The 72089-nt window shown below is 35.2% G+C and overlaps 2 protein-coding genes across 4 annotated transcripts; one reads left to right on the forward strand and one right to left on the reverse strand.

The window, feature by feature from the left end:
• Window positions 1-13607: 13607 nt before the first annotated feature.
• Window positions 13608-20054, forward strand: LOC145583054 (serine/threonine-protein kinase 54-like). Of its 2 annotated transcripts, none has more exons than XM_081640171.1 (7): window positions 13608-13764; window positions 14276-14616; window positions 17995-18116; window positions 18333-18541; window positions 18624-18798; window positions 19034-19168; window positions 19512-20054. In XM_081640171.1, the coding sequence occupies exons 1-7, from the start codon at window positions 13760-13762 to the stop codon at window positions 19716-19718; spliced, it is 1194 nt and encodes a 397-aa protein (XP_081496297.1). In that variant the 5' UTR covers window positions 13608-13759; the 3' UTR covers window positions 19719-20054. The 2 variants fall into 2 exon arrangements, with proteins under 2 accessions (XP_081496297.1, XP_081496296.1); XM_081640170.1 differs by lacking the exon at window positions 13608-13764 and adding an exon at window positions 13779-13984.
• Window positions 20055-23583: 3529 nt separating this feature from the next.
• Window positions 23584-48140, reverse strand: LOC145582086 (DExH-box ATP-dependent RNA helicase DExH16, mitochondrial-like). Of its 2 annotated transcripts, XM_081639115.1 has the most exons (16): window positions 48012-48140; window positions 47105-47222; window positions 43922-44043; window positions 43632-43822; window positions 41911-42051; window positions 38733-38855; window positions 34006-34083; window positions 32442-32610; window positions 31587-31699; window positions 31350-31430; window positions 30419-30484; window positions 29085-29149; window positions 25876-25921; window positions 25671-25787; window positions 24181-24272; window positions 23584-24079 (listed from the first exon to the last, which is right to left on the reverse strand). In XM_081639115.1, exons 1-16 carry the CDS (start codon window positions 48070-48072, stop codon window positions 23968-23970), a joined length of 1695 nt encoding a protein of 564 aa, XP_081495241.1. In that variant the 5' UTR covers window positions 48073-48140; the 3' UTR covers window positions 23584-23967. The 2 variants fall into 2 exon arrangements, with proteins under 2 accessions (XP_081495241.1, XP_081495242.1); XM_081639116.1 differs by lacking the exon at window positions 38733-38855.
• Window positions 48141-72089: the final 23949 nt, after the last annotated feature.

Below are 72089 nucleotides of genomic sequence, written 5' to 3' on the forward strand. Positions count from 1 at the left end.
CAGAAATATTACCATCCCAATGCTGGCCAGAAAAACCAACCGCAAACTCCTCCACCACCTTCTGACCCAGCTTTATCAGAAATTAGAGCGATGTTAACTAGTATGCAAAAGCATATGGAGAGTAGAGACTCACAAATTGACTCGATTGTAGCCCACAATAAAGTCATAGATACTCAAATTGCACAGTTAGCCGCTGCTCTTCAGGTTCGCCCACAAGGAGCCCTACCATCGCAACCAGTACAACCCACAGATCAGGCGTTTGCAATTACCCTCAGGAGTGGTTCACACTATGATGGGCCTCCTATGCCCAAAGAAGATGAACCTGTTTCAATAAAAATTGCTAATCCTGATTCCTTTATACCAAGGGATATTAATCCTAGCCCTGCAGGGCTAAAGGGTAGTACTAATATTTCTGATGTTATATTGCAGGGTAAAACTTCAGGGAAGGTTGTAACTCAAGACAGGAATAATGATGTGCAACAACCAATTATCAAACTACCATTCCCAAATCGACATTTGAAAAGCACCATGGATAAGCAGTTTGGTATGTTCCTTGACATGGTGAAGGATTTGCAGGTAACAGTTCCCTTTACAGAATTAATCACGCAAATACCTGCATATGCAAAATTCATGAAAGAAATATTGACTAGGAAAAGGTCTATTAGTGAGGTAGAGACTGTTGCTTTTACTGCTGAATGCAGTGCCGTACTACAAAATAAATCTCCACCCAAACTAAAAGATCCCGGTAGTTTTTCTATCCCTTGTCATATTGGCAATTTAATGATTGATAATGCATTGTGTGATTTGGGCGCTAGTGTTAGTGTCATGCCATTATCTGTGTGTTTAAAGCTAAAAATGGGTAAATTAAAGTCTACTAATATTACTCTGCAAATGGCTGATCGTTCTTCTAAATACCCCATAGGCATTCTAGAAGACGTCCCTGTTAGAGTAGGTAAATTTTATATACCTGTGGATTTTGTTGTTCTTGATATGGCTGAGGATTTGCATACCCCAATTATCTTGGGTAGACCCTTCCTTAATACTGCTGGAGCAATTATAGATGTGAACTGTGGTAAATTGACACTATCAGTAGGGGATGATAAAATTGTTTTTAATTTGAATAATACCCCTAAAAGCCCCATGCTAGAGGAGAAGTGTTATAAAATTGATGTGGTTGGTAATTGTTCTAATAAGCCCCAAGCTTTTGTTAAAGATCCCTTGGAGGCGGTATCGTGTGTTGTATCTTCTACAGGTACAACTAACCAATGGAAAGAGGAAGTGGACGCAATAGAGAAAACCTTATACTGTGAAGGTCTTGGTTTTGAAGATGAGAAAGTGGAAATGAGTACACAAGTTGCGGAAATTGAGCCTATAGTGAGAGTTCCACCAGATCGTGTTGTAATAGCTCAACAAAGTGATAAATCGAGGCAACCAACGGTCAAAAAGGGTTCTCAATCGAACAAAAGTAAAGACCCACCAGTTCAAGCCAACGAGGATCCACCCAATAGGGTGAATTGGCGCCTTACAGGGCGTGTTAGGAAGCCGAGTCGTGGTTTAAAAATCGCTCAACCGGGTGAAGAACCACCCGACCAGGCGATAGGCCAAGGGGATTAACTTCCCGACATGTAGTAAGAGGGTCGTGCGGGACCTAAATAAACCAGCGCTTTGCGGGAGGCAACCCGTATTTTTCTTGTTTTTTTTTTTATTTTTATTTTTAGTCTTCTTTCTATTTCTTGTGAGAGGAGAGAGGAGAGAGTTTAATGAGTTTATTGAGTCGTACAGGTTAGAAGGAAAAGAGTTAGTCAAATTTGGAAAAAAAAGAGAAGGAGTCTCTCGTACCAAACATTGCCTCGGGCCCGACCGGGCGAAGGACCGCCCGACCGGGCGCGAGAGCAAGGGTGAAAAATTGACAATTTTTGCCCGACCGGGCGAAGGACCGCCCGACCGGGCGCGAGAGTTGACGAGTACGGACATTTCGACCGCCCGACCGGGCGCGAGAATGAAGAGAATTTAGAGGGTTTATACCGCCCTACCGGGCGGTGTGGCGCCCTACCGGGCGGAGTGGCGCCCGACCGGGCGCGAGAGCGGATCAGCAAAACTGCTCCACTTTGACAGGCCATAACTTTTGCGTTTCTTATCCGTTTTTGGCGTGTGACCTATCGTTGGAAATCTCTTCAAGTCTACTTTCCAATGCAATTAGAATCATTGAATTATCAATTATACATCAAAAGTTATGATCAGAATAGTGCACCTGAATCAATTTTTATCTTTTTTCCACTAACACTTTGTTTCTTTCTTGCCCAATTTTGTTCCAAAGAGATGCATTGCAATCTTGAGGCTTTGGTGACATTGATGTGGTGATGATGAAGCGTAGTCACCTTGAATACTTGCTTCCCCTTAAGACAATGAGGACATTGTCTGATTTAGCTTGGGGGGAGGTTCTCGTGTTCATATGGTATATCTTTCACTCTCTCTCTTGGTATGCTTAGTGTAGTTTTACTGCTTTCTTAGTGTAGTTTTATTGCTTTCCTATAAGAAAAATACAAAAAAATTGAAAAAGTAAAAAATCCAAAAATACGTTCCAATGAATTGTAAATCATGCTTCTCTATGCCCCCATACTTGAGAAAATTTGTTTTGATTCTTGGTTATTGATGATAAGCATTGTGGACTTGTTGGTCATGATTTGAAGTTTAATTGCTTGGATGCCTAAACATGCGTCAATTTTGTCCAACTACTTGTGAATGTAGTGCTTGACTAGTTGATTTGGTTAGGAATGTGTGTTTAGTTCCTGGTATGTCAATGAATTTGAGTATTGGTTTGCAACTATGAGTAGTATTTCATGACTCACCTATTATGCACATGAGGAGGACGAAGGCGTTCATTCTTTTAGGTAGCCTTCAGACGATATTAGATACATTTGTTCCCTTCTTGCTACCCATGTTGTTGCTTGTGCCCTTTTATTGTTTATTTAGCCACATTACAAGCCTTTTTAGCCCCATTGGTTACTAGTCCCAAGCTTGGCTTGGGGGAGCTATAGTTAGTGAGGTGAGGGATTTGTAGTGTGCACATTATTTGCACAATGTGGAGGTATAAGAAGAGTAATTTGTTCTTTGATTTTTGTGATTGGAAAAAATAAGAATTTGTGTTTCAAAGTTGAAATTTCCAATGTGGAATAAAAAGAAAAAAAAGCAAAAGAAAAAAATTGTTATATGTTCAAATTATCTATATGAAAGTTGCCCAAGAAAAATTCAAAGGAAAAAAAAAGTATCAAGTTTGAAAAAAGAATGAGTTCAAAGTTTGTTTATTCACTCAAGTTCTACATTGTCATATTTTTATGAGTGAAATTGTAAGTGTTGGGATTGTTTATGTTGTTTGGAGTAGTATTTGGTGGATTCTTGTTGGAGTTAGTTATGTTGGAGATGTTGATCATTGGTTTTATTAGGATTTGGCTCCCTTTAAGCATGGCTTTTCTCTCACATGTTCCCAAATATTTCTTACCCTTTATCCTAGCCTTACATTACAAGCTTTAAAGACCTTCCGACCTTGTGCATAGAGTTGTGTAGATGTGAAAGTGTTGTTTATCAATGCAAATTATGAATTGACATATTCCGAGTCGACTATTAGGTTGAGTGCTTATCTTTTTAAACACACGAGTGTGTGAGTTTGGGAGGGCATTGTTCACATAAAAGGGTGGTTGGAGAGCGATCGAGTACATCTTTTACTCGCCACATAAATGAGAGTTGAGTGTGTGAGCACTAGTCTTGAATTCTATATGCTCGTGTGGTTTGCTCTATTTGACAATTGTTGGGGAGGAAGAGTGATTGGATGAATGAGATTGATTGATATTGAAGCATGCTCATTAGATTTTCCTTGAATCGTCTGTGCTTGATTTGATTATTGGGGTGAGGAATGTTTTATATGTTCATTGATGAGCTCTTTGCTTAGGGACAAGCAAAGGTTTGGCTTGGGGGAGTTTGATATGTCTAGTTTATGTAGTATTTTACCCTCGTCCCTTGGTCATTATTAGTAGTGTTTTTGGCTCTTTAGAGCTATTTTTATTACTAATATGTGTTTTCTAGTGTTTTCGTAGTTTTGGTTGAGTTTTGTAGGGAATTGCACCTTTGGAGTACTTTCCCGGGATTTTATGGAGCAACTACGAGCATTGGAGGAGCACGGCCATCTTTCGTAGCCCAAGATCGGTTAGAGTAATCAAACCGGTGAATAAGGGCTCGACTAGTGTGAAGACGAGGCATTTGGACCGAATGATTAAAGCCCCAAAAAGGATATTTGGTTTGGGCCAAGTTACGAGCCTAAACGAGGAGTCCAAGCGGCCCAAGGGTGTCCACCCGGTGGTCTGCCCGGTGGTCTGCCCGATGGTCTGCCCGATGGTCTGCCCGGTGGTCTGCCCGGTGGTCTGCCCGATGGTCCGCCCGGTGGTCCGCCCGATGGTCCGCCCGATGGTCCGCCCGGTGGTCCGCCCGATGGTCCGCCCGATGGCGCGCCCGATCGGGCAAAGAAGACTTATATCGCAACAAAAAAGCGCGCCCAGTCGGGCGGTGTGGCGCCCGGTCGGGCGCGTGTCTCTGATAGATCTTTTAAGCATCGTTTAGTTTGTTTTAGTTTAGGATTCTTGCTTATTATAAATATGTTTTTGTTAAGCAAGTTTAGGATTCCTTTTTTTACACTTCGTTATTCTTCCTTTACTTTGGTAATTCTTTCTCTTAGATTTTCTCTCTCTACTTAAGCTTATTTTCTCTCTCTACACTATATACTTTGTTCTTTACTCAACTCTTTATTCTGATTACTTTGGTAACGATTTCTTTTCTCTTAATCTCAGTTATTTATTTTATTCCTTCTATCATGTTTTATTTTGTTGCTTTGATTAGTTTAGATTTAATTATGTGTGAGTAGTTCTTTTTCTAGGGTTTATGGGGATCCATAAATAATATGAAGGGGTAATTTATTGTTGTTAATTATCAATGCTATATTAATTTCCTATTGATTGATTTAATGCTCTGTGACTAGATTAGGCCTGATCTTTTATGCATGAGTTTGACAATATTGATTCGAGATTCGAGAGATGAGAATTGATGTTTAGGTCTAGTTTCAATAGGCAGGTTAATCTATAAATGGTTAAGTCGAGATTCGAGAGATGAGATTTAATACCGGTAGATTAATTCTGTGATTGTAATACGTAGCGAAAGCCCTTTATTATCTGGTTAATTGATGCATTAATGATTGGTTATTATGTTTTACCCTGGAATATTATTTATTGGTGAACCTATGCCCTAGGTCCTTAATTCATTGATTCCTCTTATTTTATTTTCCCTACTTATATTCTTCGTAGTATAATCTTTAAATCACAACAAATTGTTACTAATAATTTAGATTGCTATTAATTAGTTAGAAATAGAAAGACTAGTTTCCCTGTGGATTCGACCCTACTTCCCTATCTACTTTAGTTAGAGGACTTAGGTAATTACTTTTGATTAGGTGATGCGACTTTAGCCTGTCATGGACGTCTGTCCATCATCAACTGAGTGGATCATCTTCTTCAGATGATCCTTGATGCCCCGGATGGTCGAGCCACCGCAGGTGAATCTGCCTGCTATGGTGTAGACAGGTTCCTTGTCGGTGTCCGAACTACTAGTAGGCTGGGCAGTCTTAGACGACTGTCCCAGATTCGTCTTGGCAGTCGCTTTGGACTTCAAGACATAGGATTTCAACACCCCCTTGTTAGCCAAACGGTCCAACGTCCGCTTGAGGCTATAGGAGTCGTTGGTGTCGTGGCCGACTTCCTCATGGAAGTGACAATATTTATTTTTGTTCCGTGACTGGACGGAACTCTTCATTGGATTCGGCTTCTTAATGGTCAGCCGATCCTTTATCTCGATGAGGATGGAGTGGCAGTCTTTATTCAACTCGTACCTCGGGACGTACGGTTTGAATTCTTTTCCTTTTTAGACGGCTGATCAGGCTCATCAACCGTCTAGACTTCTTTTCTCTTTTTTCTCTCTTCAGCTTTCTGAGCTGGCTAAGCAGACCGACTCTCTTTTTGCTTGTCAGACTTCTTAGAGTATGACTGATGGCTGGACGAGCAGAGGTCGGTAGCTTGAATAAAGCTCTCCGCCTCTATCAACGCCTCTTAGAGGGTGAAGATCTCTTTCGGATGAGGTCAAACTTAAAGGTTGGCCCATCCTTCAGACCCTTGAAAAAGTTTGTATAGGCTACCTCGTCAGACAGCCCTTGAATCTGGATTCTCACCAGATTGAACCGTCTGACATAGGAGCGAAGTCCTTCTCTCTCTCCCTGTCTTATGGTGCTCAAGCCAAGGCTTGTTTTCTTGGCAGGGATGTTCATTGAGAAGTTAGAGGCAAACAGGAAGGCGAGCCTCCTGAAGCTATCAATGTACCCAGCTGGTAGGTTGCCGAACCATTGCTGGGCTATACCCTTCAAGGTAGTCGGGAAACATCGGCACCACATAGCGTCCTCCAACCCCTACATGTGCATAAGGTTGGAGTAGGCCATGAGGTGGTCCTCAGGGTTTGAGGTACCATCGTAGGCACTGACCAACACATTCTTAACCTTAGCCGGCTGTGTCGCCTCGGTTATCTCCTTGGTGAACGCAAAAGTTTGTTCACCAAGTTTGAGCAGACGGAGATGCCAGTCCAAGGATTGGACGTTGTATGCCGCCTGTCCCCTAAAGAGGGTCGGCTGCATGAAATGAGGGGTGTACTACCCGTATGGCATCTGAGGCACATACGGGGCATTCCCAATCATCTGAGGGCCAGTATGGACGGACTTTCCGCCTATATGGCTCTCATGCAAGGACTGGGAATTCCTTACGGATGTATTTTTAAAGCTGTCTAGAAAGCTCGAGATAGAGGCTGACTCAGACAGCTGCTGGCTCCGGTTGTGCTCGATGATGTGTCAAGCTGGAGAATGTTTTTTTGCTGCCATCTGGCTAATCAGCTCAGACGACCTTCCTTTTTCCCGTCTGGGGCAAAAGGATCTTAGTCCAGTCAATGGCAGGCGTAGTCTTCTCCTTTGGATATGGAGTAGGCTGCCTATCTTTAACTGACTTCCTCCTCTCGGCTTGAGGAGTCTCCTTGGCCGACTTACCCTTGTTAGAGCCAGTCGATCTCTTGTTAATTAGGTCCTTGATTTCACCCTTGAAACTTGTCATGAATTTCATGAGTTCGTCCCGGATTACTAGAGCCTAACCTCCTACCGCCTTGGTATTACCAGGCGGTGGTCCAGTAGACTTGCTGGGACCAGCTTCATTGTTTACTCGTTCTAGATTATCTCTGGAACGGATGTGTTTAGTAATAAGTGACCCGTCAGTGGCCACATATGTTTCAACGTTCACATCGTGGTCGTCTTCATGGTATGTAAAGACCTCCCCATCAATCGTAGGAAGGCTGGGGTCTGGTGGCGGTACAAACTCTTGAACCATCTTTGAGGTACTCTCCCCACAGACGACGCCAAATGTTTTGGGAGTTTTTGTCCCTTGGGAGAGTTACAGCTCGAAGACTGGTCCGGTGGGGCCTGTACCTGCAAAATAACGGAGACTGTGGGTGGTTGGAGCTCCGCCTCCGACGATCAAGTTAGAACATGTTGGAGAATGCAAAAAGGTGCGGAAAATAAAGTGAGATCTTTTCGAATTCCGAGATCAGGTGTTTTCTCTGATGTGAGAGAATGTAGGGTAGTGTAATAAATGACCGTGTCCCCAAAATGGGAGATGTCTCCCTATTTATAGGGTCATGGGAATACGTGCCCTTTAGGTCATTCTAACCAAATGGGCTGCGCCGTTTTGCGACTTTTTCGAAAATTAGGCCCCGAAGGCCGCAATTCCAGCTGATATCTGAGGCTGACACGTGTCAGCTGGTGAGTGGCCCACGGAGGACCAGTTCAGGCTTAACACGTGTCCTTCTCTGATTGGGCCACGTGTCTAGGGTATTTTTACCCTAAACAAAGCAAGTACACAATACTACATTACACATAATTAGTGCATTTTGCCCCAACTTCACCGTCCTTACCACCGTATCATTCCCATACTTATATTTTAGTTTTGGGTAATTAGCCTTTGACGAATTTGCGAATGAGCTAGACCCATTTGAGGTTGTTCCACGTCCAGCCATGTTCTTTTATAAAAACAAAAAATTTGACCTTGAAAGTTAAGGTTAAGAACGTAAAGAAATGGAGGAACAAAAGGAAGAAGGAGATTTTTGAAATGGAAGAAAAAGAAGAAATAAGAAAGAAAACAAATAAAAGAGGTTCAACTAAAAGAACGAATTAAAGAAAAACCTCCAACTCATCAACTGCCCATGCCACAAAAGCAAGTTAACCTCAATCATCCGGTTAAAATTTTCAATTACCCAATAATAGAATGGTAGTAGTAAAGTTGAGCCTTTTTTTAATAAATCAAATTTTGACTTATTATTAGAAGACCTCGAAAAGTTCGGATTATTTATGTTAATTTTTCCAAAAGAAAAACACTTTTTGTAACACCCCGACCCCAAATCAGGGTGTGACCTATTGTCACGAATTGCATATCTGGGACCAACAACTATCCTCACAGACCAACACAAGTCATTCCGGCCCATTTTATCCTCACTCATGCATATCTTAGGAAAACTTCCTAGGAGGTCATCCATCCTTATAGTCTAAGACTACCCCCAGCCAAGCACACTTAACTAAGACGTATCTTAGCATAAGAGCTCCCTAAAGGAAAGATGTATCTAATTGGTATCAGTAGTATATTAAGTTCTTTTAAGGCAATCATGAGGGGTATTACACTCTTTGTCTTCAGCATTCATAACAGCATAAGCTAATGGCCTGGGTAAATCTCATTATTACCATCCAATGCAATTGCATAAAGCATTATCACTTTTAAATATGCCCCATCAACATCAATTAGGGGTCTACAACCTCTAATAAACCCCTTACATTGTCCAAAAGAAAGATATAAATAGGCTGATGAATAGATTTACCCTTGGTAAGCTTTCACTTTCATGCCAAGCTATACAAATGCTATAGATTCTGGATTACTCACTTAAGCACATGTAAGTATTTGAGCATAAGACTCATCATGCCCACCAAAAAGTTTATCAATGACAAACCTCTTTAGCTTATACAAAGAAGTCATCTTCATGTATATATGCTATACCTCTTAAATATCAACTTATTCAATGCCTTTTTTGGAATATCTAGATTATCCCTGATATCTTCCATGATCTTTACTGTTACCCATTTAACAGTACAAATTGGATTATATGTCTCAAAACCCTTGTTGTGCATATCAGGCCAACTCTTCTTTATAGCCCATGTCTTTCCATTTGCAAGCCTGCTAGCATGTAATCTCCATTCCCAACACTAAGTATAACAAGTAATAATTGTGTACCTGCTATTGTCCGCATACACTACATTCAAACAAAAACCTTCTTGAACAACATAATCTTTCAGGGTTTCTCTAAGATGACTTTTTTTCAATGAAAAGCATCCAATGTCTAAGCTAAATTATGCCAAAGTCTTTCTCTTCATACATTTTCCCATTTTTATACAACTTATTACAATAATTTTCATCATCATCATCGTCACATCATCATCATCATCAATAAGAATATACCAATGTGAAAGCTCCCAATTGTCTTGTATGTGTAAAACCCTCCCAACATCTTCTAACTCATCTGCAAGGATGACTGAATTGTTAGGGATCACTTTTAGTTCAGAATCACCACTGTCCTCACCTTCTTCATAATCTCCATCATCATTATCATCACTCGTATAAGTATTTTTATACTCAAAGAAAACTTTTCTTCTCATAAGCCAACTACTTATTTTGGCTTTTTGTATTTGTGGTTGCTTGGGCCCACTTTTCTCGACTAAACACCTGTTATAAATGTTGTGATTTTTGGCATTTTCCTAGCAAATAGGGTTAGATCATTGTCTGTTTTGGTATTTGGATCAATGACAATGTTTTTTGGATCAGTTTCAGTGGTGTTTGGATCAATGGAAATGTTTTTTGGATCAATTTCAATGATGTTTGGATTAGTGATAGTAGGGTTAGGTTCAGTAAGTGGTTTAGCAAATTTAGGAATCCTTCTCACGACAAGGGTCTTGAAAACAGTGTGTAGTGATTAAGGAGATGGTGGTAATTGCCAATAGCAAGTGTAATAGCTTTGGTCTTGCCTTTACTCTTACTTGCTTTAGAAGTGCTAGCTTTCTCCTTGCCCTTTCCCTTAGCTTTAGCCTTAGCCTTTTTAGAAAATTTCTTAAATTCCTTCCTTCCCTTAGTGTATTATTTCTCTATCATCTTAATTAGCACTACTATCCATATACTGATGTTGTTTGTTTGCCCAAGTATACTCTATGTTATCATCATCATCTAAAGAGGGAATTACTGGTTCACGAACTTTATCATTAGGAGTAGTTTTAGGTGTTTGACATTTAAACATCAATCTCCTCCTAGGTTGTAATTTTGTCCTCTCACTCCTTATAGTAGTATTCTCATTAGAAGTGGCTACTGAATTTTTTTCAAAAAAAAAAAAAAAAAAAAAAAAAAAAAAAAAAAAAAAGAAGTGACTACCGGAACTACTTATTCAGTTGCTTGGTTGGGTAGTTTGGTGAGATGGTTGGGCAGTTTGATGAGATAGTTTGGTATTTTGGGTAGATGTGGTTGGGTGTTTTGGGTTGTTTGTGGTGCATTCGTAAGCAAAAGTTGGACATTTCCATTTGCTTTGGATAGCCTAAACTCACTGACAAATCTTTTTAATATAGTGGTCTGGGTTCTATAGGTGTCGTTCGAAGCGCGCCTACTTAAGCATGTGGTGAATATGCTTGGCAATCATAGGAAGTGGGAATTGACATTCTGCAATTAGAGACAAGTAAATTAGGGAGCCGCCAACAAGTTTTTAAGGAACTTGTAAACCGTTCACGAATCATTTAAGGCAACCACAAATAAGGGATTGCGATAGGCAACAACGATTGACCCGTGAAGGTTACACCCCATTCATAATCCATGAGATTACTAACTCCACATGGTTTGGAACTACGAAAGGAGGATCGGGGGATGATGGTATGAAGTGAGTCATGGAGTCACATTCACCTGTGTTGGCCTCCAGACAAACAAAGATTCAATTTTCTCCAAATTAAATAAGGCTATATTGGTTGAATGTTAAGGCAACAAATAATTCTAAAATATCATGATCACTTGAATTAACAATAAGATTAAAAAGGATCTTACACTGGTCGTCCAAATTATCTTACTAAGCGTGATATTCAATTGCATATATTCCCTTTAACATGAAATATGGTGATCAATACAATATAACAAAATAAACAATAACATTGGAAGCAATTCAACCATAAATATAACAATTAATATATGACAAACATAATAAAAATCGTTAGAAATATAATGAGAACAAAAAGGAACATGGTTCCTTAATTTGATTACGTTTGTTTGCAACTATAAAACAATAAACACGTTAGTAAATTCAAGGAAAATAAATAATAAAATAGAAACTGAATCAAATGAAAGTAAAGTTGATTTAGGGCCAAACCCTCAAACAGTTCTACCTTTCACGCTTTGGTTTAAGTGTAGAAATTTGGGTAAAATACTGAATCCGGTGAGTGCTTAAGGAAAGAATGATGAAATTAGGAGAATATATTTAAGGCTTAGAATGAGAGAGAGAGAGAGAGAGAGAGAGAGAGAGAGAGAGAGAGAGAGAGAGAGAGAGAGAGAGGAATTAGAATGTGTGTTGATGCCCCAAAACTGATGAAATCAGACTCGTATTTATAGAGAAAATGTGAGGGGTGAGCTACATAATCCTAGAAGTGAGGCGTTGCAAAGAGATTAAACTTAGAAATTGTCGTGTCATAGCAGAATTACCATCGCACGACAATAATTGTCGTGGCACAACAAAATTGTCGTGGTGCGGTAGGTTCCAATTTTTGCGCGTTTTTAAAACTTCAATAACCTTTGATCCGTAACTCGGATTAAGGCATATAATATATCATTGGAAGTATCTTCAAGTCTAATTTCCAACTCAATTGGAATTAGGTCAAAATCTTTTGTATATTTTAAGATATGGCCATTTTAGCGCAAGGGTGTCGGTTTTGGGCGAGTTTTAGTGTTTTGCTCATATCTTCTTTGTTTTAAATCGGAATTGGGCTTATGATACCCCGTTGAAAAAATTATTTCAAGGCCTATCCAACCAAATAATATTTGGATCAAAAATAGGGCCACAAAATCAGTTAAGCTCGGTTTTGTGATGTGGACATGAAAAGAGGAAAATAAGTTATGGGTTGGGAAAACGGGCTAAGAATTGGGTTGGTTTATGAAATGTATTGGATTGAATATGGATTTAAGCACTCCACAGATTAAATACTAACACGACCAATAACGACGGTGAAAGGTTGTTCATCATCAGGTTTGATTTTGGGGAGACATTTTTAGGTTTCTTCAAGTTCACTATACTTATAGTTTGGATATATAAAATCTAAAGGAGAATCCAAAGCCCTACCAAAATCTTCAAACTCCATCACAACATCCAATAAACAACATGAATCAATATTAACTGCAACATCAACTTCCCTTGATTTCTTATGAAATTGAATGTTTTTAGGATTATCACCCATTTTGCATAATCAAATATGCAATTTAACAACAAATCAAAAACCCGGAAATGATTAACTACACATAATCTTAGGTTAAACTGCATTGACACTTGACCGTGTAATCTTAAACACACCCATATATATTGAATTATATATGAAAACACACACAAATTGAGCAATCACATATATTCAGATGCATATCATGCATAAGTTAAGGGCACAATCTACCAACAATTGAACATGAAACTCATATTTATTTGATCGAATTAAACAACACCACCTCCAACAACAAAAGCTAGCGATATTAATAGATTTACACAAAATTGAAAGTTCAAAGCAATTCTATCCTTTTTCAATCAATTAAGAAGCGTTAATTTGCTAGAAATTTGCCGAAATCATGCATTGGTTAGGGTTTTGTAGATGGTGAAGAATAGGGGAGAGCGTTAGAGAGGAGGTGAACGATCAAACTTTGCCTTTAATTTGGGCAGTTAGTTGGAGAGTTAATGAGGGGGGGGGGGGGGGGGGGAACTTAGTCAAATCCTACTAAATCAAATTAGTGTAGATTTTTTTTTTTTTTTTGAAAACCAAATTAGTGTAGATTAAAGGTGCTTAAACATTAGTACTTAACAAATTAATCATGGTAGTTGATTAGTCCAAAGTACAAGTGTGCTCCTGATATGTATAATTATAATAGGCGTATCACTGTTAAAAGCCAAAACCGAAGGTATACCATTGATAATTTCCCATTATTTTAATCTTGATTTGAGTCTTCTTTGCCTCAAGTTATTTAAGGCATAAAAATTCTCCTATTTGATGGATGTATGTGAGTGTGAGTGTGAATATAATATAAAAGTCAAATTTGGACATGGGAGTTTTATTGTTTCAAATTGCAACCGGTGAAGTGCACAAAACTACAAAATGGGTAAAAACGTAAAATAAGTGAATTAGTGACACAACAAAACTAGACCACAATGAAGGAGTCTTCTTTTTGGCAGATGCGATTCTCTTTCAACATCATCTTGTTCCTTCTCAAATTCTTCCTCTCTTTCTCGAAGTCGTAAGCTTACCATACATCATGGACCCCAACAACTTTCAACCTCGACGGCTGCTTTTATATTCTCAAACCATGCGATTTTTATGTGGTAATTGCAAATTTGACTTCATTTTTATATTCAATTCATACAAGTACCTTTCAATTTGTTGATTGTTTCCTTGTATTGCCTGTTATTTGGTTGTGGGTTTTTTTTAATAATTAGTATATGGTCAACTTTCATGATGAAATTGTCATGATTTCTGTTAGTGGTTTTTATACAAATTCAAAGACTTCAATTTTTTATTAGCAATTTCATAGTGATTAGGCAGGTAGGTCCCTTTAATTTTATTTTTTGGGATTATTATTATCAGTCAAAGTTATAAAGATATTCTGATTAATACCAGTCTAACTTGCTTTTTGATTGAAGCTTTGTGTTCAAGTTTCATGGGGTTTCCTTGAAATTTGTTCCAAAGTTGGTCAACATAGTTCCCTTCTTTTTAAGGGTGATATATAACTTTTGTTTTTGGGATTGTTAGATTGTTGGGTATTTGTTATCTTTTGATTATATTTTTTATTTGTGAATTTTTGTATATTTGGGCTTTTGGATTTGGTTGTATAAGTTTTGAATCCAATATGGATGCAAAAACAAGCGAGGAATCGAATTATCTCATCAGAGCTAAACAATCAGACAATGAAAATGGAGATTTGATGTCGAAATTGAAGGGTAAAGGGAGTCTTAGTAGCAAGGAGGTGTTTTATAGAGCTGATAAAATTGATCTAAAGAGCCTTGATTTACAGCTGGAGAAAGAGCTGAATAAGGTTTGGAGCAAGAGATTGGATACAAACAGGCCGAAGGAAGAGTGGGAGATCGATTTGTCGAAGCTAGAGTTGAAGCATCTTGTTGCTCATGGAACTTATGGCTCTGTGTATCGAGGAACGTATGACAACCAAGATGTTGCAGGTATAATATGGCTTCTTTTGAATTGCAATCTGAGTCCATAATATTATACTGTGAGCAGAATTTATGTATCTGAAGTCTCTTGACTTGTATTTTTGACTTTCTTGTTTGATTGAATTGATTTTGTGATATGTATCCGATGGAATTTGCAATTGGTATGGTATTTCTGAATGCTGTTTCAATAATTTAGGCATTATATAGAATGAAAGCTTAAATTACTTAGCTGAAAGCATTGCTCAAGAGTGCCCAGATAATGCTACCATGGGAGGAAGATGGATATGTTCATTTGGAAACAATGGAACTAAACAGCTGCTCATTGGCTTTGTTGCGTTGTCTTTGATGTACATGTTGAATTCATTTTCCTCACAACCTTTTCATTTTATATGGTTCCTTATATTGAAGAATGCTGATTGTTAACGTGCTTTATCTCCAAAGCCATAAAATATAATTTCAAGAGTTTAATTAAGTGTAGTTTGTAAGCAAACATTAGAAAGGAAACGGCTTGAAAATGAAATAGTGATGATGGATGCTATTTTAAGACCACCTTGTATGGTAAAAAAACAATTTGGTATAATATTTTTGAGAATAAGTAGGTGAGACTTCTTTGGCACTTAAATTACCATTATATTATATGGAGTCTTTGCTAGCGTCTGGCTCTTTAATTTTAGCTGACAAGGACACTTCAAGCTTTTGTAATAAATCGGCAATATGTTTCCTCTGGAATGAGGACATATGGTCCAGTTGAACAATACTCTTACTAGCTTGTAAGTTTTTTCTGAGTCTCTCTCTGGATTCTGTATTGAATTAGGTAAATCTTGTATTCAAGGAGTCAATATGAATGCTTTTTTCCTGTAGCTTTGCTTCTCTTGCTGAATTTCTTATCCAGACTCTCCCACTGACCTATCTAGGTGATTTATGTAGGACCATTTCTTTGTGGTATATACTGGTGAGCAGAGTTAACAAAAAAATTTACTTAGTTGTGTTTCTTTTTGCACTTTTTTTTGAAATTACTTGATTATTTTGTGTAAGAACAAACGGCCTGAATATTTTAAGACTTTAAAGTTGTGTTGGATGGTGTGATGGACAATTTGTGTTTATGATTTTTTTTTTTTTTTTTTCCAAATTTACGGAGTATCTATTTATAGTCTATTGAGGAGAGAGAGGTTTATATTATTAAAGAAACCATTTTTCTAGCAAATTATTGAAATTTATCATTTTGTACTGAGCAATAAAAAAAAAAAAAAAAAAGTTTTTGGATGGAAGTGAACTCATGTTTTGTCTACTTAAGGCTATTGCTTAAGTTTTAACCTTATCAAAATATTAGCTCTCATTTTATAGCCCTTATATTATCTTATTAGACCTTATTAATTCTTGTTAAGTTGTTAGAACCTATTAGTCCATATTTTATCTTATATTAATTGATCAATTCTTATCTTATCTACACTTATTAGCCTTTAATTTTATCATGTATGAACTTAATAACTATTATCCCATCTTATTTTATCTCAAATTATTAGGTCGAAAATACGTGAAAGTAAAGTGAGTAGAACAAAGCCTAAGTCCAATAAGTTTAGTCTAGCTATAATAAGTTTCGATAAGTTTCAATAAGAACCTAAATCACATCACAACTCCGATAAATTTTTAGTACTAATGTTAAGTTCTAATAAGTTTGAGGTCAGACAAGTTGCAATAAGTGAGGTAAGTTCACATCAATATATTTGAAGTGAAAAGAACACATCCTTAGTGATTTTAAATGTTGTGAGTTTTCTCAACTACTAAGCATCTTTTTCAGTGCATTTTATTTTAAAGTTGTCCCGTTTGATTTTTTGGTTCTTAATGCTCTCCATGAAAATGACCAATACGAAGTATCTTGTGTCATTCTAAGTGTTTGTGGTTTTGACAAAGTTCTTATAACTATGTTACTTGGCGGGGTTGTCTCCAAGTGTCTAAGTCAGCTATTTTTGTGAAACTTTTCCATGACTTTGGCCCAAAATAAAGTTCAAGTGTGTTAAGGGTCCAACACCGGAACTTGACGTGAAAAAAAGAGTCTGAGTGACTTAGTTTTAAAAAAAATTCTCTACCATAGCCATGTCTTATTCTAATATTCATTGATGCTATTGTGATAGATGGGGTTGATGCCAAAATATATACTTCCTTCGTAATTTTTAGATGCGTCACTTTAGGAATCACGACGTTATAGGACAATAGGATAGTTATCCCCAAAAGCTAGCTCAAGGAGAGGAGAGCCCGTTGTCCTATATAAACCCTACATCAGCCCCCTATATGATCGATGTGGGACTCCCGTCCTAGACCTTGCAATGGACAGTCCTATAACACACAGACTCCCTAAGCAATTTTTGGAGATGAGAGAGATATAAAGGAAGAAAAAAGAGGACTCATGTGATATGAGAGAGATAAAGAGTATTAATTTAACAAAAAAGGAAAGTAATCCATTTAAATTCAAACTTCCATATATATTGAAAGTGATGCGTCTAAAAAACAAGCGGAGGAAGTATGAAGAATTAACGACTAGCCTGCTACTTAAACTATTTAGTAGATTATCAAGTCTTCTACTTAGATGACTGGAGTCACTGGACCCTAAAAATTTGAGAAATGTGTTCTCTTGTTTGTTGAGAAGTTATTGCATAAGATGGATGTGCAGTGTGGCTTTCATGATTGACTTTTAGCAGTGAAGTGATTTGGGTTGTCTTATCATTTACATATGTGTTGTAGAAGAATTTGCCTTGTTTGCTTTATGATATGGTCTTGTAACAATTGCAACATAACCCCAATAAGGAATGAATGCCTGGGGAAAAAAAAGGTGTGTGTGTGTGTGGGTGGGTGGGTGTGGGGGGGGGGGGGGGGGGGGGGTTGGGTTCCCCTAAGTAATGTGATCTTGGAATGTCACCATTGTATAAAAATGAATATGCAATTCTCTATGGAGACTCTTTTCTTTCCAAGTATTTGACGGATTTAATTAATGTCCCTTTATTTTATTCTATTATTAGTTTTTTTTATAGGTAGCATCAAGAATGTACGCCGCATAAAATGCATGCTACCCCTTTCCCTAAAATGTTTAAACTTTGATGAAGGACAAGGGTTGGGCTTTGGGGCGTTGGGGGTTAAGAGGGGTGAATGGGTAGAGGGGTAAGCATATTAAATATTAGAAGTCCTTGGTGATATTAAGACAAACCACACTTCTATTTGTCCCCAGATTGGATTGGATTTGATTTGTCTAGAATACAGTCTAATTATGCACCTGAAGTCCAGAATATTTCAGGAAATATGATTTAAATTGGAAAACCTTCTGTACTTTCATGAATATGTGTTGATGCTGTGATTATCATTTTGTCTTACTGCAATCAAATGTTTATATTATAGTGAAGCTCTTGGACTGGGGAGAGGATGGTATGGCCACTGCTGCAGACTCTGCTTCATTACGAGCAGCATTTCAGCAAGAAGTTGTTGTTTGGCAAAAACTTCATCATCCAAATGTTACCAAAGTAATCTTTTTCAATTTGCTCCACTTTTGGCTGATTTTTATATATGGTACATTGATTTGTTACATTGTCAAGTGAGTGAGAGAACTCTCAGGCTATATTTTGTATTTGGTTTGCAACTTATTTATGGCCCCACCTCCTCCGTTTGGTATGGTGTGACTCTAGTTTTCAAGTTAAATAAGAGACTAATCTCAACTGTTGTCTTGTTTGGGATTGTAGTTTGTTGGGGCTTCTATGGGAACATCAAATCTCAAATTACCTGAAAAGAACTCTTCTCAAAAAGCTCCTCGCTCTCTTTCATCGAGAGTATGCTGTGTTGTTGTTGAGTATATTCCTGGTGGGACTCTCAAGCAATTCTTGATAAGGAATAGGAGGAAAAAACTTGCTTTTAAGGTTGTGATTCAGCTTGCTTTAGATCTTGCCAGAGGGTGAGCTCTCTCTCTCTCTCTCTCTCTCTCTCTCTCTCTCGTTTTTAAATCAAGCCAGAAAATTTATGCATCCTTTTTGCAGGCTTAGCTACCTGCATTCAAAGAAGATTGTCCATCGCGATGTCAAAACCGAAAATATGCTACTAGACTATGAAAGGACAGTAAAAATTGCTGACTTTGGTGTTGCTCGTGTGGAAGCTCAGAATCCAAGTGACATGACTGGTGCAACTGGTACTTATGGTTATATGGCTCCTGAGGTAAGTATATTCACATGCTCTTAATTAAAGAAATTGCATAAATATAATAGAAGATGAACAATCCATATGACATCCCCTCTCCCCTGTTCCATGCTTACTGATAGAACAAAAAAGTAATATAACCACTGGAATCAAAATCTGAACGTCTCTCTCTCTCTCTCTCTCTCTCTCTCTCTCTCTCTCTCTCTTTTATCTTTTTTATTTTTTATATTTACTTATTTATTTTATTTTACAGGTACTTGATGGACAACCGTATGATCATAAGTGTGATGTCTACAGCTATGGCATTTGCATATGGGAGATTTACTGTTGTGCAATGCCATATGCCGAGCTTAGTTTTAGTGAAGTTTCGTCAGCTGTTGTTGCACGGGTTAGTTTCTAGATTTTACCATTACTTTTTATTTACTTTGATTCTGACTTTCAGTTATAGTCCTTAGCAATCTGCCACTTCATCGTAGTGCTGCATAACTTATTCCTCATTATGGTGTTTCCAATGTGAATCTTTAAAGTCTTCTAAAACTGCTTACATTATGCCAATTGCTTCATGTATATAGCCTTTGAATAATGATAATAATTTGCACAATAAGAGTTTGAGTAATATGTACATGTATCAATTCACAGTTATCTGATCGACATAATTTAGAGTTGTCAGTTCTGCATTTAGCAAATTGTGTTTTGTAACAAGTTCAAACTAATATATTCTTTTCGGGCAGAATTTACGACCCCAAATTCCCAGATGTTGCCCCAACTCCTTAGCAAACATAATGAAAAGATGTTGGGATGCAATCCCCGAGAAACGTCCTGAGATGGATGAGGTGGTGAGGATGCTTGAAGCAGTAGACACTAGCAAAGGTGGAGGGATGATACCAGAAGGCGAAACTCCTAGTTGTTTATGCTTTGGCCGTGCTCGTGGTCCATAATTTTTTTTTACTCAGTTCCACAACTTTGTTTTTGGTTACATTAAATCTTTGTGCAGAGGCCTCTCACTCGTCGTGAGAACCACAACTCGTTTTCATGGTACATAAATTGATGCTAGGTTGTTAATTGAACATGTGTGCTTTCTTTTAGTCTCTTTCAGCATTTGTAGGAAATTTTTTGGGCTGGAGAAGTAAATATCATTCATAAAACAGATTGATTGTACTTACATACAGGCTTATGTTGTTCTGCTCTTGTATAATTTACACATTTTATAATCAATACATATACATGTAAAAATTTTATGGGAAAAAATTTACTTAATAATAATACATTATACATATACATGTAAAAACGTTTTATTTATTTATTTATTTATTTACTTTTTTTACCCTTTTTATTATTTTTTTATAATAAAGAAATTGTCAGACTACATTTGATTCATTTTATGCTGCTGCCAAATATTTCCTTTAAATGAGATTGTCAGACTACATTTGATACATTTTATGCTGCTGCCAAATCTATGCTCTGGAAATTTTTTGATAACTTCGCAAACAAGATCTAAAGAAAATTTAATTAATATTGCATGTACATGGGCAAGCACTGGAAACTGTGGTTATTTACTCTACAATTAATATTGTATTAGTCCATTCGAGATACAAAGAATATTAAACTCGATTCTGATTTCTCTTAATTTGTAACAAGCTATAATTAAGGACTTTCAGCAACAGTTAAACAAAATAACAAAATGTGGAGTAAAATTTCTAAAATTACAGCTCTTTAAAACAATTACAATAGACAAACCTTTAAAAAAAAAAAAAATAGTGATCAAGACCCTGTAAAACCAAATCAATAAGCAAAAACCCTGATGCATTCAACCTTGGTATTGACATTACCAAATTCACTCAACTAACATGCTCTCATCGAGAGTTTGAGACTAGGTTCAAAAGACTAAACCAGTTTCTCACGCAATTTAAAAAGATATAAGACAAGAAAGAAACAAATTGAATAAAACAATTTTAACACCGATCTGAAGAAAGTCTTCAGTTGTTTTTTTCTTTTTTTTTTTTATTTATTTATTTTATTTTATTTTTTTTTACTAGAGCTAAACCGCAATTTAAACATTTGAGAAAGAAACTAGATCAGTTCTACAGAAGTTGGCTACTTGATGATGTGCCCTTTGTACATGTTGCCCATCCACCTTTCTGATGCAGCATGCCTCAAATTTCCCTTCTCGTTTCTTGATATCATGCAAAGCCCATCTATTAATAATACTATTCTCTGCATTCGTGTTCAGATTTGTCATCAAGGTAGCACAATCCATATAAACTTCAATCCTCTTAAAGCCTTTTGCCAACGCCCAGATCAAAGCCCGCAAGCAAGCCCTTACTTCTGCACAAAAAGCTGATTCTGCAATCCCATAGTTGCCCTCTCCATCATACACTCCATCTCTGTTGTTTCCAGCAAAAACCCAGCCAATCCCTATTTGCTTTGTATACTTATCTTTTGCCAGGTTAGCTGCTGGGAAACCAGGAGGGAAAAGGGGGTCGTGGCTTCTAATACCATCTTCATCTGTTGTCTCAAACCACTGTAGTTGTTTCCTGCATTGCTGTAGGTTGCTTCTAACCGTGGCCACATTTCCTTCTTCCTGTCTAAAGACTCTGCCATTCCTATTTCCTAGTCACCCGTAGACTCCACAAGGTTATAACTAGAGTCATGATTTGCTCACTAAAGATGCCATCCTTGCTATACTAACAGCAGGATTTGGTTTTGAATCCATTCCTTTAAAGGAATATCATCATCAAAATTCACATTGGTTACCATATTACTACTACTCCAAATCTCCGTGGCAATTCCACAAAATCTGAAAATATGTTGGGTCGTTTCTTCCTCCCCACAATAATCACAAGAGGTGTTTAAGTCCACTCCTCTAAGAGATAAATCAACCTTTGCAGCTGAATCATCATCGTTAACTTTCCATAAGAAATTTTTCCATTTTTGAGGGAGATTCAGGCGCCACAAAATTCTGAAGAAACGAGCCTGTTCCTCAGAAATTATACTATTTCCCTGCTCTTTATCTCTCAGGCATTTATAACCTGATTTAATCGTGAATTTACCTGTCGAGTTGTGCTTCCAATACAAACTATCTTGCTGTTCTGAGTTTGGCAGCTCCATGGCTAAAATCTCTCTTGCATCTGATGCCTCGAACCACTTTCAACATCTTCCCTCTTCCAAGTAATGCTGTTCTGACACTTTTAAGTTCCTTGCACTTACTAAAGTATGCTGTGATCAATAAGAAAGTCTTAAGTTACGGTTTAAATTTATACTTTGTAGCTTAATTCGTTTGTTTACCTTTTCCAATCACTTTCCCAAAATATGTGTCAAAACTTGGCACTTTCTCCATTTCAATTTAGTTGACGCGTTCAATTTAGGCACATATATTAAGGAGAGGAAAGAAAATGATAAAAACAAGTGGGGTACACTAGCAAATGCAAGGTATTAATCTTACCCAAAAATGAAACGTGTCAACGAAAAATAAACTTTCTAAAAAAGAATACATGTCAACCAAAAAAAACAAAGGTAAGTATATGAATAGTTTAAAAGTCAAACGTGTTATTTATAAACGGTGTAAATAATCTAGTTCATTTCAAAAACAAGTTTAAACCTTTTTTTTTTCAGGAAAACATTAGGCAAGAATATTATAAATCAGAATATGCTAAAAGAACAAGACTCTGCAGGAATGGACCCATACAAACAAATTCCGAACATCCACGAGTATCCCATCTTGCTACAAGGTGGGCTACCGTGTTACTAGCCCTTCTAACATGAGAGGAAATAAAAACATGCTAATATTGTCATAAATTAACCATATTGGCGAGCAACCTCTGAAACCGTTATTGATTGCCACACACACAGAAAGAGTTACCTTCCAATCATACCTGCGTCATGCCCAAAGCCTTAGCAGTCCCAAAACGCAATGCTGATGCCTTTGCACACTCCACCTCCCACACACCCTCAACTTGTCTAACCGCAGCTCAGATGAGCTCCCCCACCCCCCCCCCCCCCCCCAATGGTTTCTTGCCACTGCCTCAAGCCGATATAGGAAGTAGCTACATGAGCATCCACATTTACTTTAATTTAATAAACCTTCTAAAGGACGTTGCCACACTGTGAACGAGAGATTTGCACCCCACACAAATCATCCCCTACTATATGCATACGAAAGAGTTATTGCTTGACCGCAGCATAACCCTTACACATTCGCCACAAGAAGTGGCTAAGTTTTGGGAGGCCGCCAAACTTCCATATAATGCACCAAGCTTCCTGCTCTTCATCCTCTGCCCCAACATCAACGCCATTAGTGTGACCCATTCTTCCATGCCAGTACCTAGATTTTACATTATAAACACCATTTTTAGATGACCTCCAAATCTACGAGTCAGGCATAGAGATAGCTAACGGTATCTGAAGAATGGAAGTACACTCATCCGACAAGCAGAAGGTTTCTCAATCAACTGCGACACCCGCAAATCCGGATCATAAAGCGGACCATGTGTAGGAGCTTTTGCCGGTGTCTCAGGTAGCCATGCATCAAACCAAACGCGAGCATCTATTCCATTTCCAATCCTCCACCATTAAGCTTATCAAACCCATTTGGGATCTGAGGAAAAAAAAATAATAATAATTCGAGTCTTTAAAGTAATTTTTACTAAATATGTTTTAAAATTCCATCGGACTCCAAAAGTTGAAAGTCCAAACAATTGAGCAAGACTGCACAAGTTGAATCAAACACAATCTGTACAATATGTGATTACCCTATGCATTTAGTTCTCAACTGTTTTATAATTTTTTCATTAATTAACAAAAACGTACACTAAAAACAAGGTATTAAATAAATAAATTAACAAACTATAAAGAGAAGCTATTAACACTTGATTTTTTTCATTTAGAAGACAATTGTATTATTACAATGAGGTATACATGAGGAAAGCAAATTAAGTCTTGTTGATCATGTATTTTCTTCCAACAACTACGAGTAATATTTTGCTTGTCGACTGAGTATATGATGAACTGTCACTGCCATTTCAATTGTGAATTCTATGAGACCAAACACTTCGGGGAAAAGCATGGCATCGCAGTCACTTGAAGGAGTACTGTATCCCATACGCTTCACTTCGCACAGTACAGTTCTTGAAAAGAACTGATAGGCTTGACGGAAATTGCAATATTATCAGTATTAGATCAAAGGGGGGACTACAGTTGTGGCCTTTTATACAGGGATAAAAGAGACGATTTTGAAAGGGTTAATTTTTTCTTGAACTGTGGCTGCTGCCAACCATATTGCTCTAGGAACTCCTCGATCAACCTGTTAAATAACCGGGGAAAAAAAAAGATTTAGATAACACCAAAGGGACAGGCATACTAAAAACATCAATTGATCTTCATTCTTCATTCTTCAGTTATTACATGCTACAAATAGACTTCTGGGAAGCTGCCATTTCACGGTCAGGAAATGAATCGTCCAAGCGATAACTCAACCACACATAAAGCTCCAAGACCTTCAGCAAAGAGATACGTATGTTAAAGATGTTTAACGAGCTGTCAGTTACAGTAAATTGAAAATAGATCTGTCAAAAATAGGAGTAATTCCATTTCTTCAAGGCCAAAGTATTATATTGGAGATCTATCATGCATAATTTGCATCCTTGAGTTTCAATGACACTAGAGAGAAACAAAGAATCAAAGTTGACAAAAAACGTATGCCAAAGATTAACAACATAATCCCTTAATTCTAACTCTATACTCCTCCGTATTTTAATACTTGCTACACTTTCTTTTTGCGGCCATATTTTGTTACTGGCTCCATTTCCTCTTTTGGAAACTTAAAACAATATTTTACTATATTCCTCCCCACTAGTGGTCTCCTCATATCAAATTTTAATATTTTTCATACTCTCTCCTCCCCACTTATACTCACTTTGCTTATTTTACGTAGTAGATTTTTTTATTCTTCAACCAACCCTACTCCTATCACAAAACAATACTTTCTACTATTTATCCTAAAACTCCAAGTCCGGAGAAATGAAGCAAGTAATAAAATACGGAGAACACCACCACGGCACCACCACCACTACCACCAGCAACTACTTTTTCAGCATGATGATGATGATAAAATAGCCAACAGGCCTCCAAAACAGCAAATCAACTATTTTCCAGTAAAAAATAATCACCAACTTCCTCAACTGGATAAGCACCTTCCTACGTTTTCAAATTCAATTAAACAATACGGAGTAACAAAGCAATAGGCTTCCGAAGCATAAAATCAACTATTTTCCAATTGAAAAAGAAACACAAGCTCCCTCAACTATTTATGCACCTTCCTACATTTTTTCATTCCGATTAGACTATAAAGTAATATGGAGTAACAAAGCCAAACAATCGCTTGTATCAAGCATTCCTAGGCCTCTTATTTAAATCAATATTCTATAAGATAACTTCGATCTCTTCTTATTTGTAGAAAAAAAAAAAAAAAAAAAAAGACACATTATTGATCCCATAATACTTGTCACCTAAAACTGCCAATGCACTATTGTCATTTTGGGAACCAATACAATATCCAGTAAAATAAGTGAAATATTAGACAATTAATTAATGCAAACCTCAGATACAGTGATAGCAAAAGGACTGGGCACAGACAGCACTTTTACACTATATCATAGGTCATCAATGTCATTCTTATTGCAATCAGAAAGAGTGATATCTGAATCCAGGCAGAAATTGGATATATAATTGTTAAAGCAAATGCACTGAAGGTTCTTGATTCGTAGGGGAATGGCCCATTTTCCTTATAAGGGTATCATGTTATCTTGCAGTTTATTTATTTGGGAGAGAAGAGGGGGGCGGGTGAGGAGGTAATACATAAATTGTAACTTCTATTAGGAGTCAGACAGTCAGACCTTATGAATAGATTCCAGTTCTTGCATAGCAGCTGGTGTTTTAGGCACCTTAAGCGTCCCAGGTGTGAAAATCTCCCGTAAATTAACAATGCCTTTCTTAGCATATGTTTGTGCAAACTGTCCATATATATTTACAGAGTAAAATCAACAGTGAAAAAAAATACATGATAATAATTTATACATCATGTGGATAAGATTTATTTACCTGCACAAGTCCTTGCGATGATATATCATCATCCACATCAACTGGACTGCACATAGAGACAGAATATAAATGTTAAGACTATAGTGGTTTGTGTACGACTCAACACAACATGGTTATTGCATTGCAAACTAATAGCATAAAAACAGTTAGGCCACAGCGTCAGAGAGTGATTACATACAAAAATAAAATAAGATAAAAATACGATAATGATAAAAAATTAAAGAAATGGAAAGTAAATTGTGCCATACCAGATGTAGTATATACACACAAAAAAAAAAAAAAAAAAAAAAAAAACAAAGTCATGCATACCATCATGTTTTGATACAATAAGGGCCAAAATTCAGCGATCTAAAACCGCATGCTTAGGCACCTTAAGCGTCCCAATATCTGGTTCCAAGAAGGAAAAAAAAAAACTAATATCTAAAACCGCATGCTTAGGTTCTGCAGCCCAAGATGCCACAACTTAAAAATCTAGGAAGGTCTGGGTAGTGCATATTTATTAGGCAGAGAGGAGACACGAGGGAGCGCTACAAGCATGTGAACCCAGCTTGAGTGTCTGAATTCATTTTTCCAAAGATGGAAGTTTTTCATTGTTGTTTTGCAAGGACTGCCCACACAATATGCTCTCCTTGATACCAGAAATATCTATGAACAAAGAGGCCAGAAAAGGAAACAAGATTAAAAAGAGAGATTGCAGGAATAGAACAAAGAGACTGCCGACCCTTCCTACATCGTATGGATATCTAGAAGTAAACATTGCTACCTAAAAATTAACTAAACAATTATATGACATAGTGAGTTTTCATTTGTGCATCTCTATCTTGGTGATAGGTGAGGAGACTCGTGAGAGAAACTTGTGTACGAATCTCAAGCCTTGCAATACCTACAACAATCAGTTCTAACAAAATGATTACTGAAGTAGCTCATTATGAATAATATACTATGATATAAAAGTAATTTCAACTTCTCTAATCAATAAATATATATCAGATCATATCAAATCCAACAATGCTGAGAAGAAATAAAAATTCCCATCACCAATTGTTTATCTTTGTGACAGCAGGTTACAAAATGTTCAAAAATGTCCAGTAGACTTTTAGGAAAGGCAATTCTAGACAGAAAGCTGGTAAGAATTATAAGAGGCTACCCCAAAGAGTGAATGATACTACAGAAATTTATCCATAGACAATGGCAAAAATACATTGTAGAACAATATGGATTATGGATAAAGGATTATTTTTATGTCCAAACTCTCTCTATTATTTCTCTCTATACCTTTTCCCAACAATACTTTTTTCTGATCAATGGATAACGACCAAAAACATGCAGAGGCACAGAATTAACAATGTATTTGGGAGCCAAGTTGATTTGGAAAAAAATTTGATTAAGACTAAATATTTGTAGAATGTAAAACTACAAAAGTATGTGGAAATCTTTTATTTTCACTATTTTGATTTGTTATTATGGAAATACAAGAAAATAGGGTACTACCCTTTAAATTTATCATATTGATTTGCAAAATTTTCCACAGATATTCCCATCATTTCTAAGGGGAAAAAAGTATGAAAACAGCAAAATATAAATAAGGGATTTACCCATCATATTTACTCACTTTGTCTATTTTCTTATTTTCTGTTCAACAACCAAACATTAAAGAGCTATGAAATCCTATGTTACTTGGACATGGCTAAAATCGCGGAGTGTCCATGTCGACACAACACGACACGGGATCCGTGTCCGATCCTTCACTATGCACTTGGACACTTCCATTAAAAGTGGAGAGGAAAAAAGAGGAAAAGCATGAAAGTAAAACATATCTTATTTGAAGACCATCATTAATATAGAGAAGATGGAGAGAAGAAGACTACCATTTATTAGAAGAATTTGCGAAGGAAAGAATTAAAATAAAAAAAATAGGGGTGGACGTAATGAAAAATTTAAAACTTTTGTAATATATAATGTATATAAGTTTAAGTGACCTATTGACGTATCCCCATACCCATGTCTATATTTCAGACAGAGTCCCCGTGTCCTAAAATTTTAAAACTTGCCGGATTGGACACTTGGACATGTGTCGTGTCCGACACCTATTCTCGAGTCCATATAACATAGATGAAATCCTTATATTTATACACTTTTACCCAATTTTTGTCACTGAAGCTTGATTCCAAAATCTCTACAAAATCAAGCTTTCAGTTTAAATCACGTCTTAAACAAAGTTGCCAGCATACATTATGGTGAAAATTGGCTTGGTAGACATCAAACAATGTCCTCTTCATTCAATTTTTTCAAAATAATTCATTTGTCTTCTGCACCTGTTACAAACACTCAACATTCTAACAAGGGTATGGAAAACTTACACAAAAGGCTCAACCAAACTCTTCAACAGTTCAATAATTTCAATCCACATAATTGTAGAAGAACGTGTGAAAACATAAGAAAGAGATGAATGTGTGATATGGGCTACAAATAAGCACGTCGATGATAACTAACAAGTCAGCCAAAAAAGCGTATATGTATCTGTACATTTAGAACATGTGAAACAATCTTCTCATAAAATAGATATGTTCCATAGCCATGTTCCTGCATCCAAGTCCAATTTTTGGACAATGTCCACGTGTCTAACAACTGAAGTAAATCCCAAAATGATTTGGGATCGGCTAACATGAACCTTGATAAAGAATTGTCCAAAACAGAACTAGAGCATAACAATATAATTGATTGAATAAAAGTGTGTTTTTTTTTAAAAAAAGAAGTATGTTAGTGAGAAATAGAAAAATTATACAAATAAAAAGTTAAGAGAGTTTGAAAACAGTGGTAAGGTGATAAAAAGGGGAGGAGAAACATGAGAGTAAAAACACAAAGTTTTGAGAAAACTTTAGCGCAGGAAATAATTTAAGTACACAAAACACAGGTTGAGCAAATACTAAAAGTACATTCTCAACATCTCTGCATATAAAATGTGATTCTCTTTCTATTTTCAGAGAGGAAAATTTGTCACAATTCTGTCAAGAGATCTATAATTTTAATCATCTTTCTTCATCTGATGAAATTCATTCTTTGACTAAAACTTAAAGATGGCAACACAGTGATTAATAAAGAAAATCAGACAAAAGAAACAAGCAAGTGCACACAGAAAGGGCCAGTCAAAGAAAACCTGCCCAAAGTCTCTTAATCACTAGAAAGAGGTAATAAAAAAATTTTGATACCTGATACAGAAGATATATTTCTCACGCAAACCAAGTGGCAGCTCATCAATAACGGCAGCTACTTTCTGTGTCAACTTCGGCTTGTTAGCATTTAAAATAACTCCGAAAATATGTTTATGTGGTGCATAAGTGTTACAAGAAAAGAACATAAATGCAAAGAAAAAACAATAGAGAGGGGGTGGGGGTAAGTATATCGACAACCACCTTGATGCCTTAAGTTTCTCTGACACAACCATATTTTATCCTACTAAAATAGCTTTATTAATATTAGTGTAACTGTCTATGATAACCAGTGACAAATCTGTTTTAACAAGATAGGTATAAATTGACAATATCTTAAAAGAAGAATCATTTACAAAGTCAATTGTGTATCACAATATACCATTTCATTCTAACTTGTTTATCAAAATAAAACAGAAACAAAATAGAATCGTCCAACTAGTAAGTTCCCTCACCTCATCTCTCTCTGCATGCCAGCAGTTTCGAAGGTCAGAAGCTAGAATGTCTAAAACCCTTATCGTGATAGAGAGACGAAGACCCTATCTTTAAATAAGTTCCCAAAAAAAAGAAAACGCCCTCCATTATGCACAACAAGGTCATCAGACTTCAGTAGTGGACACAGATATATCAGGTGCATAATAACTACTGACTTCAGTTGAAAATTACACTAGAATAACAATAAAAGTTTACCTATTTTTATTGATAAAATTGCTCATTTGAAACTGTAAAAATCTCGTCGCTGTATGTGAAAGTAATAAACTAATAATATTATCCTTATAAGCTTATCACATGGCCTATTTACATTAATATCAGTTTACCTCCAAAGCAGGTTGAAAATTACCTTAAACTGTTAGATGTACACTAATATTATTGTACACCCAATGTACACTGAACTGTGTCTTTTTTTTTTTTTTTTTTTTTTTTTTTGGTACCTAAGAGTGCCAACACATCCCCAAGCTCCATTGACAAAACTCAAGGCAATGTGTCAACTAAATCCCATGACTGTGAGTACAGCGGCATAATTTCAAACCCTTTATTTATTAGGGATTCTTGCAACTTATGTGGGTTGTGTGACATCGTAAAAAATGGTACAATGAACAGGCGGTATTTCAAGTGAGGGAAATACAGATGGCCCTTTCTGGCAGTAAGCTTCTATGTTGGAGTTTGTTCAAAAAAATAGTGAGCCGGTTGGGGGAAGGATTGGATAACTCCTTTTTACTTTTTTTTTTTTTTTTAAAATATATTACATTAGTTGGAATAAAAGATTTTACAGCATTACACCAAAGAATGTGATTGCAATGAGAATGATACATTTTTTTTTTTTTTTTACATACCAGTAATTCTTCACAATTGGACATGAAGTAATTTGATGCTACTTTAGAATTGATTGAAAAGTGTTCCTGCAAAATAAGAAACCAAATTAACGACAACAGAGTTGACTAATGATCTACATATATGCTACCAAAATCAGCAACACCCACTGATACATTTATGTTAATTGCACCCACTGTAGCCTCAAAGACCAAAGTGCGTTGATGAGAGAGTATTGCATCACATGATTGGAGAGAGGGTGTTGCATGTGGGGTTTCTACAAGAAAAATTAAGGAAAGTGTTGCATGTGGGTTTCCTGTATAGAAAAAGTAAGAGTGTTGCACATGAAGTTTGTGTTAGAGAAAGTAGGAAAATATCCTCTCAAGCCAGCTATATCCTAAAGATTGAGTTCATGTCCGCATTCATATTGCCAGATATAATCCATATTTTATGTCCGCACCGGAGTTGGGTAGTATCGACATAGGTGCGGTAGCCGGTAGGGCAATATGACAAGTCTGAGCATCACAACCTTGAGCTCACTGATAACCCCATCCCCCACCTTCCACAAGACAATGCTACCAGAATACATGCTAACAATTATTATAATGGACTGGAGAGAATCCCTCAGCAACTTCAGAGAAGATGTTGAAGACCTCATGATTTAGAAGGGAGCAGAACAGAAATAGTGATTGAAACCCTCTCCCTCAATACAAACAGAGATGCCCTTATAATTCCAGAAAAAAAATGGTTTACACGATTTCTGTCAATACAAACAGAAGTCGAGACCCACAATACTGAAAATAAATGACACAATGATAGCTACGTGATTTGTTGTTTGATGGGAGAGGATAGCGAGATTGACGATCCCCTGTAATCTTTCTAAAGCAAGAAGCGAGAAACTTGACTTTGAGAAAGAAGGGCATTCTATTAGAAAGTAAAGGCTAGATAATTTACCAATATCTGGTACAATCCGTTTTGTGGATTCGCTCTTGAATACATGAGCAAAAGATCATAGCTCGGAAACAATCCCGCACACTGCAAAGTATATACATGATCAAAAATTGAAAAAGGCAATAGACATGTGACATAAAAACCTATTTGCTTCATCTATAGAATGTTTCATAGGAAGCTATAAAATAGAAAAAATGCAAATGAAGTCCAATTACAGCTGCAGTAGTTTAACTTTTTCACCTCTAGGTCTGGAGATGGAGAATTGAGTGATGAATGCAGTAGTGGTAGATCTTCTTCATTCAGACATGTCACCTCACCAACTGGATACTTGGACCCATATCTACCAGCTCTTCCTACAAGAATCATAGATCATCTCAGTCATCCAAAACAGTGATTAATGACAATTAAAGTCACATAACATGATATTTTACATATTCATCTTATTTCAAGATGCATGAATATATTAGGGGCTTGAATACTGTTACATTAAATGATTGAATTACCCGTGCTTGCATTAATATTGCATCAACATACCTATCACTGAAATTAAAAGATCACAGAAAGTAGCAATCTGCTGCAGGAGAAAAAAGAAAATGCAGGATGGAAGCACAAAACTTTATCTTCATAACACAGGAAAACTAAGCAGAATGATTGCCTACGTATGGTACATGAAAGAAACTTATTAGGAAACATCCTTCAAACATAAGGCCTAGGAAAAACTAAAAGCATACAATATTTTATAAGACGTCTGAAAAACACTTGATCCTGAAAGATTTATCAATGTTATCATACAATTGAAAAACAAAAAAAGAAAGAAAGAAAGAGATGAGAGGGGGAGGAAGCGAGAAAAAGAAAAAAAATTGGTTTACATGAAATTTTATATCAGTTACGCGTCGATGTAACCTATTGGTGAATATTCCAATGCAAAAATCCTAACTCCGCCCCCCCCCCCCCCCCCACCTCATGTTGGAAACCTCATTCACTGTGTTGGCATTTGATGGAACTGTTGTCATTTCATCGATGCATTTGCAGTTATAAGAAAATCACGTCCCTTCCATACAGTGCAGTTAATAAAAATCACAGAATACAACAGACCTGCTATTTGCTTAATCTCTGGCACGGTCAGATCACGCATCTCTTGACCATCAAATTTTTGCAGCGTCGAAAATATGATTCTAGAAATATTTAAATTAAGACCCATTCCGATAGCATCACTAGCCACAAGAACATCAAACTCACTGGTAGCATCATTAAACATAGTTGCCTGCATTACTAAACAAAAGATGATCTTAGTGAGTCTGAAAAAACAGGCATTAGGGGCACAGAGCACAAAATATTAACCAAAATGACTTGAGTTATCACCAGGAGCAAGGAATGGAATAAGCATCAATTCAGTAAATATACTGTGCATAGACTGATTTAAGACAAATTAGTATTATCTCTAATCTTTAAGATGTGTAAAGATCTTATGAAAGCCCAAAGCATGTAGAAATGGAACGGGGGAGAACATAAAGGTCAAATGCATTCCGAAGGGAAGCATATATACATTGGAAAGGAAAAAAAATTCAATGTGACAAGAATATAAGCATGTTCAAAAAATATTTCATAGAAGAAGAAAGGCAAAAGAAAAGAAAAAGACAATGAAGAACAACAATAACAATAATAATAAGAGTAAAATAGTAATAAAATTTTTGTTCCATGAAAGATTAGGATTAAAAAAAAAAATTAAAAAAATCTTCAACTGAATTGTAATCCCAAGGATCTTATTATGTTGCATGGATAATAAATGAGAAATAGAGCTAATACTTTTTTAATTGTCCGACACATAAAAATAAAAAAAAAATAAAAATAAATAAAAATAAAAAAACCCCTAAAACTTGAGAAAAGGGCTTGTTAGGGTTCAAACTTTTAAATTGTTCTGGAATTAACTCCGCCAATAGTTATTACACCCATGTAACATCATGACTAACTAGAGATTATTTCAGTTATATGGCCCAAATCTGGGATTATTTTAGTTGTGTGGCGGAAATCTGAGATTATTCATCTCCTTTCAGTTATATGAGTAACTTGGGATTACTTAAGTTACTTGGTTATATTTACGGGTATAAATGCCCGCACACTATTCATAAAAGTTCAAAAGAAAGTAGTTAACATCAATGAGGGCAAATAAGTAAACAAAAATTTTTAGGGATATAAATGTTTGTTAATATTCACAAGAGTTTGCTTGAATTTTTAAAAGTTAGAGATATAGCCCAAAACACTCATATTCAATTTCCAGCCTTGGGTGTAACATCTAGAAACTTTCCAATCCCTTAAGATCTAACTCATAGTCTAACCTTATAGGATTAGAGAATACTTTGCCGCTTATTAAACGCTGAAAATATCCATTTTCTACAAAGATAATCAATTTTATACAAAAGTAGGCCTAACAGCACTACTGAACCTCCAATACATGGCTTGGTTCTTTACATGAAAGTTTCACATCATCCATTGTGTTGCATATACCGAAACACTTAATCGCATTTAGATATGAGACATGTTAAGCCATCCCAATAGCCAGTTCAATGAAATCTTCAATCTTTGCCTTGAACCCAACAGAACAAAAAGGTTGCTGAAACTCAGAATATGTAGAAAGCATGAGAATAGATAATGTTATTACCTGTCTAGTACGAGTTTCCGGGGGTAGTGAACCGTACACAACAGAGCAAAGATGATTTCCCTCATATTCAATTTTCCTCTGGAATTAGATGAGAAATCTAATTAGGTGTGACACTAACCAGCAGCATACATAAAAATACAATCTGGTTAGATGTGACACTACCAGCAGCATAAAATAAAATTACGAGTGCATTTCACAAACACTCAAACCTAACCAAGAAGCCAACAATACACAAAGACCCGCAAATAAAGTCATCATTAGACAAGAAACAAAGAAAAACATCAGTAGGGGATCTCAAAAGAGGGCCATACTCATCTATAAAATCATCTTGATGGATTGTATACTCATTTTTTTAAGTGGACAGAGATAATTCTCTTTATAAACTAGAATCTCTTTTAGAGTGCAGCAATAGCCAGCAAAAAGAACGTAGCACAGTCTATAGTAATACATTTCATTTCATTTAGTTAGGACAGATCGTGTATAAAAAAATTCTGCATACCCAATAATATCAATCTAGCTGAAAAGCTAAAATACAACCACCCGAACATCATGGAGATACTTAGAACAAATAAGTGAAGTATACAAAATTAAGGGAGTGACAAAAAACTATTTCAGATGAAAAGTACTCCCTCCATTTTCTTTAATTGCAACACTTTCTATAATCAGCCGAATTTTGTAATCACAAAACTTCCTTAAATGGAAATACTCAACACTATTTTATTATATCCCTTTCCTCAAGTGGTCCCCACTCCTACCCTACTCACACTTTTTTAATATTTCTCCTCTCACACCCCTTACTTTTAAATAAACTATTCACCCACTATTACTTTTTTTCATTTTTTAATTCCCAACAAACCCCACTTACACAATATTTTAACAAATTCAACTCAATATCGCATAAAACTGTGTGCTGGTCAAATTGTTGCAATTAAAAACAGAGGGAGTAGAATGTAATATCTTCTTTTTACATTGACATGCTATTTAAGTAATTGAACTTCAAGTTGACAGTGTACAAGAACTTGTACATGATTTGCCAAATAATAGAGGGATATTTAAGATTACTTGCAGGAACTATATTGAGAGCGCTAAGAACAACATTTTCAGCCTTATAAATTAAACTTAAAGTAAGAATTGAAAATAATGTCTGTGTTTCCATCTTTAATGCCAGATGTCAATCCAACGAAGCCTTTGTTCAATCCAAATGAGCATCTTTGGGTGAATTCTAAAAAAATCTAATACCAAATTAGGATGATGTTGAATTGAACTACATAAAGAACCATTTTCACATAACAAAACATAGTTACGAGGGTATTTCTAGAGGTGTCAAATTGGGTGTGTTGGTTATGTTAGAAGTTCAATGCTTCCATGCAGATCAAATGCGAGATCAGGTCACTTTGGGTTTAAACATATTTTTCTCAGGTTGTGTTGGTTATTAACAGCTTAAGTAATTTTTCCACCATATTTTGCACAAAATGTAGTTGAGAAATCCATAATGCATAGCTGTTATTGCTATAACAGATACAAGAAAGAACAAATGTTGAATGCAAAATCAAAGAAGAAAACACACACAGAATTTACGTGGTTCACCAACAACGTGTTAACCCAGGAAAGAGTAATAGTTTTATGGATCTTGAGGAATAACATATTACAAATTTAGGAAACCGATCAACGGAAAAACAGAATGATTGATAGAAACGGAATGATCAACGGACAGAATGATCGTCTTTCAGATGCCTCTCTTAATCTCTATAAGATCTCATATGAAAGATACAACATAAAACTCTCAGATTTCTAAAGAAATTAGCTAGGAATAACCTTAAGGAGTTTATATAGTGCTCCCTAGAATAGGATATATATCCCACGTATAAGAAAATAAATCCCGCGTGAAAACCAGCCTAAACAACCAACAGTGGCGGATCCAGGATTTCCGAGTTGCATCAACTATTGATCACTTGTGAAAGTACAATTTTATTTTATTTTGTTTCTGAATCTATTTCATAATTAATTTCAATCCAAAAATAATTTAACAACCAAATTAATTTCAATCCAAAAATAGAACGGAAAAATTCATACTACAACCAAATAGTAAGTAAAAATTCCATCTTACAAGCCAAAAGTATTACATTAATTTTATGATTTTTTAAAACTTAATCTAGAAGCTTTGGGGGAAATTTTAAAATTTGGTTATACACATATTTTATATAAATAGAAGCAAAAACAAATAAAAATAAAACCCTTAAGAGACTGGTCTCTTTAATTATAAACAATCAAAGAGTCCGGCTATTTTAGATAACCGGTCTCTTTGTTATTGCTACTGCACTTTCAGAGCGTGAATAGTAGTATCAAAGAGACTGGTTATTATAACCGGTCTCTTTGACGTTAAAAAAAATTGAACTTCATTTTTTTTTTTTTTAATGGTGATGCACGTGCACAGTGTGCACACACATAGATCCGCCCCTGACAACCAGTGCCTAACCTAAAAACTAACCCAGAAACTGAACATGAACTTAACCAAACATCCACCATTTGGCACAGACTGCGAACTCCTTGCAATTCTTCACAAAATCCCCGATGAGGCACAGATGTGAGACGTGCCTCCGTATGGCACGGTCAATTCAAGGCACATTTCTTACAGTTATAAATATGTCATGTATAGCTACACAATTTTGTGAGAAAGAGGAAACATAAACTTTTGATCTATTACACCCATTTACAAGCTTCCTAAACCTCAACCTCAACCTCAACAAAACATTGACACTTATTTTGTCAATAGGAGATTTAGTAAGTTATGAAATCCAAGTCAAAGAAATGCGTTACATAAGACCAAGTGAGCCTAGCTAGAAGCCGCTTTCGATGAATGAGAACTGGCAACAACTAGACTCTCTTAAGAAAGGGTCTAGAAATCTCCGAAAAGCTCCTATAAAAGATGTATTTGTGTGGATGTCTAGAATAGGAGTATCTAGAGAAGCCTTGTATAAAATATTCTATAAAGTTATAGTGTAGAACACTCATTGCATGATATGAGAATAGCCTAGATATAAAAAGTCTCTAGGCTAAGACTCAAGGGGCATATAAATAGGCACAAGGCATCATTTGTATATCATAAAGGGAATGAAAGCAGTCTTTTTCAAATATTTTCTCAAATTACTCTTCCTTTAACCTTCCCTCTACATCTCATAGGCAAAGTGTGGGTGAGGGAAAATGGACACCAAGGGCGCGTGGAAGAGTGTACATACAAATAACTAGCGAGACACACTTGTGTGCAAAACCTCCTACATCCAAGAAGTTTAACCTTGGTACCTAGACACAAGAGGTGTACTTGAATAAGGATGGTGCAAAGCTAACACTGCCAGTATTATATATCGCCTCATATTATGTCATCGATATAGGAAGCGCCACTGCAACAAGTGACAAGTGGCATACAGTATGTGGCGTGCTTTGCAAACAGCCAAAGTAATTAACACATGACAAAGCACCTAAATTCCTCTCTCTTCCTATCTTTACCTAGCCCCACATTTTACTCTCCCACTCTCCTTTTTGCATTACCAAGCCCCCACACATTTTTCTCTTCCTCTCTAACCCCAACCCCCTCTCTCCTCTTCCCAATTACCTATCTCTCCACGCACTCTATATTCAACCATAAATAGCAACAGCAATAGCTAGACAGGCTATGATAATGACTGGATGGCAATCCTAATAGGCAGGAGAAAGAGAGAGAAAGTTGTGAAGTAATCTTCTAAAACAAATTATTCTGCTCTCAGTCTCCAACTTTCTTAGCAACCTAACTTGCACCTTTCTAACCTTTAAGGGTGGAGTAGCAAACCATCATACACAACAAAGAACTCTACTTACTATTCAAACAGCTAATCTCAACAAATAACTACGTATATTGTCCATGAAAGCTACAGAATGTTGTCAAAATCACAACCTAAATCGTATGACCATACAATCCTATGATCTAGATGTAGCCAAACAACTCGGATCGGTCTAAAATCAGATACATGAGGATCACCCATAGGATCCCTCATAATCATTGGAAGCAACCATAGGATCTTTAGAATCATATCATGATCCAACATCCTTGTAATTGTCTACATATTGTGCATGATAATACAATTTTTAAATTAATAAATCTTATAAATGCACATCAAAGAGATGTCATTTGACTCCAGGAAAAAAAAAATTCTCTCATCTTCCAACTCTTCATCGACAATAACACTAATAACACAAGTAAATTGCAGTATCAAATCACCACTTCCAAAAAAAAAAAAAAAAAAAAAAAAAAAAACACCAATTGACAATTAAAAAAATTCAAATTTTAGTGCCCTTTAATAATAATTAAACAATTAACATTTTTAGTAGAGGTGTCAAAACCACACACAACCCGATCTGATCCGAATAACCGACCCGAAAAATATCAGATTCAGATTTCGACTCGCATGGACACAATAAGTTAGCATGATACAACTTTTAAAATTGGCCCATCCCGACCTCACCAAACCCGATTTGAACACCCGAACTAACACCTCTAATTTTTAGTGCAGCTCATTAATTCTACAAATTTGTAGGGTCGTCCAATCCGATCCCAACAGCCCTCTCCCTCTTCTAGTTGAAAGTAGGATCTCAATCCTAATAACATTAAAGCTACTTGTAGACACATAAAGTTCCACACCCCAAAAATAGAAATAACCAATAGAAATAAGGGTAAAAAGAAGCAAGCAACTTACTTTAAAATTATATATTTGACGACGTGAAAAGGTAACTATGCAATCCCCCTTTTTTATATTCGTAAATGATCCAAGAGGCACCTTCAATGGTTCCAAAGGTGATAACCTATCATAATATTTTATCTAAAAACAAAACAATGAAAGAAACAACATATATTAGCTGATAAAGAAGCAATATTGGCTCTTGGCACAAACTTTAAAGAAGAGATCAAGGAGAGTAAATGGCAAATCACAATAATACAGCAGCTAATACCCTTACACATGTCCGTTTACCTTCTCTAATTAATTTCTCAAAGTGTGTGCCATGAGGCAATATAGCTTGTCATAGTCTTTTGAGGCAATATATTTATAATAACTTCTTTTAGTCTTTTGAGAATCTTGTCATTCTATATTATGATCTAATTCATATTAGTTTATTTTAAATTCATTATTTTTTTAGCTGACAATACCAAATTCATGAGACTCGAAGGCTTAAATAAGATCATTGTTCAACCAAGAATAGGTCTTAGGGTGTGGAGAAGAAAAGATGTGGCAGTGTTAGATTAAAGGGCCAAGGCTATATTCTTTCTAACAGAAAACCAGTTATCATACTTTACAGTGGTTAATTCTATTACTTAGACGAGTTGATACATTCTTTGAACTTATAATCTGAGTCCTCAAGCATGAACGACGTTATTTGTAATATGATAGTGTAATTCTCTTCTAGATAAATTTGATCGAGATACTAGTGATAGCACAATTACACCTGTAGAACATTTGAATAATGCTATAAAGCCATAAGGTGTGGCATTTGTTAATCGTTCTAGAGTAGAACAACCTAATTCAATGCTCACCCGAAGCACGACAAGTGTACCAACTGTTTCTAACAAGTGAAGTTTGCTAGAATTAGATTCAACTTACTTTCTCAATTGTTCATGAGCAAGAAAATGAATTGATCACAGCCATAATTTTGCATTTTAATTGCTAACTAGTGTTCAGCCCGGGTCATACGTTATATATTATTGTATTATAGTTTTCATGTGTTATACTTATGTAGATAAATTTGACAGGCCTTTCGTCCCCAATTAGTATGAGGTAATAGTTACATTGAATACATATTGAGTTCATTCTTTAAGTATTTTTTTTTTTTTAAATTAAACCTTGTGCTTTTCACTTATATATTTTTTTCACATTTTAATAACGTGGTTGATAATTGGCTTAAATGGTTAAATAGTCATCCTTGTTATATGAGGTTGGGTGTTCGAATCTCCTTGACCTTATGTTTTTATATGGAGTAATATTGGTTTCGTCGGTGACGTGGCGTGATAGTTAGGATTGTTAAAGGTGATGTAGCATAATGAGATATTGGAAAGCTGACGTGGCGTAATTAGAAAGGGCTTTCGTGGCACATCGAAGTTCTTAGGAACGCCTTTAATATATTAGTATATATATTAAGTCTACATGGACTTGAATGAAAGGGCTATATTTGTCAAAATCTTTTAAATCCAACCCGAACTAATTGGTGGCTTGTAAACATTAATTGGTAATCATCACGACCTCCATTCTAAAATATTTGAGCCATAGAAGGTGCCAAAAGGGCACTAAAGTAGTAGATGTGAGGTGCGACTTTTTAAAGTGAAGCGCACTATAGAATTATAAAAATTTTAAAAAAAAATGACCAAAGTGCGCCTTAAGTGCCTCTTTGAATGCACCTTGCCTAGAACAACAACCAAAAAAAAACCACTCTACTCTAATCGCCCAACGCCACAGCGTTTAGGCGTACACCACAGAGAGCACCAAATTCTAGGAGCCCATGGGATGAGGAGAGGGATAGAGGGTTAAAATGAAAAACCCATGTGATGACAGATACAAAGAAGTCATTAGTCAAACAAAGTAATGTTACAATTCTTTTTAACTTCCCACAAAGAGAAAGTTTTACAACAGATTTTAAACAACAAAAGTAGTTTGTAAATATTTGAAAACGTTAATACTGAATTGGTATAATAGTGTCCATACTCCATAGTGACCCCATGGAAACAATAACAATAACCTAACAAATACTAAAGAGCTTTTTTTATATTATTTAGATGATATTAGTGTCTTAATGACATGCTAACACTTGAAAGCCACATAACTCAGAAAATAGATTTTTAAAAACAAAAAATTCAATACTAACTTGAATAAAATTAAGGAGCTATTTGGTTAGGGGATTTCAAGTAGGAAAAGGGAAACATCTCCCAAATTTTCCAATTGAAGTGGTTGGTTCAAGTCATTTAGTTTCCACTCCTTAGTTTGGGGTAATAAATTATCATAACTTGGGTCATCTTTGCTTCACCACACCCCTCTCCACCCCCGCAGAACTTGAATTCCCCTTAAACCCTCGAAGTCCTTCCACCACTACCACAGACACCATTCTAATCCTAACATGGTAGATACCACCCCAACTTTAACCCCATTGTTGGCACCATTAACCTGCAGCAGTCATCACCATTCCACCCAATGCTCACGCATACACAACTTTACCACCACAAATAGCCACCACATCATCTACAACCAACCCAAAAATTCCTATTTGACTTCCATCTAGCCCTTGAGAACTCATAAACTAGTGATAAATGTTCCTTGAAACTAACTGAGGTCCGTACTCATGGTTCAACCACACCATAGACATTCGACTGAGTGAAGTAAACAAACAAGCTCTATCTGCAAGGACTATGCAATCCTTGAAAAGCCCTGATCTGAAATTACTAATATGTAGCAACAAGCTTTCAACCACTCAGTTTTGTGAGCTAAATTTATGGGCAACTATGAGATGAAATAAAGGAACGGTGGGTGGTTAAGTAAACATGCTAGGAAGTTACAGGGATTTGAATGCTTTTCCATTCCACTCTCTTTCTTGTTTCCTTTCCTTTCCCCACCCAGAAACAAAATAAGATAGTGCACTGCCAATCAACAACCAGAATTAGATCAACATATGCACATGATTGAAGCATTCATAGGTAGCAATTTTTGCGAACATTCAGAAGCTATGCATGCTTCATTTTTCAATTAGGTGACAATTAATAGCTGTGGGATATGATTAAAAATGAAAATATATGTATCAGAAAACTGCTGAAAATACAAAAAAAATAAAATTAAAAAAAAAAAGATCTAATTTATAAAATACCTAACAATCTCTCAAACCGGGAAAAAAAACTACCTGAAAATTGTCACCGGTGACTTTCAAAATTTCCTTAATTAGAGGTACAGCGGCAGGGTCTCCACATAGGTGCAGTTCATCAGCAGCAAGTCCCAACAGAGCACGAGTAAAGGAAAAGCCTCTGGTCCTACAACCCAGCATCTAATGTCGTAAAAAATACAAATTAATACAAGTGTATGAAAAACGGACAATAAATAAACACAATTCATCAATTGTGGTCCTTAATGCTAGAAAATTTTTACATAAGTCAAGGAGCATACACATCCTGCCTAGGAAACATATCAAGACAGCAAGAAAACCAAGAAAATGATGGGTTTTCCCAAGCCAAATCAAACATACAGAACATCACATTGTCCCTAAACTTGCATTATTTCGCAGGTGTTTGACTTATTAATCAGCAAATGCTTAAATCCTTATGGTGAAGACTTTAAATTGTTAAATATTCTTAAAAAAGATGTAGAATCACACCTTCAAAGAGTTTTAGCACTAAAAATGGCAGTGATAACACCTCAAATTCTGCTCCATTATTAAAGATACATAGGTTTATCTTTTAGTTCAAATTCAAAGAAATTGACAAAAGACATGGTCATCTCATATTTAATCACACACAAGGACGCTCTAACGATAACGTCGATAAGCTAATTCTGTTTTGGAGTGCTTGAAATCATTGCATACTTTTAAACAATAATAACGTTCAGCACAGTCATATGGACTGATATGGTACGTCCATAGTCATGCCCTTCTCACTTTTCATTGTAGATTTTTAACTTACAATGAATTTCTCCCACTAGTATGTTTTGTATTCTCAATTTTACTACTCCCTTTGATTTGAACATTATCCCATACATCAGTTTCCTTATCCAATAAAAATGCTTAAGATGTAAGTAAAAATTCAAGGGAAAAGATCATCTGAAGCTCAATCAGTTTGGTTTTGTAAAACTCTTTTACCTTTTTACCTATTTCACAAAATAGTTAAGGGAGAAGCATAATATAAGTTTGCAATTAATAGATAGCAGTGAATCCCTTTCCAAAGAAGCAGTAGTTCAATGAGTTTTTGAGCTCAAGTTTGATGGAATAAGCTAAGTAAATACAATCGCAAATTAAGTCGCCGTTACATTAAGATTGTGCCACATGTAATATCCGCTTCAACTTGAAATGTGATTAAAGTGTTAGGAAAGATAAGTTGAAAAGGTAATTTCAATCCAACAGAAGCCAAGAATGAATCAGTTTTCGCAGAAGCCTATAGAAAAGAACAAGAACATAATAGTCCAAGTGAGCAGGGAAAAAGGTAGTCTACCACACCAATCCCTTAAAATAATAATGTCTAACACATTGACAATTAATATGCAATAGAAAATCTGTTACATAACATGTTTGGAAAACTTGTGTGATTCTCAAAGAAACCCTTATGATATAAATATGTAAGCAATTCATTTAATACATGGAAAATAAATAGAGAAAATAGGAGATTGAGAATTATAACCCATATTTATTCCTCCTATATATCTCCTTAACATTGATGAGTTCATAATGGACACTAAAGAGTTTAAGGTAAGCATTAGGTGAAGCCTAAGAGAAATGATTACGCATATGCTTTGACAGTCACATGTTTGCAGCAAATGAGTGCAAATTAAAATCCTTCCAATCAAATAACAAAAAAAGGTTCTAACACCAACACAGTGAAAGATGTTCAGCAGAGTAAGCTATAATAAATTACATGCCTGAATTTCATCAATAATGGCACATTGGTAGTCAGATGCCACATCCGCCATCTCAACAGTTGCAGCCATGTGTTTTGCACCTTCAACTTCCTCCCGCTCTTGTCCAGTGATTAGATCACAAGGGACATTAGCTTTATTCAAACGTTTTGCTACTTCCCAAGCCAATAATCTTAAGGGTCCACAGTATACACCTGCAGAACACAGCACATAAAAAGATTATGGATCTGATTATAAAATGCATATCTGCAAGAGTGCACCGCTGACTCGCTGAGTAAGTTCAGCTCCTTTACCAGTTGAGCTACATTCCAACTGCTTCAAAGCCTGATATGTTTTACCACTGTTTGTGGGTCCCACGTGAAGATAAACAGATCTCTTCTTCTTTCGAGCATTTGGATACCATGTATGAGGACGACTAGCATAAAAACCCCAAAAAGAAAGTAGTATTAGATTTCATCATTGTGAGTTTCTAAAAGAATTGAACAGCAAATGAGACCAACAAGTCTAGAATACAGCTTCTACTAGTATTGTGTAGCTTTAGGGCCTGTTCTCATACGATTATTTTCAATTCAGTTCGGCTCTAATAAGTTAAGTTCAGTTCGGTTCAATTTAGTTCAGCTCTAATAAGTTCAGTTCAGCTCCTAATTTCCTTCTCTTATAAAATATTCATTTCAGTTCAGTTCACTTCATCTCTGCTCTAATAAGTTCAGTTCAGCTCACCTCAGTCAATGAGAACAGGCCCTTAACCTTAGCTGTCTAAGAATACTAAAGAGAAACCTAAGTCTAGACAAAATTAAGGCATTAAAATTACAAAGCTCTACCCAAAAAAGCAAAATTTTTACGCAGATTGCAGTACTTATAAGATAATAGAAGATAGACCATGAAAATGCAAGATTTAAGTTTGGTCAATTAAAAGTCTATAAATCTATGTTTATCAATATTTCTGAAACTTTTGATTTCTTGTAGATTGTGGGTGTGTGACGCATCTCCCTTCTTCATTCGTATCCAATCTAAAGGGAAAGAAAACATTTGAGGGGAGGGGAAAGATAAAAAAATCATAATGAGGTCAAATCAACCTTGACCCAGGTAAGCGAAAAAATAGTGAATGAGATTAGAATTAAAAAATTCATAATGAGGTCTAATGAAAAAAGATATTCAAATTAGAATTAAAAAATCTATTCATCACGTAAGCAAAATTAACGAATGAGATTTAAGATTTTAAATTAAATTGTCACGTAGTTTAAAAAAACGAATAGTGATTAAGGATTTAAATAACTAAATAACCGATAAATCTAATATATATATATATATATATAAAGGGGAGTTTTTTTTCCGAGTTTTTAAAGAGCAACGTAGGATATAATTTTCTTAGCGTGCCATGTAGGATTATAAATTTTTGTTGTAGCCAATTAAATACTTCCTCCGTTTCTATTTAGTTAACACGTTCAATTTAGGCACACATATTAAGGAGAGGAGAGAGTGAGAGAATGATAAAGCAAGTGGGATACACTTAAAAAGCAAGGTATAAAACTTACCCAAAAAGGAAACGTGTCAACTAAAAAAAACTTCCTAAAAAGGAATACGTGTCAACTAATAATAAAAAAACAGAGGTAAGTAAGAGATTATTAGTTTCCTTTAGAATTAAATAATTCAAATGCCACATAAGCAAAATTGACAAATGAATTATTTAAGTTTAAATTAATAAAATATTAAATATTATCTTTTAATATTAGGAATTTTATCTAAATAAATAACAAATTTTAGCAAATATAAAAAAAAATTATTTTAAAAAAATCAAACAACCCGTGCATCACACGGGCTTCATCTAGTATAATGTAAAAGGATTCTTAAAATTTATTTTACTTAAATTATTCAAATGTCATCAACGAATGAAATAGCATTTTTTATTACATTAAAAATAAAAATCATACATTTCTAATAAAAATTTACTCCCAATATTATAGGGATTTATATATCAGTAACGATAAAATAATACTATTCAATACTATTAGTATAATAATTAAAAAATCTTGGACAGTTGGACTTTGAGTAAAAAAAAATATCTTTATTTACTTGATTTATGTAAAAGAAATTAGAAGAGAAAAACAAATATTATAGAGATCAATAGGTCAAAATAAATATATTAAAAAAAACATGCGAGCTTAAATCTAGTAAATAAATAAATAAATATAATAAGGTTGTGTATTTAAATCTCATTGAAAAGAAAATATACTTGATAAATGGTCCTAATTTCCCAATACCCAAAATATTTTGAGGGCTTCCATGGAATAGTGGAATCATTTAAGGGGGAAATATGAGTTAAATTGAAGAGGTTATGAATATGTTTAGGTAGTGGAGGAGGTTAAAATTTAGAGAAAAAGAAAAAGTTAGGAGGGAGAAACAATAATCAACTACCCCCGTATAAGCGTAATAATTACCATCCAACCACCCCGCTACTAGGGTAATAGAATAAACCCACCCCCCTCTAATGAAGTCAATAGTTTCCCACCGGTGTCTATGCATAACTACCACCTCGTTAATTAAACTCTATCACCCCTCGAACAAATTCCCTCATTCCAAGCATGGCTAAAGAGCACTAAAAGTATATAATACACAAAAAAAAAAAAAAAAAAAAAAAAAAAAAAAAAAAACAAAACTTAAATTGTACGCTCTCAATGGGCAATATGATTATAAGAAACTAGGGTGAATTTAACAATACGTAGAAAAGTTCATATATGAGTGGATGTTTATTGGAAAACAAAACCAAGAGAAAAGATAGTGAAACACTAAAACATGATAAAAATAAAATTTATGTAAAAGACACATGTAACAAAAATTCTACTTTTACAACATGAAATAGAGAAATAGGGTTGTCTTTAGACTAGTATGTAGTTTTATTATCAAATTTATTTTGTAATTGTTGGTAATGCTTGTTTTAGTGTAATTTCATATACATTTTTTAAATTCTCTTTGTTATGTTAATGCCTCCCCATTTACTTTATTAAAGATTTCTTTCATTATGTATATACTAATTTATGACCTCTTTATATGTTCAAGGTTGCATTGGTAATGATACAGTATGTTTATTATAGTTTTTATGCCCATTTTTTGGATATTTAAATGCAAGAAATGGACATAATATACACACCATGTCGTTTTATAGCCCTTTATATATAGAAAGTGAATATGAGAGTGTGTTTATTATGGGTGGTGAATGAACATGCTAGAGCTAGAGGTGCAAATAACGCTCATTGTTCATGGCAATATGGTATTTATTAACACGGAGGTTTGAACTACAGTTTTACTAAGTGCTAAATTTCTTTTTCCAATATATTCATAAATATAGACACTAATGTATAATTTCTCACTTTCTAGAGGGACGAAGTTCTAAATCACATTATTTAATGGTGATATATCATATATCTATATATATACACATCAATCAACAATAGCAAGTGTAAAGAGATAATACTTACGTCAAGTCTGTAAAATCAAATCCAGTTGAAGAAGCACCACTGCTGAACTGCCTCGAACAATCGCATTGACAAGCCAACAGTCCTAATTTAAACTCCAAAGGGAAACTCTTAAAATTATCTGAAAATTGAAAGAACAATAATATGACAAGATGATCATGACATAAATTTAATCTACCGGGAAACCTATTCATTTAAATTATTTTCCTCAACTTTCTGAACCAATAGACATTAAAGTACGAGTTGCCGGATAATACTAACTCAATGCAATCTCAAAAGTGAAATTGGTTTTCTCCACACTTTTCACATCATCCAATGTACAATTTCCTACTCAAAATTGCTACTCGGTACATAATTGAAACCCAAACAATAGAATGCATCGAAAAAATTGAAATGGTTTTGACTTTTAAGCTTCTAATTCATTTTCCGTAGAGCTAAAATTAACAATTTCCTAGCAAATGATGCTCAAAAAACACATTTTTAACATACAAAAAAAAATGCATATCGTATTCTTAAAAACTAAAAAATAGATCCTAAATTGAATATATTTAATTAAAAATATTTAAGCTTGGTTAGAAGCAATGTCCAGGTTTAATTACCAAACTCAGGTTATTGCTGAACAAATTGTTGTGCAAAATAAGCAATTTAATACAATCCCAATTCATAAATTTTAATAAAAATAAGTAATATACTGCACTTATTATTATGATTGCTGCACAATAGAAACATCAAATCAAAAGAGGAAAAGCATAAGGTTTAATTTATTGGCAAGAGAAGATATGTAGGTTTCTATAATTTCTGTCAAATAAACTGTAGGTTTCTATAATTTCTGTCAAATAAACTCAGACACAAAAGAAAAAAAAAGATGTTATTACGACGAGATTTGAAGATTAGAGCAAAAGAATCGAACCGTAAATATGACGAGAAACGCTGAACTTTAAGAATCTCCGGCGAAGAAGCGAAGACGCCATTGTTTTTTAATTTTCCTAGAATGAGGCCAATGCTCCCACTTTTTTTTCCACTCCCTGATACTCTTCGGTGTTTTAAAAAGTGTTTTTTGTCATATATATTTTTAAGCAATTTAATTAACTTATAAAATAAGAGATAATATTTAGAGAAAAGTAATTAGGGGGTATTTGGTTCAAGCATATAAAGTATGGGTTTAGAATAACCAAAACTCATACCTTGTGTTTGTTTCCAAAATTTTCATTTTTCAACCCCATATCTCAAACCCTCAAGGTGTGGATTTTTGAAACCTAAGGGAGGAGGTGGATATGGCTCATACCCATAGCTTTAGATTTAAAATTAAAAGAATAACTATCATTTCTAGATAAAAACCAAACACATGAAATCAAGTATCAAGTTCCAACCCCATACCACCCGCGTTTCATTCCTCATTCCAAACCCATATCATTATTTGAACCAAACGCCTCCTTATAGTTGTCTCCACTTCTCTCTTTTCATTATTATCTTCCCTTTCTCTATTAGGGTTTTAATAAATTACGTAGTAAATTAAAAAAAAAAAAAAAAAATCTTCCTTTATTTCAAAAATGAATGTCCCATTTTAATTGAGATATGTAACTTATAAATGCGAAAATTTAACCAATAATATCTTTAACTAGAGTACTACTAAGTATAAATGATAAAACATTAAAATTCAAAAACTATACGTTATTTGAGGAGATTATACCAATGCTCTGTACGACTAATACAGATGTATGTATAAAGAATCAACGTTGGTCAAATTGATATTTATTTAAGGGTAATGCTATATATAGTCCTAAGGGCTGCATATAAGCATTTAATATACTTCCATTTTTAGTATTAAGTTGGGAATTTATCGACAATTCACTAGTAAATCGGTGTAATAAATGTTTATTTATTGTCAATTCTTTCCATTTTTAGCTTTTTATATGCAATCCTAAGTGATGCATATATCTTTTTCCTTTATTTAATTTTGTACTCCGTATCTTATAAAAGTCAATAAGTTGCATTTATTTTAAAGCATATGAAGTAAATAATACCTTCCCTTCTGAATGTTTGACTCTACAGTTTTGTGAGATCGTGTTAGATTCAATGTTTCTTACGAAATAGTAAATTTTCATTTATTCCTAATTGCATTTATTAAGGATAAAAAAAATTATGCATTTAGACCATGCGAAAAGTGAGCAAATTCAATTTTCACAAATAGAAAAAAGTATTAAAGAGTAATATATACGGAGTACTCTGTACTAACTAATTATAAGGTTACAATTGTACTCCTTCAAATCCTTTTTGTTGTTATTAATCAAACATTTTTTTTATCTTACTAAATGATTTCAAATGAGAAGAGTAAAAAACAATCATTTAGTTGATTTTTGTTTATTCAATGTGAATTGGAATTAAAGAATTTTGTTTTTCGTTTAATATTTAAGTTTTGCTCTGTTAAAAGATGGACTCAACCAAAAGTTTAACCTGAACACCGAAAATGATTTATATACTTTATCGCACCCCCTCACATGATATTCCATTGGGCTTAAAGTATGGATGTGGCATGGGTCTCGTATACTAAGTGCGAAATATTCCACTTAAAAATAGGAGGAGATGGATGATATTTAAACACGTGATCTTTCTATGACATTAACTCTGATACCAAGTTAAAGAACCATTTTAACTACAAGTTTAAGCTTATAATTGAAATATGGGATCAATTTATATACTCTATCATGCTCAAATGCTATAAACAAGATACTCCCTTTTTATTAAGTGTCTCATAGTGACATAAAGCATATGCTGATGCAAAACTTTGATCAACAATATCTTTAATATCAATAAGTATAAATTATAATAATTGAATATTAATAATGTACTCATTGAGACGATTTTAACAAATATCCACAAGACTATATTTTTGTTTTCTTCTATATAAATCACAAACATTAATCAAATTCACTCAAATGAATGTTGCCAACTTTGCTAATAGGACACTTAAAAAGCCGAAAAGAGTAAGCGTACTTGTATATTAAAACTTAGGCGAATAACATATACTACCTTCGACTTTTATTAGTTGCAACTTTGGGGTATTATTTATGAGATATAAAATATTCTAAAGTTACAACTAAAAAAAATCGGAGATAGTACAAGTAATAATTTAAGACTTCTTCAAAGTCAACCAAATTTATCTCATCACTAAGCTGCCACTAGAGGTGTCAAAAGCACACCCGACCCGAAAAATATCCGATTCAGATTTAGACTCGCATGGACATAATAATTTAGTATGACTTAAGTTTAAAAATTTACCCGACCCATCCGACCATATCAAACCCGATCCGATCATCCGGATTGACACCCATAGCTACCACTGATTTAATGTTAGTATGTTACAACCTTTTTTATAAAGTTTTAAAACTTAATACAATATGACTTATTAGCTAATCGACTTGATGATCCATGTCCGTACAATGCGTTAAATTGGTCAGATAAGGCAACTATAGTGTTGCCAGCAAGAAAAGTCGAGTCGTGAGTCGTGAGTCGTGACGTCTCTATGTACCTTATCCTTTTCCTATGGAAGTACGGAGTATAACAAATTCTAAGCAACCCATGTGATTATTAATTATACTTCGTGCTCCGTGCTCCGTGCTCCGTGCTCGTATTAAATTCGAATTTCTCAACATATTATTTTAGCTAGAAAACGGTTTTATGTCTCTTCCCAAATACGGAGTACGAGTAGTATTTAAGAGCCCACAAATAAGTAGTGTAATTGACTACAAGTAATTCAGATAAATAAGATTTTTCCATCGAATCCCTTTAACTTTATGAATAAGTATATAATAAAACTAGTTTTGTGCCGGATTGTTTATTAAATTTTAAAATAAATTTTTAATTTATATGTCAAATTTAAAATATATCTCTAATACAGGAATTGATGTGCTTTTGTGACGATTTAAAATTATGTAGTAGGCATGTAAATGACTAATAATAATATTGATGCATTTTTTAGAGTTATAATCTAATATTTTTTTGAATAAAATTATAATTTAACTAGTTTTGTGCCCGTGCAATGGCCGGGTTGTTTATTAAATTTTGAGATAAGTAGTAGGTATGTAAATGACTAATAATAATATTGGTGAAAATATTTAATTAAATACATAAAAAAAATAGCAAACTAAACATGAAATATGAGAAATTTCTAAAAATTAGCAAAAAAAAAAAAAGGTACAAAAATTGTACTAAGCCCATTGTGTTGACCCAAATCCAAAATTTTGGGGTAGTGAATATTTCTTGACCCGTAGCCTGAAGTGACTACCCTATTGACTGGTCTACATACAGTAATAAAATCATATGAAGTACTATCTCCGTTTTTTTAGTAGATACGTTTGACTTTAGCACTATTCACACACTTTCCTTTGACCGTATTTTGTGATTTATACGTAATGAAAAATATAGTCATGTGAGGTCTTGTTAGATTCGTCACAGTATATATTTTCAAAATATCAATTTTTATATTTTTTTCTTATCGTTAATTAAAGATATTAACGGTTGAATTTGTGCATTGGCAAGCGTGACTACAGAAACGTGTCAACTAAAAAGAAACGGATGAAGTATTATATTGTGAAGTATAATCGATTAGAATATATTTTAAATGGATGTTGTACGTTTTGAATTACTTCCCAAACAATATTATGATATAAAAAATAAATACATATAATAATTTTTGTGAGTTATAATCTAATATTTTTTTTGAATAAAATTATAATTCAATTTGTACATATGAAGTATTGGTATTTTATCAAAAATAAAACTCACAACTAACAATTTTATCCTAAAATTTTATCCAAATTTGATTGAAAATAAAATTCTAAACTAATGTTTTTACCCTACAAAGTCTATCTAAATATATCCAACGTGGCACGACACTTAGCGAAAGTTAGAATGCCAAGTGTCGCTGTCTCGTGACCTGGCTAAATTTTAGCTTTGTATATTAGTTATATAATTTATACGTATGAAATATTGGTATTTTATCTAAAATAAAACTCTCAACTAACAATTTTATCCTAAATCCAAATCTAATATATATATATAAAGGGGAGTTTTTTCTCGAGTTTTTAGAGAGCCATGTAGGATTTAATTTTTTCAGCACACCATGTAGGATAATAAATTTTAGTGGTAGTCAATTAAATACGAGATTATTAATTTCTTTTAGAATTAAATAATTTAAATGACACGTAAGCAAAATTGGCAAATGAGATTTCCTAGTTTAAATTAATAAGATATAAAATGTTATCTTTTGATATCAGTAATTTTATCTAAATATATAACAAATTTTAGCGCGCGCGCGCACACACACACAGATATATATATATATATATATATATATATATATATATATATATATATATATATATATATATATATATATATATATATATATATATATATATATATATATATATATATATATATATAATATTTTAAAAAATTCAAACAAACCGTGCATCGCACGGGATTCATCTAATTTTATTGAAAATAGAATTTTAAACTAATTTTATCCTATAAAGTCTTTATATATTAGTTATATGATTTTAAAAATTTAATAGTATTATGAAAATATCAATCAAGATGAATCCAAATATATCCTTTATGACTATATTTTTTCTTAAGTATAACTCATCAAATGTAATTAAAGTAACATAAGTGAATAGTGTTAAAGTCAAAGTATTGCAATTAAAAAAAATACTAAAAGAAGTAATTGTTGAATTAATCAATATATATTTTCGAATATTTAGTTTTGTCAATATTCTATTTCGTCAAAGTATAAGGTGTAAAACTCTAATCCTCTCTCCTCAACCCTACCCTCCATTGTTGTTTTTTTAAAGGGGCTTCCACCTGTTTTCATCGGTGGAAAGGCCTCATCCATGTTTCTTTAAAAAAAAAAAATTAGGTTTATAATTATGATTCCTCCTTTTGGGAGAAACTTTTCTCCCTCGAAATAAAGAGTTTCCGATCTTATTCAAAAGACAAGGGTTTTTTAATCTCCTTCAAAAGACAAGGTTTATCTTCTCTTTTCGGGGGAATATCTTTTAGGTTTGAATCTATAATATTAGATCTAATGCATTGTTGTAAAATTATTTCGTTGGTAAAAAATTATGCGATATCACAAGGGTTATCAAGCTTTCGAATACAGACATATGAATCAAAAGGAATAACATAGTGTAATATGAATCAAGCTTTCGAATACAGACATAAAAAATTATGCGATATCACAAGGGTTATCAAGCCGAATCTCTTTTGTAGATGTCTTATGATCTTTTATTAATGAATTTTTTTACTATTCAAAAAAAAGTGTAAAACTCTAAAATAATATAGAAAATTCATATAATACAGGATAACAATAATTTAAGTACAAAAGGAGTATATTTTTTATAAATAGTTAATATTTTTTTTTCAAAAAAAAAAACACATTTGTCATTTTGACAATCAATGTAATTTTACATTATAGCTTATATTTTTGTACACTCTATTAGATCTTGCCCGCTAGAGAAGCGGGCTTAGACCACTAGTTATAGAAAAAAGAAATAGTGGGATGGACCCTGTTGGTTATAAATGAGCTGATACTGACAATAATTAAATACCCTAATGTTAGCAAGACCATTTAAGTTATTTTCACTCGTAAACACTTAATACAAAAGTACAAAATCCATGCATTGCGCGCACTCATTTTCCTACACCCCGAAGTAGGCAGAGATGCTTGCACCCCCAATCCTTCTTAATGACGTCATCTTGGTTGTTTTTTCCGTTCTGTGTTACCTATTAAATGTTCATTTTCATATTGTAAATGTTCACTTTTGTATTATTAAATGTTCATTTCTAGATAACTATTTATAGCAGTGCTCAAGGACAAAGAAAAAAGTTCATTTCCTTAATAAAATCAAAATAAAATTATATACCACCAAAAATTGAATAATTGGATATTAAACTATAAGAGTACAATATAATTCCACATATATTATCAAACACAATAAAGTGAATGAACTTCTCGATCCAAATTCGAAAATTTCAAGCTTGTGTTATTGATTCATGTCGTGGCGACTCCATGACTTTTTGGTTTTCTTCTTTTTGTCATCTTCTTTCCTTGCTATTGTGCGTCCTAACTCACTATATGCACAATTCTTATTTAATTAAAATAAAATACTATATTAAATTTGAGCAAGAATAAATGTTGAAATGAACCAATTTTCATATGAATATAAACATGGATAAGTATAAAAATTAATATGATCGTTTAGTATATAAATGAATATGTATTAATATATGAATGAACATGTATTAGTGTGAAAATGATGATCTATTAATATGAAAATGAACAACTATTAATACATGAATGAACATATTTACGTAATTCAATATGAATATGAACATTTATTAATATATAAATGAACATATACTTCGTATTAGTTTGAAAATGACCATGAAAGATAATTATGGATGAACATATACATAAAAAAAATATACGTAAATAAACACTCTTGAAGCTATCAATATGTCATTATTGGCTATATATCCATATGAGAAAAGACATTTATATATTGAAATTCAAAATTAAACTGAAATATTTGAAGAAGATAACAAAAACATGAACATTTATCAAAATTTTAATAATCGTGTATTAATATGTGAATTGTGAATGACCATATACTATTATGTAATTGAACATCTACCAAAATAAAGCTAAACATTTATCAATTTATTATGATATGATAGTATATAATATATAAATGAACATTTATCAAAATGGAAATGAACATGCATAAAAAAAATAAAAATTCACAACGAAGCAAATTTATTAATCCATATATTCCTCCAGAATCTTTGTTTTTCTTCTCTGAAAGTGTTTCCTTCATTCTGCAAATAAAAATAAAATACAAAGAATGTATTGGTTTAATTAACTAGTTTTAGAACAAAAATTACAAAAACTATAGTATTATACTTACGTTGATACCATTTCCTTCGATTATGTTCCTAAAATACAATCGCAACAAAAAATTAGTAAAACCTAGAGTTTATACTCTTTTTTGTTCCAAACTTGAAGAAAATAACTTACTCTTTTAGAATTTTGCCTTTGTTTTGTTGAATTTTGAAGTGATTGAACAATTTTTTGTAATAATTTTGCCATTAAAGTTTTTGATGAGAGAGAAAATGGCTGAGAAATGGGTGAGGAGAGAGAAAATGGCTGAGAAATGGGTGAGGAGAGAGAAAATGGCTGAGAAATGAGTGAGGAGAGAGAAAATGCAAATGGAGGTTTTGTACAGTATGAAGGTAATTGGGTAAAATTTAGCATTTTGATGAGGGTGTAGGTAGAGGTCACTGCTCAAGGTGTAGGGATAGATAATTAGCCAATAACTATTTCATGGTGCTACTGGCTACACATATCATTGAATTGCTAATGTTGAAAATTGCCAAACACATTAAGCCCTGTTCAATACAGACAAAGGCCCAACACAACCACACTTCAATTAAGAACATGGTTGCTTGGAGTTTTTTTATTTTATTTTATTTTTATTATTAGAAACAGATTCAAATAAACCATTACCGTTACAAAATGTTTGGTTAGAAGGTTTGGGTAACAATTACCATTACTCAAGCCGTCAAGCGTAATGGCTTCCACCCATTTATTAGAAACCTAAAGTAACAATTACTCTTAATGTAACACCCCGACCCCAAACAAATTAGGGAGGGGCCTATTGTCACAAAATGCACATCAGGGGCCAACAACTGTCGTCACAGACCAACACAAGTCCTTCTGGCGCATTTTGTCCTCACTCATGCGCACCCCGAGAAATTTCCTAAGAGGTCACCCATCCCAAGACTACTTCCAGCCAAGTACGCTTAATGTGGAGTATCTTAGTGAGCTCCCTCAAAGGAAGATGCATCTTGTTAATATGAGTAGTATATCAAATCTTTTTTAATCAGTCATGAGGGGTATTACACTTACTCTCCTTAAACAAAAATAAAGGAAGATAGATTTAAGTGATTCCTTTCCATGAATAAACCAAACAAATGGAAAGATAAGGGTTAAATGATTCATTATGATGAGGTAAGGCAACTCTTTGCTCTTAATTGTGGCATCTATCTGCACATGTACTCGAGCAAAGTTGCTTGCAGTGATGTGTGGATTGGCTATTGCTTGGAACAGTTCTGAGGTAGTGGTTCGCTTATTGAGTGAGAACTCTCACCAAACTCCCCTTACATTTATATAATCCGAAAGTGTAGATCTCTCATGTATAGGCATGGTTAGGAGGTCACAATCGGACATTGCTATCGAGAGGCTAATAAAGTTGTGGATTGGCTCGCGAATTGTGGAGTTTCGTCGGTAGATAAGTTAGTCCCTTTAAGGAGGTTCCGGTGAATCTTTACGCCGTTTTATTGGAGGACTTGGGTGGAAGAGCCGAAGAGCTACCCTTACGGTAGTTAGGGAGCAGAAGCATTAGGATTACAAGGTTATGTGCTACTAGTTTGTTAGCAGTATGCTGTTTGTTTTAGTTTGTGTTCTGTGTTTTTGTTGCTTTTTTTTATTTTCTTGTAGTTTGTTTCTTCTTCTTTTGGGGCTTGCCCCTTGTTTCCACCAAAAAAAAAATTAAATGATTCATTTCCTCCCAATTATTTGTTTCCTTCACTTCGTTTCCATTAGTCATACCAAACAACCCCTAATATAAAAATTGAGATCATGTGAGAACCAAGTCCTATAATAGAACTAAAAAATGATCTAGGCCTTTGATTTCGTTTGAATTGACGGATGAGATCTTACCCGCCTCATTAATGGCATTCATGTAAATTCAGGTTTTGAATGTTTTCAAATCTTTTTCGGCTATTCCTTTCCTCTTTCTCTCTCTTCTCCTACGTTCTCTCTAATCCCCTCTTTGATTTTTGTTTTTCTCAACGAATAGGGAACCAAATTCACCTTCAATTTCTTCTCTATACTCATCTTTGCTCCTGATTGATACAAAGAATTCGATTCTTTTTTGTTGTTTGAGGTATGCGAATTTCTTTGTTTTCAATTTTAGGTTTTGGTTGAATTTATAATTTATATCTTGATTTGATCGAATTAGGGTTTTAATAATGGTATAATGTTTTGAGATTTTATGATTTTGAGTCTAAAATCAGGAATTTCACATTTTTAGGACGATTGGAAATGAATGAGTTTAGTTTAACTTCTGTAGTTGGGGCATTGAGGTAGGTGAAGGATGGTGAGTAGACTAATGGATTTGCTCTTCAAATTGGGTTAATTTTTGGAGGTTTTCTTGTGTGTGCTCAGTAAGCTGCTACTTGATTTTTGTTCAGATTTGTTGCTTATATGCAAAAAGTTATTGCTTATTTGTTTCTTGGTCATGGCTCATTGTTTGGTTGAAGTTCGTTGTGCTCAAACGAGAATATTATAAATACAAACTTGCTTTATTTTATATCCATGTGACTCCTTCACTGAGTTGGCTATAATATCAAGCCTATTATTACCCTTGGTGTAATCAATTGCATTTATTAACTATATTCACTCCATAATAGCCTACTAGCTTAATAGGTATGTGGAGTTTTGATGTGCAAGTTCACAAAGATGTGGGTTCGAGTCCCACGTAGGTTTTTCTAATGCCTTGAACCATTTGATTGTAGGTATACACTTTTTGAGATTTCGATATATACACTTAAGCTTTTCTCATTTACTTTGGAGTAATATTGTTTACTTTAGAGTTAATATTATTTATATACTTTAATTACGTTTTGATCAACTTTTTAGCATTTTGTATTTGCTTTTGAGTTTTATGATTTACTCCTAAGATATTTTTATCTACTCTTGATTTCTTTTTTTGAATTTTGACTTACTTTTAAGTTTTTCTATCTACCTTTAAGGTATTGTGATTTACTTTAGTTTTCTAAAGTACTATTGAAATGATTTTCGAATTACTCATGTCAAAGTCTTTGGGATCAAAATCTTTTCTTATTTATAGGCTAGGAGTACTATGACTGGTGAGAAGGTGAATTCCTGGTTACCAGGGTACATCAGCTCCAGACCGTGGTCCAAATTATGATCTAGACCTAAAAGTTGCTGACCTGATGATCTCGGACTGTGGGGAATGTGACATGGATAGGCTTAATTCCTTATTTTCATGAACTCACCGAGAGAAAAAACTACAGCTACATACCCTTATCAATTCCTTATTTTCATGAAATGACCAAGACAAAATACTCTTTAATTATGACAATTGGCCTAGTTGAGGTGGGATTTGACCTCTCAACCCGGCCGGTTTTTTTTTTAAAAAATGATTTAGGTTGAGGACTTGAAGATAGATAAGATTACCTAGGAAAGGGGATATTGTACCTTTTAGGAAGGTAGAGATATCGGAATCCATAGGATTTGAAGGACGAAATGGAGATATCTCAATTACCCTTCCGGTGGCATTGTCACACTTTACAAAATTCCAAGACGTACAACAATCGGTCTTTGTGTTCCATGTAAGTAGTTGTCCACTACTATCGGACTCGATCCTGCGCTTGAATTCAAGTTGAGCTTCTTTATCTATGGTATTGCATGATTTTACCAAAGTAGAACTAAAGATGATAGTATTAGCCAAGATTATGAGGAAAAAGAGGGTAAGATGGTGCTTTTTAAAAGTTTTCATATTTGGAGATATGTGAGTTGTGAGTAAAGTTGCTGAGGATGAGGGAAATATATGATTGTGGATCTCTATATATAGAGTTTATTGAGACTTCTTTATCTTGATTTAAAGCACCTTGTTTCGATGCAGGATCTTGCAATTGTGGGAGTTGACATATTTGACTACATTATTGCTTTACTTTAATAGTTTATTCCAAGTTGTTAAAGACTAGATATTGTAGACGTCTAGCTTGAATATATCTGAGTAATTTTGTAGGATCTTGTTATATTTGACAAGCATCGGTCTTTGACGATGTTCCCTAGCTTGTGGAATATTCTCACAACAAAACGGAAGATGGCTACAAGCAGCGGTCTTCGACGATGTTCCCTAGGATGTGGAGGGTCGTCACAACAAAAATGCAGCAACAAATCGGTTACTCCAGAGACGTGTGCTCGACGGTGCAAGACTTGCGTCTCTAACTCTCTTATTTGTTTAACTAACGTTAGTTTGCAGGTATCGGCGTTACAAGAATTATTTAGGATTGCAGAACGTTCAGAATCATTCTCCGTCCCTATTACTTTCACTTTTGATTTCGAAACTTATGTTTCTCCAAACTAGTCAAAGTGGGGGCTTCTGTAGACACCTGATTGTGTCTCCCCAAAAAATCAAACCTAGTGATGAGTACTTTTCACGTCATTGATATCGAGTAAGGTGAAATGTTGAAGAGTCTCGTGAATTCTTCTGTTTTATAAAATGTTTTAATAAAAATATTTCATTTCTGTTTTTGAAAATCATTAATTTCGTATCATATTTATGAAAAATGTCCAATCCAGTTTAGTATATTCCATAATCAAGGTTCAATAATTGTTTAGTTTGATGGGGCTTGAAATGAACTTTCCAACGATATATTATAAGCCCAATTCCGAGTTATAGCGAGGAAGTTATGGTAAAAATACTAAACTGGGTCTAAATGAGTTTGATGTGCGACTCAATGATCATGTGGAGGGTTCATTAATCTTAATTATATTTCTAAACCAATTAGGATTAATTAGGAGCTTCTATAAGTTTCTAAAAGATCTTAATTATCCTTTTTGAAAAGATAAGATTAAAGAGTTTGAAATTGAGTAAAACTCCTCTTTTTGAAAGTCCTAATTCTATTCGAAATGAAAGATGTTCAAAGACAGTCAAATATTATTTTCGTGCCTTATAATTTTTATCTTATATTGTTGGATAGATCTTTAAATTATCTTTCCATAGATATATTATAATATTAATTCCGAGCTATAACAAAAAAGATATGAAAGAAATACGAAACTCTATCCAAAACTGACACCCTTTCACTATTTCGGCCATATCTTTTATTCTACAAAATTTTTTTAATGTGATTCCAATTGGGATGGAAATTAAACTTCAAGAGATTTCCAATAACATATTATATTCCTTATTTCGACTTTGGAGAAAAAGTTATGATAAAAACAAAATCTACAAAAAAACTGTTTATATCGCGTCACGATAATCCTATCGCACCGCGTCAAAAGGAATTTTATTCCGATTGAAATTCCGACTCTTTTATATCGTATACGGTCGCTTTTCTCTATAAATAGGGTCGTATTTCCCCATTTTCAATCATCAACAATCATCTATTCTTTCTCTCTCTCTCTCAAGGCTAGAAGCTTATTCTTTCTCTCCCTCTTTCTAAGCCTTGCCTTTTTCAAAATACAACATTCCTCCATCACAAGACTTAGACACACCTAGACAAACTCGAAGTTGTATTTGCCCTAGACATGAAAGGTTGATAATTTCTGAGGGTTTGGTCCTAAATCCATATTTCAATTATTTAAATTAATTGTTTGATTTAATATTTCCATTGAAGTTACTAACGTGTGTGTTATTTTGATAAAAAGAGATACGAGGCAATAAATCAAGTTGTTTTATTGCTAAATATCTTTAGAAAACATGCTTAGATTATTTTAATTCCTACTATCATGTTAGGATGTCTTTATGATTCATAATATCATGTTTAGGGTATTAACTAATATTTCTTATATTATGTATGTCTCTAGTATCACGTTAGGGCTAAAGCTTTGATTTTTATTGTTTAGTGACATGTTAGGATTTTTTCTTAATCTTTTTAGTGTTATGCTTAAGATCTTGCTAATATTATGCTTTGATGAGAATATTGTTATGATGATTTGTTGTGTTAAATTATATAATTTCACGTAATTTGTTAATTAACAAATTGTTTCATGTTATTTGTTAATTTACGCATTATCTTTACGTTATTTGTCAATTGACAAATAATTTATACATTATTTGTTAATATTATATGTTACTTGATTATATTATTGTTATTGCTTGATCACGCCTCTCTTGCAGGTTTAAAGGAATTTGTATTTGAAATCACGCTTAATAAGATAATTAATAATTTTGTTTAGGCTAATATTATTTTAATTCTACCTTCCTTACCTTTAAACGTTACCATGCTTAAATGTATGATCATAGTAGGGCTCAAGTGTAGGATGCTTGAAATATTCCCTACAATTTTTGGCGACTCCACCGGAGAGAATTTCTATTCTAATTCCTAAATTTATTTTGGCAATAATTTAGAATGAGTGGATGAGACTCGAAACGTTCTAAGTATTCATGTGCGTAATTTTGATTGACATTATTGGCATAAGCATAAAAAGGTCCGCATTGAAAATACCATCCGTAATGCATAAAAAAACAGTAGGCTTTTTTACGTGTAGGAAATTTGGGAAATATCTTTCACAACTAGAATCGAAAAAACGCTACAAAAATCAAAAAATTCTAAGAGCACAGAAAGCTGCTGAGGCATGTAGGAATCGTCACTGAGAGAGCAGAGCCCATCGCAGTGCGATGGCTCTGTCGCGACGCGATAGCAATATCGCGCTCGCGATGGTCCCTGTTTTCTCACGCCATGTTCTTCCAATACCGAGCCAGACGTCTGCCTTCTTACTTTGACCGGTTCTAGTAATGTTTGGTCGATTTTAATTCCTGATTGAGTTTTTCCCTCTTTTCTGAAACCAATATGTGTTCTACATATGGTCATAACCCCCAGGGAATTCACGCTCCATTTACCCAATCGAACTCTCATTGCAACTAAGGGTACATCCGAGTTTGTGAATTCACCAAACCATGGAAGCAAGTTTAACTTGCGGGGTCCCATCCATACGCGCCAACCCTTCCAAAGGTAAGTCTTCCGCGCGATGCATCCGGACTCATAATCATGGACCCTCTTTTGACTACCCTTATCCTTGAACTTTAGAAAACTAAAGCCATGGTCAGGTTGTGTACCAAACTATGTCTCCCCAAAACCAAACCTATGATGAGTACCTTTCACGTCATTTGATTATCGAATGTGGTGAAATGTGAAAGAGTCTCCTGATGCCTCTGTTTTTAATAAAAATACTTCTTTCTATTTTCAAAAATATTCCTATTCGTGCCTTATTTATGGGTCCAATAATAGTGTAGTTGGATGGGGCTCGAAATAAGCTTTCCAACGATATATTATAAGCCCAATTCCGATGAATAATGAGGAAGTTATGGCCCAAATATTAAGTTGGATATTAAATGAGTTTTATGGGTGATCCAATGATCAAGTGGAGGGTCCATTAATTATCATTCCTAAAGTCATTAGAAATTACTTTAATTTTCTAGAATAATTTAGAAAGTTATTTTAAGTTCTAAAGAGAATAGGATTAATGATTATAATTTTAGAAAAGATAAACAATTTTAGTTGGAATAAAACAAGTGTTTTAAAGGATTAAATCTGATTTTAAAAGATGAAGAACGGACTCTAACTATCGAATTATATACGAAAAAGGATTCCGTACTGCTAAAAAAATTACCCAGTAGCACCATAGCGCCGCGATGGGTACAGTTTTAATTCTATTGGAATTCGATCATTTATGATCGTTTTAGTGAGATCAAGGCCATTCTAGAGAAGGTGGTGGCAAAATCAAGGAAAGATTGGAGTGATAAGTTGGATGACACCCTTTGGGCGTACAGAACTGCATTTATGACTCCGATTGGTACTACTCCCTATAGACTTGTGTATGGTAAAGCATGTCACCTCCCGGTGGAATTGGAGTACAAGGCATATTGGGCTATTAAAGAGCTCAATTTGGATGCTAAGCTAGCAGGTGAAAAGAGGCTACTTCAACTTAATCAACTAGATGAGTTTAGGTTGACGGCCTATGATTGTGCACGTGTCTACAAGGAGAAGACCAAGAGATGGCACGACAAGATGATCCTTCCGAGAAATTTCAAAGAGGGTGACAAGGTTTTGTTGTTCAACTCTAGACTTAAACTTTTCCTAGGAAAGTTAAAGTCAAGGTGGTCGAGTCCTTTCATTGTTAAAAGGGCAAATAAGTTTGGTTTTGTGGATTTAATCCATGAACATGGTAGTGAGTTCAAGGTAAATGACCAAAGACTTAAGATATACCATGAAGGGGCTACGATTGGTGTGATTGAATTACTTCACCTAATCGACTCCAGTTCATCTTGAGTAACATGTGGTAAGAGGGTCGTGCAGGACCTATATAAACCAGTGCTTTGCGGGAGGCAACCCGTATTTTCTTGCTTTTTAGTTTAATTTTATTTCTTTCTTTCTTGTGCGAGGAGAGAGGAGGGAATTTAATGTGTTTAATGAGTTTTTGTACAGGTTTGGAGGAAAAAAGTTAGCCAAATCTGGAGAAAAGAAAAGGAAAAAATCGGACCCTAGTGCTGTAGCGTGGCCGACTGGGCGATGCTCCGCTCGACCAGGCGCGAGAAGAGAGTCCCAAAAAGAAGAAATTCGCCCGATCAGGCGAAGCTCTGCCCGATCGGGCGCAAGAAGAAGGTTGAAAATTTGGAGAATTACGCCTGACCGGGCGAAATGGCGCCCGATCGGGCGCGAGCGTTGACGAGTACGAACCATTTTATTCGCCCGATCGGGCGAAGTTCCGCCCGGCCGGGCGATAGAAGTGCAATTTTAGAAAAAGGTCGGCTCGCCCGATTGGGAGAGATGGTGCCCGGCAGGGCGCGAGAACATCAAAAATCAAAGACTCAGATCGCCCGACCGGGCGATGAGCCGCCCGACCGAGCGCACTCCACTCGTCCTCTTTTCTCCTTCTTATTTCTTCTTCTTTCTTCTTCCTTTCCTCCTTATTTCTCTTTCCTCCATTCTTTCTCTCTCTAAAACCTTAAAAACTTCTACTTCTCGCTAAGATCTCCTCCTCAATTGTCACCCAAATCAAAATTTTTTTACATATTCCTTCTCCTCTCTTCATGCTCTACATTTCTACACCAATTTCATTCAATTTCAATCAAACTTTTTCCAAAACCATATTAAAAAATGGCATCAAAGAGGTCAAGAACACAAGGGGGGCATGGTTTAAGCTCAAGCCAAGGTTTTGAACCGAATTTACAACTCCCTCAATAGATGAGCATCCGAATCACAACGAAAACCCAACGGGAACGGCTCATCAAGCTCTATGAGCGTGAGGTAATCCCTTCTTAGTTGTTACACCGCCCTACTCTTGAGTATTTGGGATTGTATGTTCATGTTAGAATATTCATGAATGACATAGGAATGAGAAAAATTTGTTGACATGCATTACCCTACTTTTCGTGAATTAACATGTGAATTTCTGTCCTCTTTGAATGTTGTGAATAGTAAAAATGGTCCTAATTTGTATTTTAGGTTGAACAATAGAAATATTAGTTTAACTTATATCGAATTTTGTAAATTATTTGATTTGGAATCTAAACAAACCCACCATTGGCATGCACAATATAAAATGGAAGATATTTATCGTGTTTTAAATGGTTTGCCAGCCCCAAACTCCCAACATGCTAGTGCCCGGCCTATTCACCATCACATCCCTAAAATCTGGGAAAGATATTCGGGCGCATGTTTTTTAGGTAGGTATGAGCCCCATAATGCCCAAACCAACGAACTAGCAATTATAGGACACTATGTGTTTGGGTACGGTAAATTGAACATAGGTAGATATATTATCCACCACTTGAGTAGACATGCCACCGCTAGTACCACCACTAGGACCCCTATCCGATTAGGAGGCCTTATTACTAGAATAGCGGTTAAGAAAGACGGGTTTAGTGAGGCTAGGCCTTAGGGTTTCATATACTATGGAGGGGATACCTATATGACCACTAAGAGTTTCGATTTGGTAGAGTTGGATAGCCAACGAATCCCCCATTGGTGTGTTAAGGTAGGAACGGGGCCTCCTTTGTGTGTCTTTCCCCTTCCTAACCCCGAGTTGACCGCCTTTCCCCCTGGGCAAGAGTCTTATACCTATGATGTCTTAGTTGCCCATGCCCAGGGGCGAGCACCACCAACACCACTACCCCAGCCTAAGCTCGTGGTGGTGCCATCAACACCCCATATTCTTACACCTCCCCCTAGGTAAGATTCTTAGACCGTTTGGGATTTACAGATTATAGGACAGGCCATAGGCCGTATTGAGGGGTCTTATGGGGAGATTAGGCAGATGGTTGGTTCTATAGACCAACGGTTAGGCTACATTGAGAGAAACCAGGGTAGAGCTTTATACCCTATGTTTGATGACTATGCTCGTCGAGGTGCTATTCCCGACGATGCTCTCTACCCCGACTGGTTTCAGGTACCACCTCAGGGATACGTTGATCCCACCTCCCATGACATTTACATGGACTATTCGGCCTTTCATGGATATGGCCAAGACATTCCTTTTGGGGGGCCTCCGGGGGGGACTTATAATCCTAACTATTTTGATGGTAGTTCATCTGGAGGTGCAGATGGTAGCGACGGATCTGGCTTCATGGATGAGGGTGTTGAGGATTAGCCGTGCTGGGCTAGTTCCTGAGCCAATGAGGACATTGTCTGACCTTAGCTTGGGGGAGATTTTTGGATGTTGTTATCTTTCTTCTTCTCTTTCTTCTATTTTTGGTGTGTTTTAGTATAGTTTTATTGCTTTCTAGTATAGTTTTTATTGCTTTGAAAAAAATGAAAAAATACAAAAAATTGAAAAATAAAAAAAATACAAAAATACGTTCTAATGAATTATAAATCATGCTTCCTTGTGCCCCATACTTAAAAATTATTTTGATTCTTGGTATATGATGATGAACATTGTGGATAGGTTAGCCATGATTTGATATTTGATTGCTTGGATTCCCTAACATGCGTCAATTTTGCCCAACTACTTGTGAATATAGTGCTTGACTAGTTGATTTGGTTAGGAATCGTGTTTTAGTTCCTTGTATGTCAATGAATTTGAGTATTGGTTTGCAACTTTGAGTAATGTTTGTTTGACTCATTATTATGCACATTGAGGAGGACGAAAGCATTTGTTCTTTTAGGTAGCCTTTAGAATAATTTAGATATGTTTGTTCCCTTCTTGCTACCCATGTTGTTGCCTTGACTATTTGTTGTTTATTAGCTACATTACAAGCCCATTTTACCCCATTGGTTACTATCCCCAAGCTTGGCTTAGGGGAGCTATTAGTGAGTGAGGTGAGGGAGTTTGTAGTATGCTTATTATTTGCACAATGTGGGGTGGTATTGAGAAGTTATTTGTTCTTGATTGTGGTTTATTTTTGATGATTTTGGAAGTTGAATTTCTTGAAAAAATAAAGCATGATGGTGAAAAAAAAAACAAAAGAAAAGAAGTTCAAGAAAAAAAAAAGCAAATAAAAAAAGTGAACTTCAAAAGAAAAAAAAGAAAAGAAAAAAACGAGCAAAAAGAGAAAAATTGTTGAATGTTCAAATGTTCGAAGAGAAAGGTTAATCAAAAGGAAAAAAAAAATGAGTTTCAATGAAAAAAAAAATCAAGTTTGAAAGTTAAAGTTTGTTTATTCACTCAAGTTCTTCATTGTTATATTTTTAAGAGTGAAATTATAAGTGTTGGGAATTATTATTTTGATTGGAGTTGTATTTGGTGAATTTTTGGTGGAGTTGAGTATGTTGGAGTTGTTTGGTTATTATTTATTTTTTGCCTTGGGTTTTATTTGGATTTGGCTCCCTTAAGCATGGCTTTACTCTCACATTTTCCCAAATTTATCCTACCTTTTACCCTAGCCTTATGTTATAAGCTTTAAAGACCTTCAGACCTTTGTGCATAGAGTTGTGTGAATGTGAAATTAGTTGTTTATCAATGCGAAGAATGATTTGATGTATTTCGAGTCGACTATTAGGTTGAGTGCTTGTCTTTTTAAACACACGAGAATGTGAGTTGGGAGGACATTGTTCACATATAAAGGGGATGGGATGGAGAGCGATCGAGTACATCTTTTATTCGCCACATAAATGAGAGTTGAGTGTGTGAGCACTAGTCTTGAATTCTATATGCTCTTGTGGTTTGCTCTACTTGATAATTGTTAGGGAGGATGAGTGGTTGGTTGGATGATATTGGTTGATGTTAAAGCATGTTTGTTAGATTTTCCTTGAATTGGTTGTTCTTGATTTTGATTATTTGGGGTGAGGCATGTTTTATTTATTCATTGATGAGCTCTTTGCTTAGGGACAAGCAAAGGTTTGGCTTGGGGGAGTTTGATATGTCTATATTATATAGTGATTTACCCTCGTCCCTTGGTCATAATTAGTAGTGTTTTTCGCTCTTTAGAGTCACTTTTACTACTAATTTGTGTTTTCTAGTGTTTTCGTAGTTTTGTAGGAAATTGCGCACTTGGAGCATTTTCCCGGGATTATTTGGAGCAACTACGAGCATTGGAAGAGCATGACCATCTTTCATAGCCCAAGGCCAGTTAGAGTCATTAAACCGGTGATTGAGGGTTTGACATATGAGAAGCCGAGGCATTGGACCGAGTGATTAAAGCCCCAAGGTAGAAATTAGCGCTTGGGCCAAGTTGTTAGCCCAAAACAAGAGTCCAAGTAGCCTCGCCAGTCCGGATAGGGCCTCGCCCGAAGGCGCACTCGGCCGGGCGTGGCGGAAGAAGAAGAGCGCAGTCCTTCGCCCGAACTCGCCCCCGACTGGGCGTGAGAGAAGCTTTGAGGATAAAAAGACGGGCCCGACCGGGCGGTGCTTCACCCGACCGGGCGCGTGTCTTGGAGGATTGTTACCGACGATTTTTACTGAGTTTCTAATTAGGATTTTTAGGAGTTTTGTATAAATATGTTTTAGTTGCTTTAGATACAATTACCTCTCTTCCATTAGTTTAATCTTCTCTTAAGCTAAAACTTCTCTCTTGTTTCTCTCTCAACAACTTTGTTCCTTAATTCAACTCATTATTTCCGTGAACTTTGGTAACGATTTCTTCTCTATTATTTTCAGTAATTTAATTTCTTTAATTTATCATGTCTTGTTTATTTGCTTTGATTAGCTTAGATTTAATTATGTGTGAGTAGTTTCCTTTCTAGGGTTTGTGGGGATCCATAAATAATATGAAGGGGTAATTTATTATTTTTGATCGTCAATGCTTGATTAATTTCCTATTGATTGATTTAATGCTATGCAATTAGATTAGGCCTGGTCTAATTGTATGAGTTTTCAATATTGATTCGAGATTCGAGAGATGAGAATTGAGAATTGATGTTTAGGCTTAGTTTCAATAGGCAGATTAATTTATAAATGGTTAAGTTGAGATTCGAGAGATGAGATTTAATACCGGTAGATTAACTCTGTGATTGTAATACGTAGCGAAAGCCATTTATGATCTGGTTAATTGATTCATTGATGATTGATTGTTATGTTTTACCCTGAAATATTATATATTGATGAACCTATACCCTAGGCTTTTATTCATTGATTTCTCCCTATTTTTATCTCCCTTAGTTTATTTCATCATATCTACAATTTGGTTACTTAACAATTTAGATTATTTTAATTAATTAGGAATAAGAAGACTTGTTTCCCTGTGGTTCAACCCTTTTCCATATCTGCATAGTTAGAGGAACTTAGGAATTATTTTAGACTAGGTGATACGACTTTATCCTGTCAGCGGGCTGCCCAGAAGCTGGGGTGCTGCTGTCAGGTCATGCCGCGGGCTGCCTGCCGCTTCCTTCACTCGGCCGCGGGCTAGTCGCGGAGCTGCCTGCCTGATGAGCAGCCCCCCCTTCGACCCCAACATCCCTGCCCGCAATATCATCTTAACGAACCTCATGAGCACACTCATGCTCACACCACTCGTCATCACTGTAATACTCATTCACCACATGTCCTTGTTGTTGAATTGCAATATTTGGGTTAGAAAAAAGAAATATGTGCTCATGAAATAGCACATCTCGAGAGACAAAAAACTCTTTAGTCTCCAAATCATACACCCTCCAACCTTTCTTCCCAAAGGGATATCCCAAGAAAACACATCTCCGACTCCTATTAGCAAATTTATCACCTTTGCTACATTGATTATAAGCATAACATAAGCACCTAAAGACTCGAATATAATCATATGAAGGAGTTTTCTCAAAAAGAACATCAATACGGGTTTTATAGTTGAGCAATCTAGAAGGTGTTCGATTGATCAAGTGATAAGCCGTTTGCACACATTCACTAAAAATCTCAAAGGTAGGTTATCTTGGAATTGTAAGGCCCTTGCAACATTCAATATATGTTAATGTTTTCCCTCAACCCTCCCATTTTATTGAGGTGTGTCCATGCATGAGGTCTCAAATAATATCCCATTGTCAAAAAAATAATTTTACAAGGAGAAGAACTCTGTACCATTACACTTCTAACAGTTTTAATTTCTTGATTAAATTAACGTCTAACCATAAAAATAAAATTGAGAAACGTATATTCAACTTCCGTTTTATTACTAAGCAAATAAGTCCAAACACCCCTAGAAAATCATCTATGATAGTAAGGAAATAACGAGCACCAGAAGACGATGGAGTCTTGTAAGACCCCCATAAATCCACATGAACAAGTTTAAAACTACTAGCTTTACTATAGCTAATGAGAAAACTACTTCTATGTTGTTTTGCCCTAGGGCATACATCACAAGCTTTATTTTTAAAAGTACTACTAGAAAAACTAACAACCGGAAGAGATTGCATAACTTTTGCCGAAGGATGTTCCATTCTTTGATGCCAAAGTTGAACCGAAGATTTCCCGTCCACAACCAAAGCCTTCACCATTGGAACACCACGGAAATAATAAAGTCCATCTTGTCTTTCACCAGCTCCAATCACCTTCCTCGTCGTTAGGTCCTAAATAACACAAAGTTTGTTAGTAAATTGCATAGTGCAATTAGAATCATCACATAAATTGAGTTGCAGACATTAAATTGCAAATTAATTGGGGTTTAAAAAGAACATTCTCAAGCTTCAAGCCCCCTTTTAGAATCACCGAGCCAATTTTTGATACATTAGCATTTTTCCCATCCGGCAATCCCACCGGACAACTATTCACATTAACCACATTAGTTAAGAGATATAGGTCGCATGTAACATGATTCGAGGCTACAGTATCTATAATCCAACCCAAATCATCCTTACCATGAAGCTTATGATTGATTGAGTTCAAGTGATCCAAAATTTGTTGAATCTGAGCTGGAGTCACGCCCACTAGAGCATTACCATCCATTGCCATGCTAGAACTACTGCAAGAAGGCTGTGAGGAAGCAACCCCTACTGTTTTGTTGGCACGAACAGAGAGAGTATCCCCTCCCTTTCCACGAGCCCCAGAACGACCCCTACCACGGCTGCTTTAGGCGGCACAACGGCCTGGGAAACAATCCTCAAGGGGCCGATCACCCCACCACTCTAGAAAAATGTGCAATTGGAAGCAGTCGGATTCAACATGGCCCTCCCTATTGCAATGAGTGCAAAATTTATCACCATTGTCATTCGAACGAGATCTCGAAGATGAATCATATTAGAGTTTAAAAGCAACAACATTCTCACGGGACTTAGTGAGCTTGTCCCCATACAAGCATTCAGCCTATATACCTTGTTGATAGGCTTTATCCACCCCAGGCAAAGGGTCTTGTGCCAAGAGTTTTCCCTGAATTGAAGCATACTTATTATCATCTAAGCCTATCAAGAAGTGGTGCACATAATCATCCTCACGCAATTTCTCTACCTGGGAAACAATATTGCACGAGCACTTTCCATACGAGTAAGAAGGAACCGAGACATAGGTGTTCAATTCATCCCATATCTTAGATAGACGACAAAAATACGTAGCCATTGCCTCCGTTAGATCCTGCTTACATGATCCCAAAGAAAATTTTAATTGACAGATTCTCGTGCCACTCACAACACAAAATCTGTTCTTAAGGTTGGTCCATAGTAACTGAGTATCATCATAGGCACCAATTGTAGAACGAACAATCGGGTCCAAGGTATTGGTAAGCCATGAAACCAACATGGATTGGACAGCCACCCAATCCTCTATCTTCTCATCAGTTGTTGGCTTCGGAATCGAGCCGTCAATAAATCCGAATTTGCATTTTGCCTTCAATAACGAGGTCTTGATTTCCCTCACCCACTCATTGTAGTTCTCACCACGAAGTTGAATAGGAGTGATGATGTTGCTAGGAGCACCACTCGATCCCAAGTAGTAGGTTAAGTCGACCTTGGGTTTGTCATTTCCTCCTATTATGTTTCGGAAAGTCCGACTTTCTGTGGAAACAAAACCCGACCCCTAGACTCGGTCATAATTAATATAACTAGTTAGCATAATTAATAAGATATGGAAAAAGACAATATTACCCTTGGTGCGTGCTTCGCTCCCTTAAATGAGCTCTTACTTCGAATGCTTCAAGTCCCGCAATCGCGTGAACCTCCCTCGGAAATCCACCCGCAACAACGAACCGTCCTGCCCTTACCTGGAGTTTAACCGAGCTAGACAAAAAATAAGACTACTCGAGTTTTTATGAACTTAAAGGTTTTCTCACTTTTGAAGTTTCCTTATTGAGTTCAACTCAAGTGGGTTTCTCAAATCCCAATACTTTGGTATTTATAGAGAAATCTCATGAACATTCCTCTCTCCCATTAATGTGGGAGAGTTAGTAAAAATCATTTTTCCATTTTATTTTAAATAAAAAATCAAAAGAAAAAGAATTGCAATAATAAAGCAACAAGTGTCAAGCAAAAAAGGAGAGTGTAATCACTATGACCTCACTGAATAATTAGCTTTCTAATAATTCTGAACCCTCTATCGGAATAATACACTTGTTTGAAGGACACCATTCCTATCAATCTCCCACTTGTCCTTCTAGACAAGTGCGCTTTTAGTGTATAGCCTATTTCCTATGTCACTTAATGTCTCTTTGAAGGGAATATTTCAATCATCCCATACTTGATCCCAATTGTGATCATACACTTAAGCAAGGTGGCGTCCAAAGGGAAGGAAGCTAGAGCAAAAGAGTCGCGAACAAGTTTTAGAAACTTGTAA

Source organism: Chenopodium album, chromosome 15 (genome assembly GCF_948465745.1).
Source record: "Chenopodium album chromosome 15, dcCheAlbu1.1, whole genome shotgun sequence".
Classification (NCBI taxonomy): domain Eukaryota; kingdom Viridiplantae; phylum Streptophyta; class Magnoliopsida; order Caryophyllales; family Amaranthaceae; genus Chenopodium; species Chenopodium album.

Bases quoted from the DNA above. Each gene is read 5' to 3' on its own strand.
- LOC145583054 (XM_081640171.1), top strand. The intron at 18,799-19,033 runs GTAAGTATATTC...TTTATTTTACAG, and splicing joins ATGGTTATATGGCTCCTGAG to GTACTTGATGGACAACCGTA. The intron at 19,169-19,511 runs GTTAGTTTCTAG...CTTTTCGGGCAG, and splicing joins CGTCAGCTGTTGTTGCACGG to AATTTACGACCCCAAATTCC.
- LOC145582086 (XM_081639115.1), bottom strand. From the start codon at position 48,072: ATGGCGTCTTCGCTTCTTCGCCGGAGATTCTTAAAGTTCAGCGTTTCT. The intron at 47,223-48,011 runs GTTCGATTCTTT...TTCAATTTTCAG, and splicing joins CGTTTCTCGTCATATTTACG to ATAATTTTAAGAGTTTCCCT. The intron at 24,080-24,180 runs GTAATAACTGAA...GTTATTTAACAG, and splicing joins CAGAAGTCTATTTGTAGCAT to GTTGATCGAGGAGTTCCTAG.